We start from the raw sequence: 70,135 nt of genomic DNA, 5'->3' as shown, positions 1-70,135 counted from the left end.
GGAAAAGGTGAGAGGAAATACTGGGTCGATTGCATGCTGCTCGGAGGAGAAAGTAAAAACAAAAGTTGCAAGCCGCAAAAATAAAGGCAAACTGCAAGGAGGAGGAAAAATGAGAGCTAGATGTGGAGAGTGGGAGGCTCGGAGAGTCCCTCTGTGTCTGCTTATCTCCCTCTTGCTGATGATGATGAGTCACTTGTGAAGTTAGTTACATAACAGACCTCTATCTCTCTCTCTCTCTCTCTTGCCTTCAAACTCCTTCCTCTTCACTAAGCAGGTAAAACTCACTTTCACATCAGTGGGCCAATAATGGCAGACGAGTCGCACACTCCCCTTTTTAAAGGAGCGCAGGGCGGTTTCCCTGAAGCTGAGGCCGAGCTCCCCTGGGACCAAGCCAGCATGTGTGCTATTCTTAGTGTCGCGTCCCATCGCCTCTCACCTCTGGCTCCGCTGTTTGACAGAGAGCTGCAGCTTCTCCTCCCACCGTGGATGAAATAATGCATATCAGTGTGAATATCGCCACGGTTATGTAAGTGCAAAATTTAGGTCCCATTGCCTCAGTGTTGGATGAGAATATCTGCAAAAATATTATCAGGGATATCGGAAGCCGAGGAAGGAATGGCATGAAAGAGCTGGGACAGTTAAAGTGATTTATATAGCACCTTTAAATTGGAGAATGTCGCGAAGTGCTCTGCAGGCGAAAAATATAGACGGAGGAAGAGATGAACAACTTAACCTGAAGTCAGACAAAAGTGGAGCTGCTGCCCTCAGATATACGAGGAATGAGGAATACCTCAGAACTTTAGTTTGGGTTTGACCGTGCACAACTTTTCAGGTTTCACAAGCAATTCATAATTTGTTGGGTGAGAAGTCAATATTGATGACACAGGAGGCCCTTTCAAAGTCGTGAGAAGCACAAGAGCAGCTGGGCCATCTTTATTGAAGTTGAGCTCCCACGGATATAAAGCTAATCCCAGTTTACATATTCTGAAAGGCAGGGTACACACTGGATGGATCTAAATTAGCCATCATGGAAAGACTTCTCACTGTAATACAGCCATTTAAAATTTTTTTTATTATTATTATTATTATGTTACCTGGCGTGAATTTCCTTCCGACACATGGGCATGGCTGTTCCCTAACTTATCTGTAGGTCGTGCAGCCAATCGAAAACAAATGGAGAAAGCTGCAATGGTCGCGATACTATGACATTAATGTCCGCAATCTCTGTGTGATGTCACTGTGAGTCAGTGCCGAGCTGAACAGAAGTTGAAATGTCACGCTGTAGTGATCTCTGCCTCTGTGCAGGGCTGTTCTCACTGGCTAACAGAGATGGGCACGGTCAGATCGTTCCAGCGTAGCCTCACTGTCTAATTCACCAGGGTAATTAAAAACAGCTGTGAGTGAGCAGGGCGTTTACACCAGTCATTAACTCTGACACATTTCCTTCACGTCATTGTGTCCGAATTTTACAGACGCATCAGGTATTCATGCCGACCGTGTTTTTACAGGAAGATATATTGCTGGATTTGTTGTTTCCACACGATGAATCATGAAAAGCGGCAGTTTTCCAATGAAGAACGAATAACCAAAACACAATACCACAGTGTTTACCTTGTTTACTCGAAGAAACTGTGCAAATATGTTAGTCAGACATAATAGTGTGAAGGCTCTGTTTTTGCAGCCCCATATGCAACAAACTCTGATGTACTCTTTATTCTGATTCTTTTTTGTCCACATCCTGTCCACAATAAAAAAAAATTCTTCGTGCCTAATATATCCCACCCATTAGCATGAGCTGCAATAGAATACAAGGACGATTGGTGTTGCAAGATTGTGGAAATTCAGGAAATGTATTGATTAACGACTATGTAATGCTTTTAGATTGTTAATTTTTAAAATTCACATTTATAAACGAACCTTCCAAATCTTTGTTGATGTGATCTAAACTTGAAATGTGGACGATAATATTTTTTCAGTGTATTCATACAAGGATGTTTCTCTCTGCAGAAACCATTTTATACCCACTAATATTTTATATGTTGCCTGACTAAATGCCGAGTTCCTCCTTCCATTTAAATGTAACCGTCAGGGCACCTGGACTTTGCGTGACTGAAAACTGAAGCAGGCTCTTTGTATCTGGAAAAAAACAAAACAACAACACATAAGCCAAGAATAGATAAAAGGACTTGGATCGATGAAAATAGCTAAATAATTGAATGCGTGAAAGGAGGTTACATCAAACGTGTTATTGAAGATCACAAAATCCACTAATTATGATCACTGAAAGTAACAGGGAAACGTTAAACCAGGATGAGACCATTGGTGGTGTAAGAACCATTTGGACAAAGGCATGGCATCCATCCACTCTCTTGCATGATGGGAAATGTGTGTGTGTCTACGGGACATGCTACATGCAGCCTGAATTTTTATTTTTCCCTCGCTGCGCTGCTTTTGACAAGTGACACTGTAGATACAGCTTAGGATGCCTCCTAATTATCACTCTCTTTGTGTGCCCAAGTTATAGTGTGAATGCAGTGTAGCGTAATAGTGAGAGAGCTGCAGGAGTCAGGCACATAATGAATACTATGTTTATATATATATATATATATATATATATATATATATATATATATTGCATAGAAAGAACCCCAGGCCAGCATGAGAGCTTGAAAACAGAAGCTGAGTGGTATCCCTCTGAAAAGAAGAAAACTGTATGGGTGGCACAGCAACCATAATGGATACTTGTTTCTTTCTTTTGTGAAATGACAGCAGTGAGACAGCATTAGTGTGTATGACTTCTTTGTTCCCACGAGTAAAAAAAAGTTTAAAAAAAAAACCCTCCTCCAGCTTCTTTTCACTGGTAGAATTAAGCAATTAGGGATACGGCTTCTTATTGTATCATCAACACACCTTCGTGTCACTCACTGGTGGTGCTTGAATCACTGTGTGCCGACTTCAAAACTGTTTGTTAGCTCTCAGCATCAAGTCCAAATGCTTTGATTTAAAATAAAACACACAAGAAATCTTGGTAAAATCATACTGTTTCAAAGTACAAATCTTTAACTCGCCCATAAGTGAAAAGAGAGACTAATCATTTTTAAAGAAAACCCAATAAAATATACCTGATAATACAGATAAGTGACACTTTAATGGAAACAAGTCTAAATAAATGTATAGACAACTTTAGGATTCGGTAAATGAATGTGTGCGTGTGAAGAAAATCTTGTAATCATCTGCTCTGGCTCTTGTAATCATAGAGTGCAACAGGAATACACAATTGTGAAAACTGTGTGGGTAAAAGCACACGCTCAACACAAAATAATTACCATATTTATTGGTCATTGCGGTAGTACCAGAGATTCTTTTTGGCATGCTTTTAGTGAAGTGGATGAAGAACAAAAATCTTAATTTCTTCTATGACCGAATAAAACAAAATGAAACTTTAAAGTTAATCACAGGTGAGTGACCCATTAGACACATTAGATGACTGTCCACTCTGGTCACAGTGTTCATTGCACATAAATCTTAGGCCAGTCTCTGATGAAAGATAATCTAGACATTGACTTTTATTCACTTTGGTGACGTCCCAAAGACAATATTAAGCTCAAACTCGCATGCTGATGGAGAAAAAAGATTTATAGGTCCATGGAACTGTTTGCTTGACAGTAGATTTTCATCCATTTATCTTCTTTACCTGCTCAATCCAGGGCAGGATCACAGGAGCTGGAATGCATCTGCTGACATTAGAGAAAAGGCAGGGTACCCCCAGGACAAGGGCTGACCATAGAGACGAGGGGAATGGTTGGGGGACAACATACAATGCCCTTGTTAATGCTACATATTTTATTTACACTTATCACACTGATCCAAACACTTTCCAACTGTTGTTACATTAAACAAGCCTCAGCAGCTCTATCGAGACATTGATATTATTTTCAAACAGGAGGCCCACCCCCCCAGACCAGGAAGAGCGAAGTCCTGGCCGGGCCCGGGTTAGAGGATAGCCAACGTCTGCTGTCGTGTTTAATTGATGGAAATACATAGCGTGCATTGTATTTTGCCTTGCGTATGAAGAATTAATAATCTTGTTTCTGCCCTTGTTTAGAGCACAAAAAGGATGAGCAGCGAGACTCCGCCCAGCATTTCAATGGCTCTGGTGAACCCCCAAATGCCCTCTGCCTCTGCAGACGGCAAAAACTCCTCCACACAGCAGCTCTCCATCAGTGTGTGAGTCACTGTTTTAAATATTATCATAATGATATGTAAATGTAAGGATCATTTATGCAGGACACAAGCAGAATAACTTTTTTTTTTTTTTAAAGGCAGCATAATTGAGTATATATTGCAAAATGTGAGCAAGTTGAATTAATGAAGCCTCCGTGTGCCTCCTCAGGTGTGCCGTCCTGTACTCCTACAAGCCACGCCGGCCAGAGGAGCTGGAGCTGAGGAAAGGAGAGATGGTGGGAGTGTATGGAAAGTTCAAAGAAGGCTGGCTGCGTGGGTTGTCGCTCAGAACGGGCAAAGTGGGCATCCTGCCGAGCAACTACATCACGCCTGTGCTCAGGTGAAAGGCTGCGCTCTCTGACAGCAGAAAGTGGGAGCCAAATTACTTTTGGATTCCGCATGCAACTCCACGTAGGCATGAATACATTCAATTATGCACATACGGTGGAGACCAGTCGCTCTGGCGCACGCGCTGTCCGCGCACACAGATCGCGTGTTCGACCGCAGCGGGTCGGAGCGGACATTAGCGCACAAGAGTGGATGACGATTTTGACGTCACGCATACCCTACGCCCATGATAGTTTCACTTTCCCTTGAAAGCAGAGAACATAAGCCACCTGGGCCAAAGCCAACTGCAAGAGGCTCCAATCTGGTCCCGTTTATACAGGTTGTTTTTTTTATATCTCATTGTATTTTGCACCAGAAGGTTTCATTAAAATTGACTTTATGTTGAAATTGTAATAATTTTCAGTACTAAATGTTTGATCTTGCAGAAAATATAGACAATTCCATTACATACACTGTGGCCACAACAAAGAAAAACTTTGAAGTGTATATTTAAAGGGTTTTATAGCAATATTTTACCCGTCTGGTCCACTCAAGATGAAATTGGACGGTATGTGGTCCCTGAAATAAATTCAATCTTATTTAATAATTATTTTCCATACATCTTCTGTATATATGTATTTATATTGTATAGATCTTGTATTGATTCAGTTCACTTTTAAATAATCACAACATATTTGGTGTTTGGTTCATTCAATATCAACTGGTCCTGCAATTTGTCCTTGTGACCAGTCCCTCCGAAGAAGAGGGCATCTGTCTTCAGAGGACACTTGCCCTTGGATTTTAGGGCGTCCCTCCATCAGAGGTCTTACTGTATATCATGATGTGGATGGGCGTCTCACAAGTCGTACTAATGTGCCTCATTGTTCAACCACAGAACCTCAGCCAGACTTCTGGAGACCAAAGCTGCTAATGCACCCACACAGTACAACACAGTCGCTGGAAAGAAACCAACAGCTGTCAAGAATCCTGCTGTGATCCTTGCTCTTGATAAGGTGAACGCCGATGGAGCGATACACTCAACAGGGCAGGTCCCGTCTGTGCCAAACGGAGCACAGCACGCAATGCCATCCGCTGGCACCGGGAAACCACCCCTCCCTGGGAGTTCACAGGGTTGGGAGACGGTGAGGCGTATTTTTAACCCACATAGAGGTGAGTGCCAGACGTGACATCCCAAGGTTTTGTGAAATTAATAGATTGTGTCATGCTCTCAAATGTCATGTCTTTTACACTTTTTTTTTGTTGTTTGTTTTTCTTAGCATCAAACCACTTCCCACACACGTCCAATTTCAACGTCCCGTCCAGCTCCCATCACTTCGCACAAGTTCAGGCATCCGGCTACTCGCCTGCTCTGCAGAGGAAGAAACACAGCAGCATCTTGTCCAAGGCCAGCAGGCCACTGGGCTGGATGACTGAGCCAGCAGCGCCCCCTACTGCTAAAATCTTGAAGGACAGGGATTTTACAGTTTTACATGAAGCAACATTTCAGCCTGACAAACAGCCTGCCAATGGGCCTCACTCCATTCTGGTCAGACCAGATACACACAAGAACAGTACAGATAAGGTAAAGTCATACGATACTCCGCCCTGTAAAAAAAAAAAAGAAACAATATAAAGATAAAATGATAAAAATGAACATAATTTAACCATTCATGTAGGCACTGTTTGACATTTTATTCACAGCAACTGTTTAACTTCCACAGCCTGCAAAGTCGGTGCGCTTCCTTGCAGACGAAGACTCCCCACCTCTCAGACGTCGGACCTTCTCTTGGTCAGGGGGGAGCCATGTTTCATCCAACTACCGTCCGGGCCCCCCTCCTTTAGAAGTGTGGGCCCCATCGCTCACCCTGGGAAGAGATGGACCAGGCATCATCCTCAGAGAAGGAAAAGGTCCTATTCTTAGAAAAGGCATTGAAGCAGACCTTTCAGATCTAACCTCTGCCCTGCAGAAGCCAGCATCCTCGCAGCCATCGCTATCGGCCATATCAGCTCAGTTCAGCCCCAGCAGGTGTGTTAAATTTGTGTCATTGATTATCAGACAGATGGGGCAGACTTGAAAAATTGCTATTGATTTTGATGGACTGCACAAAAACCTCCAGCATCTTTTGCTTCTCTCTCCTTTTTTTTTCCAGACACAGAGTGACCACAACGCATCTCGCCCAGACAGACTCCGAGCTCAGTCTGCTTCAAGGAGAGTTTGTCCTCGTCCACAGACCTCGACCTGATGGACGGGTTCTTATCACGCAGGGGAGCAGTGGACAGACAGGCTTATTCCACAGCAATGTCCTTCAAGCTCTCGAGAGGCTCAGCTGACTCTGTATTTTACTTGTACTTGTGTATGTTTTTATTTCCGTGTGTTCAAACTGCCAAATAACTTGATTGAGCTGCCAAACAAAATGTGTACTGAGACCCAAAGGTTAATACTGCCAGAAGACAATCCTATGAATGGTGTTTATTTTCATGCCGAGTCCAGATGAAAGTATGCTTATACTCTCTGAAGATATATTCTGCGTCCTTCAGTGTGTGTGTGCATGTTTGGGACACATCTGATATGAGATTTTGCACAAAAATGACTGTTTCTGGTTTCATACCCATGTTACATTTTGGTGAGTGCCTTGGTCAAAACATGTTAAAGAAAGTAATTATATTTGAATTTATTTTGTGAACTGAAGAGGTAAAATATCAATACTGCTTATGTGGTAATAAAGTATACTTCCAAGACATTACTACTTTTGCGTCTGACTTCTCAAGTAACTTATAAGTAAAATACTTGTAAATCGTAGTTTGAAGACTTCAGCTGCAGCTGCACTGGATTTTACATGCAGCATCAGAACTATTTGCATAGAATGAATCTATTTCTGTCTGAAAAATGTCTATACTAAAGGACCCTGGTTATAGTACTCCCAAGCTCACAAAGTGTTTGTGGGGATCTAAAAATTCACAAATATCGACTTTGTTTCTTTTGCTTTCCTGCCGATTAATAGATATATAAATAAATAACTTGATTTGTATGTTACTTTAAAAAATGTACTTGGTGCCAGTGTCCTACAATATTGTATTTGGAGAGAAATACATGTTACAGTGCATCAAATGCATTGTACAGTCACATGTACTTCAGCCAAATGTAGGTTGAGGCTACAGCAAATAACATTTTGCCATATAATCATTTTTAATCAGGAAATATTTTTTGGGGAAAATGCATTAAAGAAGTCTGGATATTTTAACCAGCCTGAGACTGGGGAGTTGCTGTCTGGCAAGTAGTTTAAAAGTGACTGGTAAACATCTGAATGGTTTGTGTACGTGTGGGGAATCAGATGGTATTTCATGTGTTATTTCGCTGTCAGATATATTCTTGTCACAGAAAGAAGCTGTTTGAAGATCTGTCTGATCTGGGTCTGGAGGTGTTTCTCTTGAGAACGGGGATATAGTTTGGAGAAATTCCAAGTCTCTTGGGAAGGCAGTGTTAAAATTCCTCCATTGTTCTGAGCTTATAAGATTTGAGCTGGTTGAGTAATATCTTCGTTGGATGGTGGAGTTATGCGTTATGCCGTACGGCGTACAGCCTGCCGGACATCAAGAGGAAGAAGAAGGTTTTTTTTCTTTTTTTTTTTCTTCAATTGAACAAAAGGGCAGAATATATACATATAACAAGGTACTTGAATGTCATATACAATGAACAAAATAACAATAGTTAGGATGCAATATAAAAGCCAAAACCACAAGTTCAATCTTTATAAATCTTTAAGTAAAAGATTTATGCCTCCCATTTTCTTAAATATTTCCCTTGGGATGTGCTTCCGAACATCTGTACTGGAGGAGAAGGATTTTAACCAGTTAAGTTTTAATGCACCATTTACGAAATCAATCGCATTAAGACCACTATCTTGATATTCTTTGCTCAATTGTGTATTTTTTTAATATAATGTACATTGTTTCTCTAGATATAGTTAAAATTAATCTGATTTATTATTTTTTTTATGGCTTTTTTGTAGATTGCTGTGGAGTATGCTGGATATATGCAACGGGATAAACTTTCCGTTTCGGTTAATAAAACACTTCTTAAAATACTAATATGTCTGTGTAGCCATGAATTAAGACGGGCCTGGCAATTCTTTACGTAAATGACGAGCATTTCCAAGGTAGAAGAAGAAGTCAGGCTGGGCCTCTCGCTACTGCGCATGCGCGGATCGTCGTCGCCAGGAGGAGCAGCAAGCAGCAGCGACTTGACAGCTCCGTGATGAAGGGCTCACAGCGCCGCTAATTTATTTCCGCTGATAAGTTGTAGTCAAATGAACAAAGACCGGACACCACTGCACGGTTACCACACGCCTTCTGTGACCACCTTTCAGCACTGTCGCCATGCCGGTAAGTCGCCACGCCTGTTTTGTTTGCAGGTCGGGTTCCTCCCTCCCTCCACTGATGTGATGCTAACCGGCTAGCGTCGCTAGCTCGACGTTTGCTCGGATTCAGAGGGAGGAGGAGAGGGGGGGGGTTGGATTAAATCCGTTCCCACAGCGGGGTTTTTAGCCGTGATTCCACAGACAGGTTGTCCCTGTGTGTGCTGCTGGCCTGGTTAAAAGATCGCTGTGGCTGGCCCCAGTTTCCTTTTATTGCATTGATGATTCCATTAATTCGTGATTCAATTCAAAATGCATTGAATTAATGAATTCGATTCAATATGAGATTTGCATGAGCACAGTAAAGTAATGCTTCGCTAACCATCTACTGGGCATTTGACAAAAAAAAAAAAAATACAATAAAATCAATTCAAGCCATTTGATATAAATATTCAGACCAGTGTGACGGAAAAACTAAAATTCATTTGTTTTCAAGTCTGCACTTCCTACTGGCAATGCCAAACCTGCCTTCTGACAGCTTGGCTGCCATTTAAAAATCTTCTAATATCTGATCGAGATTGGTGGGTGACCGGCGTTTCCACAGGCCACCCTCTCAGAATACCACATCATGATGAACTGAAATTCCATCTCGGTGCTAATTCTAAGAAACCGACCTCACTGTCATTATTTTTCCTACTTTCAGAGTAATAAGCCAGAGGTCAGCGACAACGTCAAGGTTGTGGTGAGATGTCGCCCTCTCAACCAGAAAGAGAAGACGATGGGCCACAGACAGGCCGTCTTAGTGGACGAGATCCGTGGCACCATAACGGTGAAAAAGCTGGAGACCCCCCAGGAGCCCCCCAAGACCTTCACTTTTGACACGGTGTTTGGACCAGACAGCAACCAGCTGGACGTCTACAATCTGACAGCCCGCCCCATCATCGATTCAGTGTTGGAAGGATATAATGGTGCGTTTCATGTAACTTGTACCACTCGGCTGTCTAAAAGCCATTAGTTTCATCAACGTGACCACTCAAGCACCTGGAATATGCACTTTTGTAAAGCAACCCTGTGTTTCCATTAAAGCCACTCACGAGCCTTTTCTCTTCTTTCCATTCCAGGGACCATTTTTGCGTACGGGCAAACTGGCACAGGAAAAACATTCACCATGGAGGGTGTGAGAGCAGTGCCAGAGCTCAGAGGGATTATCCCAAATTCCTTTGCTCATGTCTTTGGTCACATAGCCAAGGCAGAGGGTGACACCAGGTGAGGCAGCAGTCACTTGCATGCGAGCTGCTGCTGGATCTTAAATTGATCAATAACATTGGTTGAGTCTACGTGACTTGTTTTTATTTTTATTTTTGTCTCTTGTCATGAGATGGCAAATATGTTATTTTATTCTGGTTTTAAATAATACATTCCTGTACCGCACCTTACATAAATCATATCATCACTAATGTAATATAATATATTTAATTTATATATATTGTAACGATTTTCAGTGTTGAATAATTTTGTAATAATAACCGTTCTCACTATTTTCCTAAGCTCTGCTTGTAAGCGCCATAGTTGTCTAACCATTTACTATCTTTTGAAAATAATGTTATTTGCACTTTGTCTGACTCGACACATTTGTGAATGGCACATAATGGTGAAGTTAAGTGTTTCTCATGCCACATTAGCAATTTCACATTTCACTATATTGATCTCACTTTGCAAAACACGTTTTTCTTCCTTAGGTTTCTCGTGCGAGTTTCCTACCTGGAGATTTACAATGAAGAAGTGCGAGATTTATTGGGAAAGGACCAAATGCAGAGGCTGGAGGTAAGAAGATATTTGATGCCAAAGCCCTCTCGTATCTCTAAGACCATATTTAACATCGTTGTGTATTTTTTTCCAAATGTAAAACCTCCCCGTGAGGTTGGTAATCTCTGGAAATCGACGGTCTTTTTCTTTTTTCCTTTTCCGATGACAGGTGAAGGAAAGACCAGATGTGGGCGTGTACATCAAAGACCTGTCTAGTTATGTTGTGAACAATGCCGATGACATGGACCGAGTTATGACGATGGGCCATAAAAACCGTAAGAGACACGAGTGGCTGCGCCGAGACAAAAATAGACACACATGAGATCAGAAAGACTGATTGCACGATATCGCGACATTGATCTCTATGGAACGGCATACATTACTCTGAAATGGAACTTCATTACAAGAAGTCGACGGATCTGTTTACAATTACGATATAACTTACTGCTAAAGTTTGAAAAATTGCAAACATGTTTGTTTTTTTTAACAGTTTAATCCCGAAAAGCATTTAAATATTTGTCATCACTGTTATGTGCCCCTGATCAAATGCTATTTTTGTCATATTTAGGGTCCGTTGGCGCCACAAACATGAACGAGCACAGCTCCCGTTCTCATGCTATCTTCACCATCACCATCGAGTGCAGCGAGAAGGGCGTTGATGGAAACCAGCATGTGCGCATGGGAAAACTGCATCTGGTCGATCTGGCGGTGTGTGTCAAGACGTAAAATTTGAACTTCTTCCTGTGAATACGAGACGATCCCGATCGCGGTACGTTTCAGTCCACAATTCATCTGGGCCGTTTGTAATTAATCAGCCACTTCCCTGCCGCAGGGTTCAGAGCGTCAGGGTAAGACCGGAGCCACCGGTCAACGTTTAAAGGAAGCCACGAAGATCAATCTCTCGCTTTCCACGCTGGGTAACGTAATATCGGCCCTTGTGGATGGCAAAAGCACACACGTTCCCTACAGGAACTCGAAACTGACCCGTCTGCTGCAGGATTCACTGGGAGGAAACTCGAAGACCATGATGGTAAAGCTGTGTTGAAACATGTGAACCACTGCTGCATTTAAATAAAACAAAACAAATCCTTTCAAAAATAAAAAAAAAAAACAATTCATGCTCGAGTATTTTCACCAAGTGTTTTGGTTCGCTTGATCAATACTATATTTTGCCCACTGTTTAATTATTAGCAGTTTATTACTCCCAACATTCAGTGGTGTTTGGTTTAGTAGACACCTATTTCATCAGCATTTTCTTGTCATTATTTCCATTGTTCTAATCCCCGACGGGGCAATTGGAGTTAATTTTGAACCCGTTTTAGTTATTTGATTATATACAGAAAAGAAAAACTAGGAACAGAAGATTACCGACAAATGTATGAAATGTATTTTCCTGAAAAGCGCTCCTCGTACAATGCTTCTCTCCAGACTAATTTCAGCACGAGCGTGTCCCGATGCTGGGCCAGTTGATTTCCTCAGATTTCAGAAGAATGCCTCTTTTCACTTCATACACATCCTCCTTGTGTGTTTCATGCTGATGTGTCAGAATAGCAAACTTCTGCAAAATTGAAAGAAAAATTGCTGCCCTCTGCTGTTCAGTTGAACACTAAATATATAATAGCAGTTAAATATTATGAAAGTGCAGTTAATTTGTAATTTGTAGTTTTCACACATTACAAATGCCTGAGGTAGACTAGATGACCTGGGAGGTCTTTTTTTTTTTAGTTCATAGGCCATATGTAGAACATTTAGGAAGCTAGTCCTTTTTTGGTAGCAGTTCTCAATAATTTTTCTTATGTTATTTACCTTCTCAGGTCAACCTCTGTGGGAAACGAGCTATTTTAATCCTGTCAACGTGCAGCATTCAGTGCTCACAATTTATCAACTGTGTCATTGTCTTTCCAACTGCCGTTGCATTTCTTAACATTTTGACCATAAATACTGACTGGTGAATAAATGAAGTTCTGCTTTTATTCCTCAAACCCACTCAAACATGTGGCTAACCAATGTTTTCACCCGATTTATTGTGAAAACCTAAACTTTTAACATTTGTCCGGCAAGTCTTTAAAAAGTCTTCTTTTCAAGCAAACCAAAACTGCTTGGTAGAAAAATCTCAGGTTGACCAATGTAAGCATTTTTGGTTTAATAATAATGATAATGTCATTACAGTTTTTTTTCAAAAATCACAAATTTCTCTCCCACCAGTGTGCAAATATCGGCCCTGCAGATTACAACTACGATGAGACCATTAGCACCCTGCGCTATGCCAATCGGGCTAAAAACATCAAAAACAAAGCCAGGATCAATGAAGATCCAAAGGATGCTTTGCTGCGCCAGTTTCAGAAGGAGATTGAAGAGTTGAAGAAAAAATTGGAAGAAGGTATTAAGCCAGATTTAAAGTTAAAAAAAAAAAGAAATTCTGTGGTTGTAATGTGTTTTTGCATTTTGTGCATTTTTTTTTTTTTTTTTTTGGTAAATTGTTCCGTCTCGTCGTAGGTGAAGTGATATCAGGCTCTGAGGGCAGCGGCTCCGAGGAGATGGACGAAGGTGATGATGAAGGAGGGGAGGGTGGAGAGGGCCGTAGGAGAAGAAGAGGTAAGGTTTTGTGATGAGTGTCGAGTCTGCGGTGTGACTGAAAATGTGCTGATGCATGTGGGGGTTCGTGGTTTATGCTGTGCAGTGCATCCCCATCAATGTGAAATCTCTTATCAGCGTGTCAATATAAATATTACTCAGCATCCAGTCCCTCTAATATATTTTCAAGCTCAAGTTGTTTAGCTGGTCTCTGTTGCCAGGCTTTCTTGAACATTACACTGAGTTCCCCGGCTATTTTCACCTTAGACATTTGAACTAATATTAGAGAGTGTGACGTTGCCATGGAGTCAGCAAAACTCAGTCATCACTTTATTTTCATTGCAGACAGTGATTTTCCTGTTTACCTTTGCACTGTTTTTTTTTTTCCAAACAGCTTCTGCTTTGGTTTGAATTGTTTCCCGGTTGTTTCCACTATTCACATATACTATTCACATTCCCAAAAACATGCACTGGGGGTCCCCTGAGCAAGACCCTCAGGCCCCCCAGCTCCCCCTGCAGCTGCTACCGATGGGTCAATTCGGGATGGATTAATACAGTGCTATAAATAAAATAGAAATCCATATGATACCTATGTGTCTTAAGAACATAAAAGGCCCGTATTTTTTTTTTTTTTTGCTTCAAACCGGCAGTGCAAGGCTGCGACAGAAGCCTCATCTCTTACATCTACATTACTCATCCGTCACTGCAGGCCCCACGTTGGGGTTTTGACGTTTCCTCTTCTCACCCACCTCCTCAGTCAAAGTACACACTGATGTTGAACCACAAAATAGTGACTTGGAGAAGGATTTCCACAGAGCAACATATCGGTTGTTAAATTATTACTTATTAATAATTACTTTACACCCATGGAGCCTCAAAATATTCTTTATTTTAGGAATTAAAAGTCAATCTTTTTTTGTCGTTTGCGACAAAATCTTTTATTTCAAAAGATTTTAAATATAATCTCGTGTGCAATATCAATCCTAGAAGAGTAAATATTTACAGTACATACTTGGACATAGTAAACAGGATGCGACGGCAAGTTCTTGTATAGTGTGGGCCTTCTATGTATACGCTGGATACAGTTGTCATGAGTAAAAGCTGGAAATTGTGGCTGACTAATGTCTGATGATGACGACACCGTTTGGTTTTAGTGCAATGAGCTTGCAAGTGGTTTTGTTTGGGGGATTTCCTTACCCTTTGACGTCTCACCTATGTCCTTCCACTTACTGTCTAGTATTCCCTCACTGACTGGGTTACCTACTTTTGTATACAGTTATATAGTAGTCTATACATCCTAAGGGGATGTAAAAAATTGAAAGGAAAAAAACAAAACATGTCAAACTGTTTAAAAAAGAAAGAAAGAAAAAGAGAGAGCCCGAAAGGTTAAAACTGAATAAAATGTCAAACGTGTCGAAATGCTGAAATTACGAGTAAAACCGCTAAAATCGGGTTCAGAACAGCTGAAAATATAATTTAAAAAAATGTCCCCATCCTGAATGTCCTCACAGATTTACAAGATGAAGATGAATCAAGATGAATCAATTAGATAACACTAATACAACACCAACGACTGTTATACTTGATAACCGTTTAGTAACAAGTGCTTGGTACGCTTGATTGATTTAAAACAACCTGCCTGGTGTTTTTTTTCCCTGCTTTAGGGCGGAAGAAGGTCTCCCCAGACAAAATGGTGGAGATGCAGGCGAAGATTGAAGAAGAACGAAAGGCTTTAGAGGCCAAGCTGGACATGGAGGAGGAGGAAAGGAACAAGGCCCGAGCAGAGTTGGAGAAGCGGGAGAAAGACCTTCTTAAAGCCCAGTGAGTCCTTGGCCATTCATTCTTGATGAACTTGCGTCGGTGTATTTTCGAATCCAAAGCGATAACCTTACGTCCGACCCGTCAGGCAGGAGCATCACCTCTTGCTGGAAAAATTGTCCGCCTTGGAGAAGAAGGTGATTGTGGGCGGCGTGGATCTATTGGCCAAAGCTGAGGAGCAAGAGAAGCTCCTGGAAGAGTCCAATAGTGAGCTGGAGGAGCGCCGCAGGAGAGCAGAGCAGCTCCGAAAGGAGCTGGAGGAGAAAGAGGTGAAGATATACACCAGTACACACGGCATTTCACTGAGCTCATTGCACGACATAAATGGCCAGCACACTGAATCAAATAAAGCATCAACTGAGCACTTTTTTGTAATTGTTGTGATGTTAGGTGGGAAATAACATGGTAATAGATCATTAATAACAGTACAAGAGTTGAGCTGAATTGATAGTTTGACATGCCTTTTACACCAAGTAACCCAATACTCAAATTCTGACATTTTAAGAAAACTGAATTCTTCAGACGTTAATCTCGCTAAAGAATATAATTCTGCATCATTAATTTTTTTCCCCTCGTTTTCAAAAACAGCAAGAACGTCTGGACATAGAAGAGAAATACACAAGTCTGCAAGAAGAGGCTCAAGGAAAGACCAAGAAGCTGAAGAAAGTCTGGACGATGCTGATGGCCGCCAAGTCAGAGGTAAGTATTACAAGAAAGGGCCCGTTATCACATTGGTCCATATAGAACACAACCCTCATTTTAAAGGGCTTATGTTTGGGAAATTCTGCAGATCAAATCATGAATTTTATTTTTCAATATACCCAACTGTTAATATTTGATTTCCTCACCAGACATATCTCTCTGACAGAACTCGATTTTCATCATCATGAACCCGTTTCTGTCATCTGTATATGTTCTGCGCCTTTAAAAAGTGATTATCTTCTTATGCAGTGGGTTTGGGTTGATTGGGAGAGGGATGACGATTGACCCGGGTGGTTTGTGCCGCGTGTGTCAGCTGGCAGATTTGCAGCAAGAGAATCACCGAGAGATTGAGGGCCTCCTGGAGAACATCCGACAGCTGAGCCGAGAACTCCGCCTCGAGATGCTCATCATCGATAACTTCATCCCCCAGGAGTACCAGGTAGATTGTTTTTTCTAAATCTATCTAACACATGAAATGTCCTGAAAATGCTTGAACATTCGGGCCTTCAAACCTGCATTGTGTTACACTGCAGCTGCACCGTATCAACTTATGTCCTGATTTATTTTTTTATTTTTTTACTTTGTGATGTTTGCTTCGTAGGAGATGATCGAGAACTACGTGCACTGGAATGAAGACATTGGCGAATGGCAGCTGGTGAGCTCATTTTGCTGTAGCGCAGTGCGATGAAGACAAACGAACTCATTCCGAGAGCTCTCTGCTCATACCCGTCTTGACTGCTTTGTGTCTTCCAGAAGTGTGTGGCTTACACTGGCAACAACATGAGGAAACAAACGCCGGCTCCAGACAAACAAGAAAAAGACGTGAGCTGCAGAAGATGATGACCACGGTCTTAATAACCTGCCTTTACATGATCTGACAGTCGACCGTTCTGCTCCTTGTCTCTGCCTCCTGCAGCCGTTTGAGGTGGATCTGTCCCACGTGTACCTGGCCTACACTGAGGAGAGCATGCGGCAGTCCCTCATGAAGCTCGAGAGGCCCAGAACCTCCAAAAGTAGCAAAAGCGGCCGTCCCAAAACTGGACGGAGGTAAAATGCTGGACACGCAGATAAGTTGAAAGCTCAGATAGGTCTACCCGTCTGTGCCTTCTACTTCCTTTTATCATTCTTTGGCCCCGTTTCCATTTCTCACTTCTTAAATCTTGCATATATCTGATTTAATATAATTTAATTGAATCTGATTATTCGTGTGTGTGGGTGCGTGTGCTTAATGGAAAGGAAACAAACAAAATGAAACTTAACACTTCTAATTCTTTCATTTGATTTTCCACTTTATGAAGTAGCATTACTGACGGGGCTTGGTGATGCCGTCCTTATAATGTCCTCTGTTTGACAGTTCATGTTGCAATCGCAACGTGGTTTTTTTGGGTTTTTTTTCTTCTCATTGCTGCTTATCATGTCAGTCCGGGAAGGAGATCAATGATTTTGGTGGTAATTTAATGGTACTTCAGTAGACGTTCTTGTAAAGTACTTGTATTTTTTTTTTTTGCTTGTTTTTTTTAACTCTTTATTGTCATTTCCACTCTTGATTCACTTCATGTTATTATTTTGCTTTTGATTGCATTTTATATTTAAAAAAAACCCACAAATGACAAAATTGACTGCATTGTATGGTTAGCTCATATGTAGTATTAGCTTTGATCATGATATCATCCTCTTCTACGAAATAAGAAGGCAGAAAGTGTTTGATAAACTTTATCATGAATCCATCTCTCAACACAGGAAAAGATCTGCAAAGCCCGATGCTGTGATCGACTCTCTTCTGCAGTGATGACAGCGCGTCGTTTCACCACTGCACTCATGTTACTGAAAGGAACCTGTTACTCCGTGAATCAATTAACCTCCTGTAAAATATGTTCTGCATAACACTGTATAGCCACTAATATTTAAATGTGAAGGAACTGCACCTGCGATGGGATTAACATCTTCTAGCCAACAGGACATATTGTGTGTAAAGGAGAACTTTGAAGTTGTCTTAATATTTTGTTGTTTCATAAAACATTTCATTGGATTCTAATCGATTTGCAAAAGAGCAAATCAATTTCAAGCAAATGTCACAAGCAGCATTGCAACACTTTGACCATAGCTGACATCCACCAAATCCCCTGGATTTTATTCATTAAATTATTTTACATGTTTTATTTCACACGTGTCCTCTTTCTTTGTGCATGCCATTATAGATGCTTATGGAAACAGTACTTTTCCAAAAAACATGCCATGTGCAAGTACTTTGTAATAGATGAGTTATAGATGAGAAAATCTCTCCTGCATCATTAGGCCTGTCTTAATAATGTGCATGTGGCTATTTTTTGGAGTTCATGTGACACGTATGAACTGTCGGCGCCGTGGCTCCGTCAACGTCTTATTTAATCAAATCACTAATGTAACTGAGGTTGACCCGCTAATCTCCCGAGAGCCGTGTCAGTTCAGGATTAATGAGGTGCACATCCTCTGGTAAATAAGAGTTTAGTCAAATAGTGACCATGCTCCACTTTGCCAGAGTCACGAGCTTTGGATGACGGGAGGGTGAAGGAACAAGGGAGCAGCACCGACTGCAGCCCAACAACTGTTTTCATGTACAAGTAACAAGATCACCGACACTCCAGGGAGCGTACCTACACCTTCGTTTTAATGCCCCATAACTCAAGTACTTCCAAAAATAGACTAGAATAGTGGCACCATGGATAATCACAACTGGTGTGTAACGTTTTGTTCTCCAGCGCAAAATGTCTGATCCTTGTCAGACAGAGTATCTGTCAGTAATGAAGAGGTGCTGCTGAATTAAAGCTTTCATGACAAACCATTTCCACATGAACTTTTATTGAATATGAAAGTACAAAAAAAGAAAACTGTCTCAGAAAATAAATAACATTTTGTCAATGCATTGTAGCAGGTATATTAAATACAGAAGACTCGACGCGATCGCGTCGCGTGCCGGTTCACTTCATTAAAGCGTAGTCGACGCACGTCTTGATATCTTCCAGAAAACATCCCAGCGGGTATTTGTCGTTGGTGTTCAGCGGACAGCTGACGTTGAACTGAAACAAAATAATGCACACAAAACGTATCGTTTTTCAAGTGGTGTTCACGGGGTCTTGGAACATCGTGTCAGAAAGTTGTTTTTTATGATAGGACTATGAAGAACCAGTATGTTTCTTGTTACCTTTTCATTGTACACGATCAGGGAGCGGGTGAGTTTAAACAGGCTGTGGTTTTGTGGTAGATGATGCTCAGTCACTTTCGAGATCTTCTCAGCCCAGCAGAAGAACTCGTCCTGTGAGGAGGAGGCGGACACGAGTTAGTGAAGGTATCCAATGAATCAAGGTGTCCAATAATGGAAGATACAGTAAGTTGAGCTACATACCACGCAGAGTTTCCCGTTCCTTGGTGTTCTTGTCACACGTTTGTCCAACGGCTTCAGTGGTAAGACAACATTGTCAGGATTGTAACAACCAAAATGATCAACAGACAAAACCCCAAACGTTGTTGACGGATTTCTCACCACATGCTTCTCGCTATTGTTGGCCTCTTCTTTGATCCGCTGCAGCAGCTCTTTGGGGTCGGGACTCCGCGGTGCTGAGGAGACCATCACGGTCACCGTCGCCATCATCAGTGCAAAGTTTTGAACGCTGAGGATCTTCATGTCTCTCACCTTGAGCCTCGCTGCTTCAGGTTGCGCGGTGGAGTTGAATTCTCTTGCACACTATAAGATGCTGCTACTTATAGTGTCGTCAACTGTGACACCGTGACCACAAAATACAGATTCATCGGAAAGGAAAATCACCAAATAAGGACCGCAGGAAGATGTGTATCCTTTCTATTATCTGATGAAACTTCCGAGTCTCAAACATAACCTGGCCCTTCTTTCGTCTATATGTTTTAATCAGCAAAAGCAACAAAGATTTTTTTTAATACTTTTTTTTCACAACTGTGTAACTGATTTCATTCAGGTAAATATAAGTGTGTTAGTGTATTTGTCATCATTATTATTACTATTATTAATATTGGCAACATTATTTCAATAATTAGACCTTTCATGTATCAAAATAGAAAATGACTGTCATGTGTGGGCACTTGGGAAACATTTATGAGTCAAGTTGAGGGTTTTTTTTTCATTCATCCCCCACATAAGGGAACTATGACACAGGTAATAGAAAAACTGTTATTCACTTTTGCTTTTGGTAAGGGGACCCTTAATTGCCCGCCGACTTAATTCAATAAGAAGAGCAAAATAAAAACAGAAAGGCTCAACTTCAAATTGTACGTCTGTCCGAGATAACTCCCAATGGAGCCAAATTCAACCAGATCACATCCATGTTATTGATCATTTTGGCATGAAAATAAAAGTGATTCTTCTTGAGTTTACTTGGTATGACCAAAACTGAAGCTGAACACACTCATACAAATACATATTTTTGCTGTAGCGTGCATGTCTCGAGAAAGTCGATGCTATAAGGCCTCAATAACTGCAGGCCCGCTGCCTTCCCATTGCATGTGACGATGGCGATGGAGAGGTTGGTACGAGAACACAAAATATCCCTGAGCCCTCGACTTGCAGGGACGGGCAACTCTGATCACTGTGAGGGCCACAAACACGTCCATATTTCATACCAGGAGTCCAAATTCAGACTCGGTGCTTTTAGCACCAGGATTAGATTTATAGCAACTGATTTTATCGAGTGAACATAGTATTTTAGTTCAAGATTTCAGGTGATTTAAAATTGCTTGTTTTTTACGTTAACCTGTGTAATGATGAATATTGTATTGGAAACAAACACGCATCTCGCCCTTGTCTGCTTCACACTTTACATACCAGCATGAAGCTCTATGACTGTGGGTGACTTCCTCATGTCACATTCACTTGTCACATCATTTTTTCCCACATATTTGTCTCACCAGGAACTATATTTCACACGTGTGCACATTGCGGTTCATTGCAGTACACAGATGGACATGCCGATGCTTCCTATTGTGTTATTTGTTTATCAACTACGATCCATATCTTGCCAACACATCACGTACAGAATATGTTACTTATCCATTTGTGCGTGTTCATTAAGTCAGTTGTATGTCTTGTATTAAGTCAGTTTGGTTGAATGATTCAGCATTTCCCATGACTGTGATTATGATTCCATGTGTCAATATGTCTCACTGAAATGTGTTTATGTGTGCATTTACAAACATGCATGTTGTTATTTTATCTATGTTTCATGAAAAAGTTTGATCATTTGGCGGCAAAATCAGAAGTAGTACCTTTAGTGAAATGCAAAAAAAACAACTTGACGCTGTCCAGGACATAGGCTGAGTGTGGATCAGTGGAAGTGAAGGAGAGACGAAATGGAGACAAAATTTGAGGAAATTTGCGAGTTGAGGTACAGGGGTTGTTAGACAACGTCAACGAAGGATGTCTTTATTTGCTTTTCTCACTTAGAAAGACTAATTCTGCCCCAGAACTTGCATTTATTCAAATATTGATATGACATGAGTGGCACTCAATGAAGGACCACATAAATGTATGTTAAAAAGATTAATTTAAACTGAAAGTATCTTCAGTGCGATGACAATTTTCACTTGGTCAATGACTGTAGTCATTCCTGTTCATGGAGGCCGATCATTATAAAGACCTACATATAAAGCAGGAAGGTGTGGACATAGGCTAAACTGGAGGATCAACATCAACCTGCCTGCAAAGGAGGGAAAAGAAGACCATTTTTTCCTGAGGAAGTGAAGATGTTGGAAATATTTTATTCAGCATAAAAAAGTGTTCTCATTTTTCTTCATTTTCCCCTTTTTTCTATCATACCCAGGAGATTAGATTTTTCTGCTCCATTGTCATCTACTGATGTAAGTCTGATATTTTCTGAACTGGAATTAATAAAGTACAGTACATCTATCCAGCTATTGTGCGCCATTACAACCAGACATTCTTTAAATAAGAGCTCCATCTTCAGGTTCGAGTTTGTAACTTAAACGTTAAAGTATTCAGCCACATAATTTTGTTTCAATAAGTCACAGTAGAGACACTGCAAGTAGTAATAATTAAGATAGCTTTTTCTTATTAATTATTGAATGGATGTGAAATTCATTTTGGTCATAGGGCAAATTTTACTGACTGGTAAATACTTTAAGTAGAAATATATGTCTCTTTTTACATAGCTCATTGTAAAAAAAAAAAAAAAAAAGTAAAATTTTGATGCATGAATAATCCGCATGCAGTATAAACATCATGTAATTGTATCCCCAGAACAAAATGCCCACAATCATTCTGTGATCATTTCCATTAAATGCCATCAGCTAAGCTTTCTTAAACTTTCCTTTTCGCACTTTTACTAAGATCAGATAAGGTAGAAGTGCAGAAGTCTCAGTCTTTTTTTGTTTTTTTTAATTCTTTCCATTAATCGAGTCATTCCGATATACTCAGACAGAATCATTTTTATCACAGCTCATCGCACATGGCTGAATGAGTCTCCATATTTTCTGGCCAATTTGGTGCCTCTTCATCATTCTCGTCTTGATCGTTCAACATGTTATTTAGAACTTTTCTCTGAACAACTGAGGTTTGCAGTCAAAATATATAAAAATTTTTTTTATCAATCTATGCTGTTCTTTTGTGCTGACTCCAGTATAAAATCAACTCTCTTTTACAATTTAAATGCTATCTTGATATTATCTGTGTGTGTTCAGAAAATGCTATCGAGGTTCATTCCTGACTCTAAAATTGTCCGAGCGCATCAAAACTGATACGAGTTTCACAAACCCTCCTCCATCTTTGTCTTGTTCTGTCTCTTGCCATTGCTCTCCACGTGGCCTACCTGTGTATTCACGGGGAATTCTATTCCTGATGGGATTGTGATGTTTTCTGTGAAACTGTTGTGTTCACACGTGCCCATCTCTAAAACATTCAAAGTAGAAATCATTCCTCCGTTCAGTCTATTCATTGGAAACACAGTTTGTTGAACGTCAAGACTTGAAAAAAAATGTGAAATGAAACCACAAAATGCTCTTACCCTACTCCCTACATTCCGCTTTGTCCGACTCAGGGTCAGAGGGATTCGGAGCTGATCCCAGCTGGCTGAGGCACGGTGCCACCTAGACGGGTGGCCAGTCCATCGCAGTGCACGCACAGACAATCGTACACACTCGCCTTCACAATTAAGAGCTTTAGAATCACCTCTTCACCTCAAATACATTTGTGGATTGAAGGTGAAATCCAGAGTACTCAAGAAAACCCACAGGCAGATTAAACATGCAAGCGCTCAACAAAAAGTGGGAGTTGGTTAATCTCAGTGTGTCTCTTGGGTTTATTAGTTGTTTTGGTGAAATATGTGTTTTAACCTTAATACCCTGGTACATCCATGCAAATTAGTATGTTCTATTCTCTGCTGTTTTCTACATTACCAATTGTTTATGTCTATGTTACTATTAATTTGTCCCCAATTGGTCAATTGCTCCCAGCTGAATCTTGACTTTCTCTAAATGGAGAGAAATAGATAGATAGATAAATACTTTAATGATCTCCAAGAGAAATGTGTGAAGCATTAGATCAACCGATGGTCAACCAGTTTTCTGAAGTAGCTCAAAGGTGCATCGCATGATCCATCAACTGGCAAGTATATACAGTACATGGCCAGAGCACAACACAGTGTCTGACAATGCAGGACAAGGAATTGGTTTGTGTCAACAGCCAAAACGACTGTCTTCAATCATTCAGACTTTTCCTCGACAGAACAGGTATGTAATCTAATAGGCTCTTTTCACATCTTAATAGGAGTAGGCTATTTGCACCATGGTTGTAGAAAACAATACCATAAGACTTAAGGGAGATAAAGAGTGGCATTATAGAAAACAACAACCTCTTTTAAAACATCTAAACAGTCAGAAACTCAACCACTGACCACTGGGTGCTCAACAGACACCAAATGAATATGACGCAGCTGTACACATCCATTTGAATGTGTCTTCTGGATGTATAGCGTACAATGGGACTGGAAACCAGTGAACCGCTGCACGACTTCCTCCACAACGATGAGGCTGGCTTCAACCTAATAAAATGCAGAAGGCGTGGTCGAAATGTCATCGGCCACAGAGCTACGGTTGACGTGCCAGGCCAATGGGGTGGAAACATAAGCATGGGTGCTGCTATCTCTGAGAATGGTGTGCTAATGTATATTCCCACTGTTGGGCCACACAATACGGAGACTTGTCACATTTTTAGACTCTCTACGGGGATGTCATCCCTGAACAAGAGAGGGGTCAGATTGGAGCTTGGGAAATTGGAGGACTTTCCAAAGTACGTGATAGGGCGGGACAGTGTCAGTTTCCATCGCTCCAACATCATCAGGCAATAGTTTACACCCCACAACAGGATGCTGATGGAGTTCCTCTCACCCTACTCCCCATTCCTTAATCTCACTGAGGATTTTTTCTCAGCATAATGATGGAAAGTATATGATCGGCAGCTACATACACAGGTGATCGCCATGGACGCCGCGTGTGATGACATCACAGCAGATGCCTGCAGGTGAGACACTCAAAGGGTTTCTATGCTGCATCCCAAGAGAAGGTATTCGTTGTGACGTGGTCTATGTGGTCAATGATATGATCTGTCAAAAAATTACAGTCCAAACAGGATAAGGATAAAAGTGAATGCTGCCCAGTCTCTTGCAAGCAATCGCCTACACTCAGGTGTAATTTACAATTGTCATCAAAACTTTAACCAGTTTACATTTAAATATATCTCCAGTTATTTTGACAACATGACCCAGCAATTTAACCGAGAACTGTACCAAAGCCACTGAGAAAAAAAATGCAAATGGATTTCATCAAGAGGGTGTCATCTAAGTCCACTCCTTTGTCAGTGCTTCACAGAGGCATGTGAAATTCAGCTCTGCCTCTGCTGAATATCATAAAATGCATTATAGTTGCTTAAACAACCACGAGATAACATTCAACAGTTCTTAATGCAATGCAAAAGCGATAGATGAAATATGAGTGTGCAGAGGAAACCCATGCACACAGGAAGCGCATATAAATTCAAAGAAAGGGCCTTCAAGTCTGCACTTAGTATCTCTCCACCACAAAGTGACCCTCACCAATACACTTCAAGATGCCACCATCAGATACACAGATAAGCACAGAAGTTGCTTATCTAAGGCAGTCTAATGTTTGTTATTTCCAGCCGGAGCTTTTACTTTTACTTTCGCTTTGATGAACTACTGGAGTCCACGATGGACTAAACGCCAACAAGTAGTATTCATTGATTTGCAGCTGCATGTTAACATAAATTTGAGAAGCAGCTGCTTTTGGGCAGGATTTGACTGAATTTGCCGCGGCTCTAATGTTTATCACTTGTGCAGCAGCAGCCCTTCGCTCTCACGTGACGGACCAATCAGAGCCGAGTTGAGCTCGTGGCGCCATCGGCCAATGGGAAGGCTCAGAGGATTGAGGCTAGTGCGCCATTTTACTGCGTCCACCGCCATCCGGCAAGATGGTCCCCTCGCTTTGTCTGCCCTGACCGGAGTTGTTTCGGGATTCAGAGCTTCTTCCTGCCCCCGTACCATCGGCACATCCGCGCTTTTGCTTGTATCCGGGGTGCCTGCACCCGAAACGAAACGCGCTCCCATCATTTAAGCGATGACGACAGTGGGCAGCAGGTAGGGGACGGGGTTTGGTGTGTTTGTTTAGACATTGATCGCGGCGCGTCCCTTGCTAGCGGCAAGCCGGGCCAACATAACGCCAGTTAGCAGGCTAATGCTTTTAGCTTAGCACCATTAGCTACGCAGCCGGCAAATGTTGAAGTTCGCGCACTCACAGTTTCCCCGCTGCCCGCGAGTTCTACAAAAGAAACCAGGCGTCGTGAGCTGTGATTGCCCACTAACTCGTATTTAATTGATGGACACCGCAGCCGAGCCGAACAGCGAACTGTTACACGGCCACTTTGGACACTGCGAGGCAGTGCCAAGCTGCGGGCAGACCCCTGCTTTTCCTGCCATGGCATCGTCAGAAGAAGGCCTGCGCATGCATCTCGTGCATGCCCATGCATTGGACCTCGCATGCACCGCCGAGATTGCAAGGTTGCCAGGGCAACGTGGGGGGGAGGCCGTGGAAAGAAGCTTTTGTGCATTCAACGGACGTCCGTCAATCCGGCATCCGTGAACTTTGAGTCCCTGACGGTCGGGATGTTTCATGTTGTCAAAACACGGAAACTGGTCGGGAGACGGAGGATAAAGGAGGGGGAGGGGGAGGGGGGTGGTTGAGCTCTGGACGAGGAAAGTGAGAGCGCGGGGTGCACTTCCCGCACTGACACCGAGATCTTTGTACACGTTCTTTTTTACGTGGCTCGGCGGAGCGCGCGGCTAATCAGCACATTATGATGACGCAACACCGCAAAATAAACAGCGGCGCCTCTGTCTCAGCAACAATGTGCTCTCAACATCTGCACATCTCGTGCATGCAGGGAACGCACAGGTCCGCCTGCTCCCCACGCCGACTCGTTCACGGGTTTAGTTTTATGTGCCGATGCATTTTAATCGCGATTGTCACCTTATTTTGACCAGGAGTAGAAACTAAACTTTCGCCCGGCCCGCTCCACCTCCGTGTATATGTAATCTAGGTCATCGATTGTAGACCACTCTTGTTATGCCTGACTTTTGTATGAATAATGTCTTGTGTGTCTATTTTCTCGATTATTACACATTGCACCCTGCATTTTTGAACTGAGCACATTTTTTCGAAAGGTTTAGATTTTGTTTTTTGTTCTTTTAGATTTATGATATATGATAATCCATTATTGACAAACAAGCAAAGGGAGCAGTGTAACTGATTTGTCATATGGTTACCTAATCAGTGTATATATCCTAAACGGATCATTGTTGTCTTGTCTGGGTTGCAATAAATACTACTTAATCAGTCTTTTTTTGCACACACAACTGAATGACTGTAATGCAATATTGCATATATTTTCGATTCAGAAAGCAATTTATATGTCTCTGCAGGTAGAATGACTTTGGCTTCTTCTGAATCTCATCTGGATAAAATGGCAGATAAAGAAGAGGAGGTTAGTGTGGTCTGCTTGGCAGTCGATGTGATTTGTAGACCCAATACTTGAATTTGCTTGTTCCAGCTCGGCCACTAAACTCTTGTGTCTTCGCCAGCCTGGCAGCTCAACAGAAACCATGAAGCCGTCTTCTTCCCGCAGCAAGAGGTAAAGATCGTTCCCATTTCTCATTTTGTCCGTGCTTTCCTGTGTTGATGTTCTAACGTTGAATTCCTTATAGGAAGCCCTCCACGGTAGCGAAGCACACTGAAGTTAATGAATCGGATGCCTCAGCTGAAAGTGACAATGAAGGTGCCACTTCTGACAATCCGTCCGATGGGAACACGGGCAGCAATTCTAAAGGTGGGGGATAATGAAGGGGGGGGGGGCGGTTTACGAAAGTGTTGTACCTGCCGATAGCCGTGCTAATCTGCACAATGCTACTGTTTTGTTCTTCAGGCACTTTAGTGATGAGGCCAGCTGGGAATGACAACAAAGGCGCCATGAAGCTCAGAGTGGATTTCAAACTGAAAAAATCAGGTGATTTAATTTGAAATCATTGTGTGTGCCATATTGCTGATCACATGTAGACTGACGTTGAGTGAATGAATTTGATTGCCTGACTGCAATGAATAACTTGCGTAGCAAGGTTTGAAAGTGACTGGGATGAATTGTCAATTATTGATGTCTTTGATCACAGATGATGCCCTGCAAAAGAAGGTCAACTGCACTGCCTGCGGGAAACAAGTCAACCAGTTTAACCGCAACTCGGTGTATGAGCACCCAAAACTTAAAGTGCTTATTTGCAAGGTGAGAAACTCCAGATGCACATTTCCATGAGACATACAATAACACTCCTGAGTGTTTACATTCTTGATGTGTTATTTCCTCGTCGTTAAGGCGTGCTACAACTTCTATACGAGTGATGACATCAGCAGAGATTCTGATGGGATGGATGAGCAGTGCAGGTACTAAATTGCACGCTTTATCAGGAAAAGAATGCATTTCACTCAATAGCCTAAAGTATATGAAATACAGCTTCTTTTTTTAAAAATATGGTTTTATTTATATTAATGGCACTGACATTTACAAAAAGCCTTACTCTTCTTTGTTTTAAACTTTCAGCTGATTTGCAGTATTTTTTTTTGTTTGTCAATTCAATAAGATTATGTGGTAGGGGTGTAAAAGTGTTTTGGGATTTTAAAATACTTTTCTTTTCTTTTTCTTTTACCCCTCAAACATTGTTGATTTTCTCCTCAGGTGGTGTGCTGAAGGTGGCAAACTCATCTGCTGTGACTACTGCAACAACGCCTTCTGCAAGAAGTGCATTCTGCGCAACCTGGGTCGGAAGGAGCTATCGGACATTACCGACGAGAACTCCAAGTGGCATTGCTATGTCTGCAGGTCAGAACCGCTCCAGGACCTGGTCTCCAAATGCCACCGCATCATGGAAAAACAAGAACTGAAGCAACCGAAAACAGAGGAGCGAGACCGCAAGAGGCACAAGCTTAAAGCAGCCAAAGAGCACAAAGCAGTTGTCAATGGGAAAGAACACACAGAAGGCTCTGGGACCATGACTTTTTCCTACAAAAAACTGCAAGTACCCAAAGAACTTATTAAAAAAACAAAAAAGCTGGTGGAGACGACAACCGGTTTAAACAACACGTTCATTCAGTTCATCCAGCAGTCGGCCGAAGAGCAGGGAGATAAGTCCATCAGGTATCGACATTTGAAAGCCTTCAGGGCGGTGCTCTCGGACTTGAAAAAAGCCCACAGTGCTTTGGAGGAGGCGCTGGATCCCGAGTTTAAAAGCATGGAGTTGCAAAATGGCAATGAAATGCAGCACGTTGTGAAAAAGACTGTTAGCTTTTTGGCTTCTGCAGAAAATGATCACGTCGACGACGTGGCGGATGACGAGCCCGATGCGGCTCAAGTGGCCGAGCAGAATGAGCAGGACATGGACAACGAGCAAGAGGTTGACCAAGACATGGACAACGACCCGGAGGACGACCAGGAGGTGGACAACGACCCGGAGGACGACCAGGAGGTGGACAACGAACCGGAGGACGACCAAGACGTGGACAACGAACCGGAGGACGACCAAGACGTGGACAATGAAAATCCTACCGAGCAGGACGCGGACAAGGACCACTGTGATGGACGGGATACAAGCAAGCTGCAGCCTCCTGAGCCAGACACCCGGGAGCAGTCCTTGGAACCCGAAGTCCACAGTAAGCAGCCTGAGGAGCGGGATGTGGACATGGATCAAGCATCCGGTGAGACCGGCGCGAAAGGCCCCCAAACGGAAACCGGTGTGACCAAAAAAGCAGTTAAAACTGAAGCGAACGACGATGAGTTGGTGTCGGCCACTGAGATGTCACTGGACCAGGACATCATGTCCGTGCCGCCTTCAGTTCCCGAGGAGCTTTTTCAGATGGTGGAGAGTCTCGCGGACTCCTCCATGCTCGCGCAGGCTGACGCCAACGTGGCTGCAGACAGTGACGCCAAGTCAAGCGAGAGCGCGGCAGACTCTCGGCGCTCCCAGCCCAAGGTCAAGAACCTCATAGTCAAACTGACCCCGGTGCCAGTCGTGAAGACATGTGGGTCACGTTCATCCAGGTCTAAAAGCAAAAAAGGCGATACGGGGACGCCCAAAAAATCTAAGGCCAAGCCCGAGGAAGAGGATGAGGAGGAAGAACATGCGAAGAAGGAAGACGTGAAGGAGGACGACGAGGACAAAGATGCAGCTTCTGGCCCAGTGGATGGTACGGCCAGCCCACCGCCCAGTCGTCGGTCAAGCCGAGTGAAAACTACTCCTTTGAGGAAACAGGCTGAGAAGAATGATAAAAAGGAATCTTCCGAGTCACATTCAGAGGAGGAAAGTAAGAGCACGGCCAAGTCCTCCACAAAAACCAGGGACGCCAAGAGAAAGGATGAAAAACGGGTCAAGTCTGAGAAAAAGGTGGACGACTCCGATTCAGACGAATACCCGCAAGCATTGATCGAGATGGCTGCGGCATACGACAGCTCGGCTGAGGAGAAAGACGAAAACACTCCTACAAAAAAGCGCTCGCACAAGAACTCTGAACAGGACGCCGAAAAATCGTCCAAGCGCAAAAGGAAGTCCGAAAACTCCGATTCGGACCAGGACGGCAAAAGCAAGAAGGTGTCGAAGAAGAAGAAGCAGCAGAAGGACTCCGGCTCCTCCGACTCCGATTCTGACCACGAGAAGGGAGCGAGGGGCAAGGTGCGGACGTCAAAGAGGAGGTCCAGTCGCGTGAAGAAACAAGAGGAAAGTAAGGAGCAAGACAAAACCTCGCCGGAAAGGAGGGGCGATCGGAAGCGGTCCTATGAAAAGAAGCGGAAGGGACGGAGCTCCAAAGGATCCTCCAAGCTGCACTCGTCCTCCAGTGACGACGAGGCAGACGAGGAGGAGGAAGGGCAGCAGGCGGAAGGAGACTCTGGAGAGGACAGCGACGTGCAAAAGATCAAGCCCATTGTGGACGATAACGTGGCGGGAGGCAGTGGACCCTTTCATCAGTCCTCGGGTAAACCACCGGTCGTTGTACATCTGGGAAAATAAGATAATTTCCTTTTTACTAGTCAAACGTATTCATCAGTAAATGCAAATCTAATGTATAGCTTTAAGGGGTGCTTTTATTTTAATTGTGCAATTTTTTTGAATAACCTGCATGTGTGTGTTTGTTCAGGGGATGAAGTTGACAAAGAAGAAGCCGGCGTTGGTTGTGATGATGACGACGATCCTGAAAACAGGTGAATTTAAAAACCAGACTTGTCGATCATATCCATTAAAGTATAGACACTTTATTCAACAATAAAGGCATACAAAGTGCAGGCACAGAACAATTGTATATTATTATAATACTCATTTGTATGACGCAATGGGACATTTTGGCAATATTGTTTGATGAGCTATTATTTAAAAACCCTCAAACAATTTTGTAATACATTTTTTTCCCCCCTCAAGGATTGCTAAGAAGATGCTTCTCGCCCAAATAAAATCCAACTATTCGTCTGGAGCAGAAAGTTCCTCTGATGATGAAGCAGCAGATAAAGAAGAGAAGTCATCAAAGAAAACTAAAAAAGAAGATGACGACGACGACGATGAAGAAGATGATGATGATGATGACGATGACGAGCAGCAGCAAGGTATTATTTCTACTAAATGTTCCCCCTCCCACCCATTTTTTTCTCTCCCCCTAATCCTACTTCAATTATATCACCGGTCTCATTTCTGACTTTCTAGACGAGGGTTCCGAAGACTCTGGTTCTGATGTTGAAGTGAAAAAGAGCGGCAGACGTCACAAACTGCTCCGTCACAAACTGTCACTGAGTGAGGGTGAATCGGGAGACGAGAAGGCGTCCACAAAGAAGAGCAAGAAGGAAAAGAAGTCGAGCCGCAAAGGTTAATTTCCAGTGTTTATTTCATTCCGGATGCAAAGCGGAACTGTCCGGACAAATATCCTCCCAATTTGAGACCAAGATTAATTTTGTTTTTGTTTTTTTTATCTGGTAGTAGGCAGCGACGACTCTGCAGACTCCGACTTTGAAAGGTCTGCGTCCAGCCAAGAGTCTGAGGCAATGAGTGAAGAAGTTAGCGCATCAGAAGATGATGGCAAACGTCGAAAGACTCGGTGAGCAAAAGAATTTGAACCCCTGGCTGCGATTGTACGGGATTAACGGGATGCTTCTCCTGCTTTTCTGAAACTTTTCCTTTTGTTTTGTAGTTCCTCAAAGAAGAAGGACGATGAAAAGCAGAGAAGTTATAAACAGAAAAAGAAGCGACGCAGGATCAAAGTGCAGGATTCCTCTTCAAGCAACGAGAAGGTGTTTTAAATGCAATGCACTTGGCACTACTCTTGAACTGTACCACGGTTTCTTTTTTTTCTTTTTTTTTACCATGTTGGGATTACTCGGCAGAGGAGATGGGGCCCAAATACAGTTCGCTAGTCAAGTCATGCATGACATGAAATGTTATTTGAACTTCCCCCTGCAGTGGTTTGTGCAGATTATTGAGGGCACAAACGAATCATAAGGTTGCCGGGCCTCTGATCATAGGAAGTGAATTTTTACCTCCCGAGGGCTGAAGATCAGAGGGCTGAGCTAAATGGTTATTTTTCACAGAGTGGGGAGGAAGATGGCGAGGACGACGACCAGGATGGAGAGGGCCGCAAAGGCCGGAAGAAGATCCGCAAAATCCTGAAGGACGACAAACTGCGGACGGAGACGAGAGACGCTCTGAAAGAAGAGGAGGACAGGAGGAAGCGTATTGCTGAGCGAGAAGCACTCAGGGAGAAACTTCGAGAGGTAAAACCGTGACACGTCATTGGGAATAGGATCAAAGCCCGGAGCTGTTGGTCTCAAACATTGTGCATATACTTACTGAAAATGATTCAATTTCATAATTAAGGCGTTACAAATGGTTAATAAGACTGATTCCTTTTTTCAAATTAGTGTTTCTTTCATCGTGTGGTTGTTTTATTTCTTAGGTCGCGTTTCAAAAACACTGTCACATGTTTTTAAATCAGGAACATGTGGCTGTATACATACAAAATCAGACATCCCTTACACATGCGTTTGTGAGTTGTTGAAGGGAAAAGCAGCCTAAGCTCAGAAAACCAAAGTCTACCCTCTTTGTGTGACCCCCCCCCCCCCTTTTTTTTTGTCTGTCATCAGGTGATTGTGGTGAATGAGTCTTCTCTGATGACTTGTCCCATCACCACCAAGCTGGTGCTGGATGAAGATGAAGAGACGAAGGAGCCTATCGTGCAGGTGCACAGGAACCTTGTTACGAAGCTCAAACCTCACCAGGTCGACGGTAAGAACAAAGTAGATTCCGTCCTTAAACATATGAGGCCCCCCCCCCCCCCCCCCCATTGGAAAAAAATCACCCAAATAGGCCCGTGATGTTCCAAAACTGATGTCAAGCCACTGCCGTCTTTGGTTTTCAGGGGTTCAGTTTATGTGGGACTGCTGCTGTGAATCGGTGAAAAAGATTAAAAAGTCCTCTGGTTCTGGATGCATCCTTGCCCACTGTATGGGTCTGGGGAAAACGCTGCAGGTGAGACGCACGTTTTTCATGTTGCTGTAAATCACGCTAAGGGTATACTTGAAATGCACCAACCACTGGAGGTTGTATCTAAATAAATATATCTCCATAAAGGAAACAAAAAGCACTGGGCTGGTTGTGAATACTGTGAAAGTGACTCTTTACACAAACAGGTTTTTTTTAAAGTTTTTTTTTAAAGGTACACATCAAATGCCGTGATCTCGAATGAGACCATCAGGTGGCGCTTTACACACGTTTTGTGAATAAATCTGCCTGGGTTTCTGACTCCAGTTCTCCTTTGGTCCTGCAGGTGGTGGCATTCCTTCACACGTTGCTGCTCTGCGAGAAGCTGGAGTTCAGCACAGCCCTTGTGGTCTGTCCCCTCAACACTGTCCTCAACTGGCTCAATGAGTTTGAGAAGTGGCAGGAAGGAATGGAAGATGATGAGAGCTTAGAGGTGAAGGGTTGCTCCTGCAAACAACCCCCCCCCCAATTTAGAATTTTCACTCGGATTAATTGACCTTTTGTGTATTTAACAGGTGACTGAGCTGGCCACGGTGAAGAGGCCACAGGAGCGATCCTATGCTCTCCAGCGGTGGCAGGAGGACGGTGGGGTCATGATCATCGGCTACGAAATGTACCGCAACCTGACTCAGGGCCGGAACATCAAGAGCAAGAAGCTCAAAGAGACGTTCCAGAAGACACTGGTCGACCCAGGTATGGCATTGTATGACGATATGTTTCCATGTGAGAAATTTTTTTTTAATTTTTTTTTTTTTGTATTGCCGGCTTGTACAGCCCAACATATATTTCAGTGAGTTTTATCCACTACATTCACACTTATTGGTTGGGCATATAAAGTGTGGGTATGATGAGCGATGACAGGAAAACTGAGAGTTTGTCTTGTGTACTTTGAGGGAAAATTTATTGAATCGACATTAGGTTGAGGATTAAAAATAACTTGCTGCTTATGGGACCCAAAACTAAATGGCTAACCTGTAAGTTCCTGCAATGGAAGCTGTAAGCAGGGCAGACAACATTACATTAGCATCACTTCGATCGAGAATTTCAGAATGTGCACAGAAAAATTTTAATTTTTACTGCTAAATTTTTACATTGCTTATTGTTTCATCAGTTTGGTCTGTGGCCCCTGAACTTAAAAGGTTTTGATGAAGAACACAAGTGAACATAGGGTAAATTAAATCTGACGATAATGCCTCAAAGTAAAGTGTCTTCGGGAACAGATGGCTGCAAAACTCTGTGCTTCAAGTAATTTGGCTTTCTAACAAATTGTTGTATTTTTCTTCTCCGAACAAAAAAACATGATCTTCGAGTGCTGGAAATGGCAATAAAAAAAACAATCCTGTAATTGGCAAATAACACGTTGTTAAGGTCACCTCAATAACTTAGAAAATCTCAACCAGACTTGAAAACTCATGAACATGCCAGTGTTTGTACCGGCAGACTTTTATGACCTTTCACTCTCTCCCTGTCTTTTATTTATTTATATATATATATATATATATATTTTAAATTTTATTTTATACCGCGGCAGAACATTGCAATGTTCAGAATAATTCAAAGGATCCATTTTAAAACCCATAAATTGCCTTACAGATGGCACACCTCATGCTGAACATGTAGCAAGCAATCTTTAAAAAAAAAAAGAATGAATAGATTAAATATTCAATGACCCCCATAAGCCCAGTGCTGTCTTTGTTTATTGTAGGTGTCATCTTCAGACGTTTTGGCTTTGACCTCATTCTACATGCCATTTTGTTGATTTTTTTTTTTTTTTTCAACCAGGTCCAGACTTGGTGATTTGTGACGAAGGTCACATCCTGAAGAACGAGGCTTCAGCTGTGTCTAAAGCGATGAATTCTATCAGGACGAGGAGGAGGGTTATACTGACTGGAACTCCTCTGCAAAACAACCTTGTTGAATGTGAGCTTTTTTATTTTTTGGTCATCTTCTGTGTGATTTAACCCCCCCCCCGACACTGTCCTACAGGCATGATTTTTATAGATAAAGATTTTGTGGGGGGGAAAAATCACCTGACCTCTGCCTCCTTTTCTACAGACCACTGCATGGTCAACTTCATCAAAGAAAACCTCCTTGGGTCAGTCAAAGAGTTCAGGAACCGCTTTATTAACCCCATTCAGAACGGCCAGTGTGCCGACTCCACTCTTCACGACGTGCGGATCATGAAGAAGAGGGCTCACATTCTCTACGAGATGTTAGCGGGCTGTGTCCAGGTCAGGAAACCTGAAGATCTGCCTCCTCCTCGATCTTGCGTTTCCAAAGACAACAATGTATTGACATACTTCTTTTACAGAGAAAAGACTACACAGCACTCACTAAGTTCCTGCCTCCGAAACACGAGTACGTGTTGTCGATCCGAGTGACTCCGATTCAGTGTAAGCTGTACAGATACTACCTGGAGCACTTTACAGGTAAGAAGCCCGCTCTGCCGGGGCCTTGGTGTCGCACAGGATCTTGTGAACAGCGGTGCTCTTTTTATTCCTGCATGTCATTCACCGAGACTTTTTCTTAAGATAAATGAAAGCACCTTCTGGTCCTTCACTTGTTTTTTTTTTTTGTGCTGCATTGTTAAGTCATTTAGTGGACTTTACTCCCAGAATATGGCCCTGTGTGTGTGTGTGTGTGTGTGTGTGTGTGTGTGTGTGTGTGTGTGTGTGTGTGTGTGTGTGTGTGTGTGTGTGTGTGTGTGTGTGTGTGTGTGTGTGTGTGTGTGTGTGTGTGTGTGTGTGTGTGTGTGTGTGTGTGTGTGTGTGTGTGTGTGTGTGTGTGTGTGTAAGAGTGGCAGCTGGCACAGTGCCGCAGGCAGGGTTTAAGCCCAGTTTCCCACGTCTCCCTAATGAAGAGCTCTGGGAGAGAGGAACGAGAGTGTGGGTGAAGGGGAGGGGGGGGTTGTGAGGGCATAAAGGAAATTCGGAGGGAGCAGGGGCCAGAGGTTTTACACCAAAACTGAAAACAAAGAACAGGAGACCTGGTATGCAAGAACGCAAGTGGTGATGGGGGGGGGGGGGGGGGATTGGTGGTATGTGCTTTGGCTCATTAGGCCGGGTTGTCCACAGTCCTGATGTTGTGACTGTGGCTCAAGACCTCCATAGTGGTGTTTTCGAACCGAAGACCACCAATCGGTTGGTCTGCACCGTGGGAAAGGCAGTAAACGTTGAGTACTTTTGCTGCTGCTAAAGTGAAACCCAGGATAACTTGTGACCTCCTGAGGTTAATAAAAAAAAAAAAAAAAAAAAAGGCTCACAATGGAGATGGTTAGTATTTCAACCACTGCTGCTCAGTTTAGGAATCAACTGATTAGATGAGGCATTAATTACAGATTTGAAAGCTTTTTTTTTTTTTTTATAATTTGCTGTGAGCAGAAAGACATGGTCAAATCGGTCGTGGTCATGTGCTGCAGGATGGACATCAGGGTTCCATCTTATTGGTCTTTATTTGAATAAATGAATGAAAAGTCAACAGCATGCAGCCATGTTCCTCCTCATACTGACCCCCCCCCCCCCTCCTCTTTACGTACAGGTGTAGGGAATGCTATGGAAGGGGGCCGCGGCCGCTCTGGGACGAAGCTCTTCCAGGATTTCCAAGTGCTCAGCAGAATCTGGACCCATCCCTGGTGCCTTCAGCTGGACTACATCAGTAAAGAAAACAGGGTAGGGCTGGAGACGATGAGACTAAACGCAAACTAAAAACGAGCACTCCGTGAGCACAAATTACACACACACACACACACACACACACGGAAGTGACCTGCATCACTGCTCAGTCAAACCCTCACGCGAGCGCTCCTTCTTGCAGGGTTACTTCGACGAGGACAGCATGGACGAGTTCATCGCGTCGGAAACGGAAGAATCCTCCATGAGCGTGACGTCGGAAGACGAGAAAGCAAAGAAGTAAAACCGCTCGCTTCTCTTTTTTTGTCGCCGTCCTTTCTGTGGTCCGGCAGCCACGCTCACCTCCTCTACCCCTTCTTCCTGGATAGGAAAAAGAAAGGGAAGGGCAAAAGGAGGGGATCTGAAGACTCTGACAGTGATGAAGTGGAGGTTATCAAAGAGTGGAACTCAAGCTCTCGTGGTCGCAACGGAGAGGGTCGAAGCCGACCGGAGCCTGTGGAAGAACGTACGTTCCTTTTTTTTTTTTTTTTTATTCCTTTTGTGGGTGTCCACACTAGAAGTATCTGCCACTTATTGATCGTTGTGAGTGCAAGGAGGTCAACATCATTGAAAATTGTAGCTCTGGCGCCTGAATAGGCACTCAATCTTTCGCCACGACTGTCTCAAAACAGCTCGGCCTGCCATCTCGTCGGGAGGAAGCCCCACTGCAGACTGGCACAGAGAGTTTGTCGTCGACGCCGACGCTGAGATCCTGGAGCACTCTGGGAAGTTGACAATCCTCTTTGAGATCCTGCGCATGGCCGAGGAAGTTGAAGATAAAGTGTAAGTGTGCGGTGTCTGTGGAATGGGACTCGGTTCCCTCGCGGAGTGACGTGGAGCAAGAGTTGGTTTAACGACTGCCCCCCCCCCCCCCCCCCCCCCCCCCCCCCCCCCCCCCCCCCCCCCTTGTCCTCAGCTTGGTGTTCAGTCAGTCTCTCATCTCTCTGGACCTGATCGAAGACTTTCTGGAGATGGCGTGCAGGGCTAAAGACGAAGATAAAGTCTCCCCGTACAAAGGTTGGTCTTCTGCTTTAATCAAAGGCGCTCTGTCGACTTGCCTGTTGGCCTTTAGTCTTCTATGATCTGCCTCCCACTATTGTGTTCTTTGGAGTCTGCTCTTGGTTTCATGATGTGCTAAAATGACAAAGCAGTGTTTAATAAAATAAGCACCATACTGAGTGATATTTCTGGGGTTTTTTTCTTCTCATGGCTCATGTTTGTGGTTTTGCAATGTATTAATTATTTTTTTTTTAAGAGACTAAACTGTCTGTGAGATATAAAGAGACGTTAACGTGAATTTGAAGAGGGCTGCCATGCCTCCGCAAGAGATGCAGCTCTCAGACTCGTGAGACAGCCAGCATGCAACATGTAATCTTGTACACGCTGGTGTGCCTATTAGCCTTAAACACACACAGACCCACACACATACACATTGCCGCTGGTGTAAGGTCATGTTCCTAATTAAACTTCAGCAGCTGTTTTTGCTTTCATTTTGAAAATGATTAGACCTTGACTTTTTATTCCTCAAAAAAAATGTTTGCTCAAGGGTTTGTAATTTGTAATGAAAAGATCACAGTGCCGTAATTGGAAACATGCTGAAATGTTGGTTGTGAAGGCTGGTGCGGAGGTGGAGGGGGGTGGGCCATCTTGAAGGCTAAACACGGCTGGCCTCTAACCAACGCAGGCATCTATCTGCTCTCTGCTAATATGCAAACTCTTCTTTTTTTTGTTGACAAGCGAGAGGCTTCGTTGATGGAAATGCATGTGCTCTGGAAGATTTTCATGGATCTTAGATGGTGACAAATAGTTTAAAGAGACTCTTTCGCTGTTCCACCCCCCCCCCCCCCCCCTCACGTAAAGGTGAAGGCAAGTGGTTCAGAAACATTGACTACTATCGTCTGGACGGCTCCACTAGCGCCACCACCAGGAAGAAGTGGGCTGAGGAGTTTAATGACACCAGTAACGTAAGGTGAGGTGCCTTTGCGCGTCACAACATGCAAATGTATATATATGGACTAAATATTAAATGATTTCCTCGCACAACGTCCAAGTCAAACCTTTTGAGAGCACACTGATCCTGATGACTCTCGTCTTTGGCTTCCTGACACAGAGGTCGTTTGTTCCTCATTTCAACGCGAGCCGGTTCTCTCGGCATCAACCTGGTGGCGGCCAACAGGGTCATCATCTTCGACGCCTCATGGAATCCGTCCTACGACATCCAGAGTATCTTCAGAGTTTACCGTTTTGGTCAGATTAAGACGGTCTACGTCTACCGGTTCCTGGCCCAGGTGAGCCTTCCTCTTTTCTCACATTCTCGTCTCGGTGATCCGCGAACATGGATGCCGACAAGACGCAGTATCCGAGATGCCGCTTTGTTTTCTTTACCTGATTTCTCTTGCTGATTGGAAAGTACTGATTTTTACCTATACGCTAAACGTAGCACACAAACCATCGTTCATTGAATGATGCCTGAGCGATTTGGAGTTTAGACAGCGATTTTCATTGGTTAAGACTCCATAAGCCAGTTCTGTCCCTTCTTCATCCACGTCTTGTCCTCTGTCAGGGTACCATGGAGGACAAGATCTACGACCGGCAGGTAACCAAACAGTCTCTGTCCTATCGGGTCGTGGACCAGCAGCAGATCGAGAGGCACTTCACGATGAACGAGCTGGCCGAACTCTACACCTTCGAGCCAGACATGCTGGACGACCCCTCTGAGAAGAAGAGCAAGAAGGCCACGCCCATGCTCCCCAAGGTGAACATTCGCACGCTTTATGAATGTCCTCTCTGCTCTGGTATCCCCATAAGGGTGAGCCAAGAATCTTTGTACAAATTAAATTGAGTCCAAATCGGACATGTAATTGAGCTGTGAGGAGCCATCCACCAAGATTTCATGCTTTCTTTTGCTTTCCTTACAGAAATGCAAGAAAGCAAGCTGAAACCTATTAACAGTAGTGCACTAGGTTTTGGTTTTTTTTTTCTTTCCTCCTGAAAACATGGCAAACAATGCCATTTTAAATGCCAAGCTTGTTTTTCCCAAACTTGCTACAAGTTCGATGTTCTTTCTTTTGAAGTTTAGCACTTGAGTGATAAACTGTTATTTAGACACAATGCCAGCTTGTATCCTGCATGGCCTTTCCCGGATCTTTCTAGTTCTCCTTGTTTCCTTTCATAATCGCTTCTTCTCCTCTTAATGCAGGTGCTGTGTCACTATTTAAGCCTCCTGGGGTTTAATAGGAACACAGCCCTTAGATAGGCCATCCAACTCGGTACAGCTGCAGAGATCTCTGTTTACAGCTATTTACTAAATAGTCTTCTCATTGCAACACTACTGCTGCCCTGCTATAAACCAGCACTCGCTTTTTTTTCCCCCCCTTGCTGTCTTTTGCTTCTCTGTTGATCTTAGAATACCTCCCATCTTTTCCCACTCCTTCCCTTGATGCAGTCTTCAGGTTTATTCAGATGTGTTGCTGAAGTGGGTTTTACCTCTTTGGTTTTGTTTACCCTGTTTTACGTGAGACAAAACCTGTAAACCAAATCAATATGGGAAACCTTGCATATTACCCGTTCTTATGCTCAATAGTTAGATGACCTTTCAGAGCACCATTATCCAGAAAACAGGTGTTTTGTATTTCACCTTTTAAAGGATTGTTGCTATTCAGGTAGGAGCGCAGCACGAAACCCACTCGGTCGACTGCTGATAACATTGCTCTCGCCCTCTTTATTCCTCCGAAGCCCGCTTTAAAGTGCCGTGGAGCACAGTTGGAGATTTGAAGAGGAAAGATGTGTTCACTGTGCCGCAGCCTGTTAGATGCGTATGATCTTTAATGAGCCCAGTGACATTTATGTGACACCGTATTAAAGACGGGGAGAGGCTGACAGGCTCTTTAACAAGCCCGACCTGCTTTTGGCCAGGGGGTTAACGGTGATGTGGCAGCGAGGGCTGCAGTATTTCGGAAGGAATTTGCCGTCTGGAATGATGGGAAGATGAGTCAGACGGCGTCCATCGCTTTCAGCCAGCACCGCTGTGCACAGGAGAGGAGTGAAGCCACAAAAGGCAGAGTTTGTCCTCCTCCTCCACCCCGTCACACCACGAAGTGCCATTTTCTCCGCCACAGAGGCCACGTCGCGCTGAAATCCAGGTCAAATGGGCACAGGAGCAGGTGTTGATGCAGAAGACTTCGGTTTCCCTATTGCTTGAGTGAAAACTTTGAAAGGGGGAAAACATTTTTTTTTGACGTCTCTCTGCCGTCACTCCCACCTGCCTCAGGCTTTCTCCCCGTTCATATTCTATCTTTTAAACCATTATTTCAACTCTCCTCTTACCTCAGTTTCACCCAACCCTCCCCATATGTCTTTACTTGCGTCGCTCCTCACATCGTGTTTTCGCCGCCATTGTTGTGGCCATCTGTTGCCATGACTCGTCACTTTGCCATCAAAATGTTCAAAGCGAGCTCGGTCTGGTTGTTTTCCCTCATTCTCCCTCTGGCCTCCCTTACATGATGAAGGGTCATTATTCAAACCCCTCTCTTAAAGATGTCTCTCTACTCTTTGGACTGGGGAGGGGTGGTGGGGGGGGGGGAGCTAATTGGAGACAAAGGAAGGCACACTTCCTGGTAATGACAAAGAAGGTTCTTAATAGCCCAGACATGAAATGTTTTACTCGCAACGCTCCCACCCTGCTGAGACACTCTTACCTGTGGGTCTCTCTGGTCACCTGAGCGCTTTAGTCAAAACTCCATTCAGCAGCATTCTCTGCCAACGTTGCTTCGCCGTGTCACCGTGGGTCAAGCCAGCATGCCGAGGACTCGCCCCCCCGTGCATTTTCTCTCAGCAGGCGATGCCTGCAGCGGTCATTAAGCCCCCACGGGTTGCGGGAAGGCCGCACCGCTGCAGCGTATAGACCGGAGCAATAAAGCACGCCATGCTCATCTCATTAGGGTTAGGAAGTCACTTTGACCTTACATCGGAAATCTTTCGTGTTGTGTCCCTTTGCACATTATATCAGTGGATTGCAGGAATTATTTTGTGAAAGTAAGGTCATAAATAATTTTTTATGTGTCCCACACTTAAATCTTTTCGGCTAACTGTTTTTATTTTTTTTTCAGCCTACATAAGACTTTTTGCCAGCCTTCAAAAACATGCCTTAGCCTGTTGTGTCGTAGGTGGAAAGAGCAGTGACAATGGCAAGAAACCGAGGAATCATGGATGGCCTGTCTGCTGCCCATTGGTGCATGTAGACTGCCATTTTTGTGACAACACGATGAAGATGGTTGATCGTGTCTTTTTTTTTTTTTTAGTATTGATGGTGGGACACAGACTCAGTGGCTGTAGTGTCCTCATACTGACGGCCACATCTGTCTCTTTATGACGAGATGTAATAAATGTGGTCTGTGGTCACTCCGAGAAATGTCTTAATAGCCGTTTCAAAAGGCTCTTCAATCATTTGCAGGGCTGTGCCTGCTTGTACAAACAAAAGTGACAAATGGTTCAAGACAAGGTTCTAAATGAAAGCCTGAGAGAGAACTCGGGTCCTTCGTATCCAGAGTGGATTCGGAGGCCATCGGCCCCGATTCAGATGGTTCACAATAATCGTCACATTAATCCATCTGGGATTCACTTTTTTTAATAGTTGTTTTTCTACAAGCAGTTTGGTGAGTTGATTGTTTAAGACAAACAAAGAAGTCAGTGCGGAGATTTGAACTGAGTGACTCTGAGCCTCCTGCGGTTTGCGATGATAACTGGCGCCACAACTGGCACCAAGCCAATTTGTGGCCTCCAGCTTGTTCAGAAATGTTTTTAACATTCGCTATCAAGTCCAGTTTTGTATTTTATTTCCAGTTATACTTGTGTGGAGTAGCTTGATCATCATAGCGAAGGCTTGTGAAGCTCAGATGCCCTTTATCATCGCCCAGTTACCTGCAGCCAACCAGGGAAACGTTTGCGTCTAAATTACACTGATTTGCTTGTCGCCTTTTAATTCCCCCCGTTCAGTGGATTTCCATTGAATAGGCCAGTATAGTAGCTTTGTTATATATTACTGATTCCTCCACAAATGGTACGATCAAAGGGGTTTGGATACTATCGGTGTTACTTGTACATAAATGGCGAGCGATTGGAATTGAACTGTTCTAATGTCTTCCATGGAAATGTAAGTTAAGGCCACCAACACCTCACCACGAAGAGGATCAGTTATTGTCCTCAGCACCCCCCGTTCCAGCTGTCTGTATGTTGTAGAAGCCTTTTGTAGAATCCCCCCCCCCCCCCCCCCCCGTCCCATACTGCTGCTTGCCGAGGCTTGTTTGTAAAGGAATGTGCTATGTTTATTGTTTTTGTTAGCCCATTGTGGCACGCTTGATTTTTTTCCCCCCTCTTTGTTATTAGACTAACAGCTCGATAAACCCTTTGACGTGCCCCCGGAGGGTATAAAGACCCTCCGGTGGCGAGAGTGGCGGCGGCCTCCTGATGTCAGGTTCAGTGTCCTTACCGAAGTGCATATCCGTAGAGAGACTGTTTAGAGGCTTAGAGCAGCCCCAGCAGAGTTATGCGTATTGCTGGTGTGCAGCTGGGGTGAAGGAGTTTTGACTGGCTATGTTTAGGTATTACAAATATCTTAGACGCTCACATTCCTGCTGTCGGGATCCTGTCTCGGACCCCTCGGTTGCTATGGTTAAAGCACCTGTGCGTCAGAGGCGGTTCCTGGCAGACACAGCCGTTTTGAATGCATTTCAAACACTCCTGACCAGAAATTCTGTGACCGTCGAGGTTTATTTTTTGTATTTAAAAATATGAAAATAAAAAAAATGTTGTCTTTATGTTGACATTTTATCAGAAATCCTGTAAATCCGAGCTTTAGGCTCACCACCTGCACATTTTTATGGCTTCTGACTCTTGTTTTCCTCGTTTAAGTAGCGCTCTACTGTTGTGGCCATGACAGAAATAAACTGAGACCATGGAAGCATGGTTAACACATTCTCAGCGCATTAAATGGTCATTTAGGGTGCAGGAAATTGGGTTAACACTGCCGAGAATGTTTGCAGTCGGGAGAAAGTGTCTGATAATGTGGCCAGAAGTCCCTGCCTGTTAATACAGGCCAGTATTTAATTGCATCATTCCTTTTACACTTAATCGCCACCTAAAATCTATTGGTGAAGTACATGCGAGTGCCCGTGCCAAGTAGTAAAGTCTACATGAGGCCCGCTTATGTAGACTTGCAGGTTTTCATCTCTGTGACGCGAGGGCTGCTGAGTTTGATCGCTTTACATCATTTGCGAGCTGCTGGCAGTAAAGTTGCTTTCATACATGTACAAGCTTTTGGCTTGAAGGAGGCAATACATTTTTCTCTCAGTCAAAAGAGTAAGATTTTCACACAGTGTGGGTGTAAAGTACACGCCGAGTGCTTCATAAGCCAAACCTCGGTTCAGAGCTGATGTCAGTTTTAGGCAGAACCGAAGATTTGCAGATTGTTTTCAGCTGATGTCACATTATACAGGTGAAGCCGCTTTCCACACAAGAGGGCTGATTCTAATCGAAAACTTGACATTTCAAGCTCTTTTGTGCAATCGAAGCCTTTTTATGGCATCCTACAAAAGGGACAAAGCAATGCAAAAAGACTTGCCAGTGAATATTTTACATCAAAACAGTTTAAACTGGTCCTGTTGTGAATTTGCAACACATGTCGGTTCATTAAGGGAAAACAAACAATGGACTCATTGATGATCTTATCTTCTTACTTGGAAAAAGGAGTTTTGTGCTTTGCCGACTTTGCAAAGTAAAGAGAGCTGCGCTGCATTTCTAAAAGCTGATTCAAGGTCTGAACTTCTTTTCACGTCGTCTTCTCCGCATTTAAAGGGAGGAAAACTCGAACCGGTTCGTTTAAGATTGACGGGTGCAGAGCGATCATTGCCCCAGTGAAGGTCTGTGCGTTTTTCACATTTAGTGGGACGGTTTTCATGATAAGAATGAACTTTTTCTCTTCATGTTTTGAAGGCCTTGGATATGAATTTGTTCCGTCTCACTTGAAGAAAGTCAAAGCACAGTGCTGCTGTAGCCCGCCACCTACATTAATATATCTGAACAGAGGTTTGTGGTGCCAAATGTCAGCTTTGAGCTCATCGCCCGTGTTCTGCACATTATTATTATTACTCCAAACGGTCGAGGCATACCAGTTCAGTCGACTCGTATGATTTACCTTCGTCTCACTGAGCATCTGCCCACCCAGTGCCTTCCACCCTCTGTTGTCCCCCCACAGTAAAATGATAGGCTTCCCCATGCAGGATGACAATGGTGTAGGTCAGGTTACCTACAATCATTAGTGCTGCCTCAGGATGGACTTCTGCACGAGCACACACACACACACGCGCACGCACGCACGCACGCACACACACACACACACACGGAGTGCAGTGGGATGGGAGATGGACCGGACCACCCCAGAGGCATTGCTGGTGGGGATTACTTGGGTATCCCAGAATGCACCATGATCCAGTGGGAACATATGGTGTCATTTGACCTGCAGCTTCACTGACCTGTCTACCAGTCAAGTGTTGGTTTTTTTTCTTTTCTTCCTTTTTATTGAGTTTGGATATAAACATACTTTGCACACTCTCAACCGACTTCTTTCACAAAAATGATGTAATTTTCAGTTGTGGTTCTGAATAGTAAAACAAGGTTGTTTTTCCCCTACATGAGACGAGGAATGTAACAGTTTTCTGTTCCTGCCCAGAAACAATCGAACTACCTGCTGTTCACCTTGTAAAGCAGCCTTGCCCAAGAAATCATTAAGTTGCACAAAATATTGCAGGAGCTCACTTGTCAGCCTTAAGTATGGTATGATGCAGATAGTAAAGTTCTCCGCGAGGCAAGAGACCAGTCAAAACTTTCCGATTGCTTGAATCTGGAACGGCAGCGACATATTTTTCACTGGCGACGACCTGCATTGTCACCACCGAGTCAAATTTGGCTTGCAGAAATAACATAACGCCTCAGCCGGAGCCGAGACGCATCTGCGTCGGGGCCGGTGTAGGTGTCTGCAGCTGCATTGGCTGTGACCTTTATTTGACCTCGTGCTCGCTTATTCTGGCAGAACAAACCACAATGGATGCTTTTTATCAGTCGGGCCAGCAGGGCTCTTCTGTGCTTTTATGTCCTAATTAGAGAGTAAAGCAGCAGGCTGCGCTGCCGCTCCCTCCCGTCTGGCTGTTCAGGTGTGGCCTGGTTTAGTCCTGATGAGGTGCGATGCTGCAAAACATAAACACATGTCAGCGAGGAGCGGCCTGGTGTGTGCAGGTGAGAAGCTCCTCCACTGGTTTCACACACCTTGTCTGTCACCACTTGAAGGCGGAGAGTTTAAAACGACAAAAAAAAAAAGAAACCGACATGGCTGTCTGTGCTCTCACAGATCACTGCTCTCGTTTAATGGATCCAGGTTCTCTCAGGGTCCACTCATGTTTGCTTTTTGCTTATTCAATACAGCTTTGCAATCACTGCCTAGTTGCATAGTTTGATATTTCTGCTTTGTTTGTCTTGCTTAGTTTTCTCAATCCTTAATTACTAGTGGCTTCTAAGATTAATTCTGTTTGCCCCTCCACACTCATTGTCACTGTTCAAAGAGACAAGGCCCTTGGTAAATTGGCCCCGGCGGAGGTAAATGATGCAACTCCTGCATGACGTCGTTTCCAGATTGCGAAGTTCCAGTTTAATGTAAAGCCGAGTCGAGACAAAGAAAAGCAAATGTGCTGCAGGGAGACTAATCTAAACCACGTTTTGCGTGAGCGGAGCGCCGTCCAACTCCCAATTTTACTCAGGTATTGTTTTCCATAACAATGTAGCCATGGCAACCACAATCCCAAAAAGCCTAATTTATTTATGCATTTGTTGTTCGAGCCCACACTGTGTTTGGAGATGCAGTTGGAGCGGCGTGTTCATGCCTTATTGGCCTTTTTTTTTTTTGTTGCCTGACATTTGAACATGCGCTCGCTTGTGCTGTGGTTTCCCAATACGAATACATAATGTCCAGCTGCAGGCGAGCTTATGAATGAAGATGTAACCCATGCTCTTCAAAACAAAGCAGCGTTTCTTTTCAGTGCACGTCCTCTGGAAAAGACGCCGTTTGATCCATACAGGCTACTTGATATTCGGTGTTTGAATTAAGTGGGATATTTGAGTGCAAAGAGCACCTCAGAGTTTGGATTTTATCTGTCAATATGGGAGAGTACTAGACTGGAGAAAATGTGTACAAAGAAGCTTAACTTTTCTTTTTGTATATATTACTTTGTCTTTTTTTCCCACTATTTATTCTGTTTATCTCCTTAATAATTCCTTATGACACCTCATTATTTCCGTTTCCTGCAGGATCCCATCCTGGCTGAGCTCCTACAAAACAATAAGGACCAGATTGCATGTTACCACGAGCACGACTCCCTGCTGGACCACAAAGAGGAGGAAGCGCTGAGTGAGGAGGATCGCAAGGCTGCATGGGCCGAGTACGAAGCGGAGAAGAAGGTAGGCAAGCAGAGGAGCGGCCGATAAGTCCTGCACTTACCTCTCGTCTCCATCACTCTCCAAAGAACGGATATCAAAGTACAAAGTGAGCGGAGCAAGGGGGCCCGCTTTTGTGTTTCATGATGTTTGACTTGATGCTTGACTGTCCACCGTACTGAAGTGGCGGCCATTTTGGTTCCTCGACAGGTCAAAGAGCCGCCCCTATAACTCACCGAGGTAGTCTGGGCAGTATCGGTGCTGCTTGGTGTAAGAATGTGGATCCATAGAGGCTCAAAGACTCGTCCTCTGCACACACACACAATTGTCTCCCGTTCCCCGTCCTATCTTGTAAGGGCAATTAGTCCGGTTTATTTGGAGAAGTGTGTGGAGGGGCGGGGTGATGCTGTAAGAGAGCAGGAGCAGGTCTCCCCCCCCCCCCCCCCCCCCCGTGTAATCCTAGATTCTAATTCAGTCTAATGATTATTTTTCCAACACACACTCTCTTTCCTGCCCTCTGTGACTTAAGCGGCTTTTCCCTCTGAAACCCGTCTGCTTTGTAAGAGAACAGCGGGTCCACGAGTCACTGGAACCACGGCAGCGCCGGGGTCAAATGCGAGGCTTCAGTTGCCTTCGCATCAGTCCTGGTGTAGAAGATGCCGAGTTGTTGGTTCTCGTCCACGAGAGGCCGCGCAGTGTCGCGTTGTGTACTCTGCGCTTTGTCGGGAGAAACAGCTGGAACGTAACCCAACCTCTGCTAATGTCTTCACAACTTAAAGGGCTGGCGCGCGGCGGCCAGGAAAAGCTACGCGTGTGAATATCAGATTTGCGACTCGGCGAAATGGGTGGGGGGAAAAACTGAGAACGCCATCGGGTGCCCAAAGCGAAACTGAAACCAGGAGCCCTTGGTCTCGTGGGGATGACTTCAGTGTGGTGCAAGGCTTAAGCAGGGCTCATGTCATAAATTCACTATTTCAGACGTTGGGAGATGAAGTCAGGTCTCGATTCTCCATCCGTCTGCCTGAGGTGGCGGGAAACCACGCGGAGCGTCCGAGGACGCAGCTCAAGTCTTTCAAGAGTCGCAGCGTTCCTGTGTGTGTGTGTACATTCACTTGTGCTGTGGTTTTGCAGTTATTGAGGTTTTGTAGTGTTTGGGTTTGCACACCTGTCTCTGACCAGGTCCAAAGACCCCCTGCTGGCCCCCCCAACACATACACACACACACGCACACACACCCTTGCATACCGGATGGCCAGATTACAGGGCACAGGGAAACCATCTGCAGCCGAGACTCAATTACATACAAACATCGGCATCCTGCCGGCCTTTACATGAACAAGACCGTTGACTTCAGGTCGCTCCTCACGGCGAATACAACCGGAACAAGTCTGATCATACACGACTTCCGACCGACGCGAGTCGTACTTCTGACTGAGGTTAAAGTCGAATCGGTTCAAGCGCCGCCGTTGTTCACGCGCCCTCCCATCGCGCACCTCGCCGCCTCCGAACACCTGCCTAATGGGCCCGCGCCTCCTCTCCCTTTCATCTCCCAGGGTCTGTCCATGAGGAACAACTACCAGGCGGCCTACGCTCAGATGGACATGGGCTCCTCGGGCTACTTCTCATACAACGTGCAGGCTTTGGCCACCATGAGTAACCAGCAGCTGGAGGTAAGTAATGAGCTCCACATGCCCCTCTCTTTTGCTTCACCCCCCAACCCCCCCCCTCCACCAACCCCGACATTCCTCAGCACTCCCCACTGCTAATTGTGACAACAGTCTAGTAGCGGACGAGCTCTGCTCAGCTCCTCCACCAAACACTCCATAACACCCCGCGTCTGGGGCAGCAGCCGTTTATAAGGTGGTGAGCGGGGGGGGGGGGGGGGGGGGGGCGACAAAAGCGTACTTCAATAAAGAGATTACAAAATAAAATAAAAAACATTGCACACCTTTTTGAATTCTTGTGATTATCACATGTGAGATATTATGCTAATTCATCTGTATTTTTTTTTGGGGGGGGGAGTAAACAGACTCCACGCATATCTTTTGAGGTGAGTATCAAAGGGATTTTTGCGATCTCTTCATCTCCAGCAGACGCGGAGCAGGATTAGCTGGTGGCTAACGTTGTCTGTCGAGCAGAGTTAATCAGTTGCAGCTTCTTTCGTTCTTTTTTTTTTTTTTTTCTTGGTAGTTGCTGGAAGTGGTGAAACTGAACAACACCGTAAATATGCAGGCAGTAAAAATGAAAATAATGAGCTAAAAGAATTTCTTTGGAACTGCACAGGTGGAGATGGTTCACTGTGGGTTTGTCACGATGAGCGATACCTTTTCATTTAAATTTTTTTTTACTTTAATCTCCAAAATGCCGATCATTACCCATTTAAAATAATCTGTGTGGCACATGAAAGTAATAAGGCAGTGTGCTTTTGCCAGTGAATACCCACGATGCATTGCTCATGGTCAATAATGTCTTTTCCTCCAGGACCTTATAAACCAGGGACGGCAGAAGGTCATCGAAGCGACAAACGCTCTCAAGACTATAGCGCGGGAGTCACTTGAAGACATAATCGCCACAGTGGTGAGTTGCCCGACAACCTCTCGACGTTCAAGTGACAGTGTTTCCCGGTGCAAGAAGTTTTGACTGACGTGCGAGTGGTGGCGTGTGCCCTCAGTGGAAGGAGAACCCGTCCCTCACAGAGAACCAGGTCCAGGCCATGGCGATGGGGCGGCACGCCAACCTGGAGCTCGAGATCAAACGCAGGGAAGCCGTTTACAGGGACGTTCTCACCAGACAGCAAACAGTAAGAGCCACTCTGTGCATAAGAAGCCCACATTCGCCCTTTTCACTCCAAGATTAGGCTTTTTTCTTTTCTTTTTTTTTGTTAAGGAAGATGTTGAGGAAACGAGCTTGGAACCAGAAGCTTGCTGGTTTATTGGTTTCAAATCAGAAGTGCTCCCTTCAGTCCAAGTTTACAAGTTTATAGGAGATATTTAGGAAACATTGTGGGTTGTCAAGGTGATTTCGGGTCAATTCAGTACCTTAAAGCATCATGTTAAGTTACGAACGCCTTTATTTTTTTTTTTTGTTGCGTGTCAGCCTTGTGAGATTTGGCTGTACGTACTATGGTTCTCTCATGCCGAGCTTCAGATCTGCGGAGTCTTGACGGTTCAGCTGGCCGTTCCCGGGCTCATCCAAAGTGCTCCCGTTTGTGTTTTCGCAGCTGATGATGATCGTGCAGAAGCTGATCACGAACAGGAAGGTGCAGGAGCAGCAGCTGGCCTTGGCCAACCAGGCCAGCTACCTCAACCAGCTGGCCATGCAGAACGGCATGATGGGAGGCGGCGGGCTCGGCCAGATGGATCTGCTCGGCCTCTACCAGCAGCTCCACGGCCAGAGCTCTCGTCAGGGCATGGGCAAGAACCCCGGCCCCTCCAAGGGCATGTAGGCCCGCGCGGACTCTTCTGCCACGCCCTGCCCGTCTCGTCGGCTCCCCGGCGGCCCGGATCTCTGTAAGAAAACCCGCAGCGCGAGAACCGCTCGGAGCTCGCAACACACCAGTGCACCAAGCAGAGGGCGCAGTAGTTTCCTACTGTCGTCTGGGGCCTCAGGTGGGATAGACTCTCATTCTGTAATTCACTGAGAGACGGTGGGATTTGATGTATAAATGACTATGTGAGAAGTCTGTTAGGAATTTCTGCAGAAAAAAAAAAAAAAGAAAGGAAAAAAAAAGAAAATGTATATATCGCCTTAATGTTATTCGAGTTCTATATCTTCATTTTTCATGTATTTAAGGACAAACAAGTTCCCCCCGATGCTCTAAGCATTGGATTGTTTTCCCCTTAAAGAAAGGTTTCCATATTATTTAAACTCACTTAGTTTTTTTATACTGTTTTAAATGCCTAACTTACACCTGAGTGGGACCAGTATCATTGGTGACAGGACTTTATGATGTAAAGCTCTTTGTGGTTATTAGCCCCAGTAGACTCCTCCACCATTATCTAGCAAAGCAGTCTGTGCTGCAGTGTCCTGCTCTTTTTTTGGAAACTAATAAGTAAAAAAAAAAAAAAGAAGAGAGAACTACAAAATTATGGGAGGAAAAAAAAATGGCCTTATAAGCATTTCCTAAAAAAAAAAAGCTCTGTAAAGATTTGAGATTATGTTGGAGATCTTTTCTATTATACTTTTAAGTGTTTACATTAGTTGTTGCTGAACATGGTAATGGAATGCTTGTGTTGTTCAAAACTGCCTGCCGGTCCCGACCCCCCCCTCTTTTGTAACATTGCTCTCATTGTCACGTGTTGTCTAGCATAGCACCGTGCGTCCTGCTCATCGTTTTCGTTCCACGTGTGTTCCTCCCAGGTCCGGGTCAGTTACTGGGTCTCACAAAGCAGTCACTGCAGTCAGGTGTGAGGGGGGGGGGGGGGGGGGGGGGTGGGGGTGGTGGGCACAGATCACAAACCCGATCTCTTGTCTCTCCAAGTTGTAAATTAACATTTCTAGAAGCAGACATCTTCGTGCCTGACGTGCGCCCTCTGCTTTGTGGACCCCCCCCCACCACCACCACCCCCCCAGACTTCTTGTATGCTACTTTGGCACATTCTTTCTTCTCGATGCTCAAGCTGGGTATTGCTGTCAAACCTGAGGAACACAAATCTTCCTCACATGGAGACGACTTCGGTCTCTGTTCGACTTCTGTTTGCACAAGGTTTATTTCAAAAAATGTAATTTTTTTTTCTTCTTTTTTTTTTTTTTCTTCTTCTTCTTTTCTTCTAAGAATGTTATTAGCAAATACCCCAACACATGATTTGCCATGAATCTGATCTGCTATTATCTTGATAAGTATTTAATAGAACATTTAATAAAGTGACCAAAAGGATGAGCATCTCCTGTGTTTGTCATTTCTTCGTCTCACTGTGGCGCCGGTGTTCTCATGACAAGTCCGTCTCATGTCGAATAGTAACTTATCGTCAAATGGTGGAATTTCCTGATATTTTTTTCACATCATATAACTGTTGATGGCTGTGTAGACCCGTAAAGCAATAAAAGCAATTCTTGTGCTAGTTAGAGGTTTTCAGTTACGTCTTCATGTAAAGTCTGCATCTGTCAAACTGACACTCGTGGTTTTGTACTGAAGCTTGTTTTCAAAGTCCCCCACCCATCATACTTGCATTCAGTAATAAAAATGTGTTTCTAAAAATATATATTTTAATGATTTCTTCTCAAACATCAAATGGGAATAACACTTGCAGAGTCACTCTTCCAAGTATTGCAGAACATTCACTCCTGTTCCTACATTTATTGTAGGAATGCAGCCAGTTTGTCAGTTTTTGGTCGGAACTGCGATATTAAAGAGCACTATAATAATCCAATCGATGGAAAGTTTGTCCAAGAGCAAACTCCACCAGTTCACAGTTCATTATGGGCGATTGGCAGGATGCGCTCTGGACAGGTCGCTCCCCGAAGTTAAATTAAAATCTCCCTCACAATGTGATTCTGAGCTTTGTGATGCGTGTTCGCTCTCGCCCGGAGATGAATTGCTCAGTTTTCCAGTGGTCGACGTTTCATGATCCCTCTAAAAATCGCATGTAACCTGAATTGTGTGAAAGCGGCTCCTCCCAGATCTGTTTTTATGACACTCAACAAGTCCTGGACGGAGACGTCACCGGTTATCAGGGGACGCAAGTGTTGGGAGGAAATCTGAGTCATGAGTGAAACCTTGACCAGAAATTCACATTGAGCCGTCCCAAGTTTAAAAAGGGTAGCGTTTAGTTCTCCGGCTTCATAGATATTGTCTTTTCATTTCATGCCTTTCTCATCCAAATCAAAGATGATAAACTATGATGTGAGGAATGGCGTAGAACTAAAAACTAAACAATACTGATTTATTTTTTTATTTTTTTAAATAAATAGATTTGACAGGATGGGATCAGTCTTATGTTTGGATTAGTTCTGCTTTGTTGCCAGTATTAGTACAGCTCTTTAATTATCTGGTAAACTCAGCATAGAGCTGCTTACTTTGCATTAAAAAAAAAAGATACAAGTAAACACATGTGGTTAACCAGACATGTTTGCTATTATAACCATCAGGCTCACAGCTGATAAACGCTGCCCTGCAAAACCACAATGTAACTGCCTTTGGTCAATATATTTATGGTTTTGTCATGTTAACCTGCAATGGCGTTTTATTCGGCCCGAGCCCAATGCTTCATGCTCAACCTAACGGTTTCATATTAATTCCAGACAAAGTTGTGTCAATCTTCTGATCCAGTTTTCCGCAGGAAATGTCAAACCAGGAACCAGTTAGCTGATACATCCCGACGGTGTCGCTGCGTTTCACACGCGCAGCACTTAAGTGCCTTTTGTCTCTTTCTCTCTCTCTCTCCCTCTCTCTCCTCCCTCCAATCTTTCATCTATTTTCCCCTCGCCTGGTATTGTTTTCATTTTTCAGTCTGCCAGGGTTTTCCCCTGCATGTCTTTGACTTTTCCATTCCCTCCCCCCCAGGGGAGCTTGCTCTCACAGCTTACAGATATCTGCCAGTGGAGAAACATTACAACTATTGCAGATGTTGAAATGTTGATCCCATCCCCCCCACCCTCAGCCCCCAGATTACCGCCACGCCGGGTCCGAGGCACATCCCGCTGGTTCTGCCTTCAGCTGTTTCTGTCCGTTGCACAGCCGGGCCCCCACTGCAGACTGCACCGTGGAGTCTGTGAGGCCCCTGCAACGAACAACCAATCACCGCTCCTAATCCACGCTGATGTGTAAAGCCAATTAGGAGTCGGGATCCAGTTGCACAAGGAATCTGATTTTGTACGGTGGATGTAGGGCGACTAAGACCTCATGGAGACAGGGAGGGACTGTGCACATTACTTGATAATGTAACCCTCGCTTGCTCGGGGGTTTAAGGAGGGCAAATTGGCATGAGATTGTAGAGGTTGTCCTCCTCTGGGAATGAATCTGCGCTTATCTGTTCAAATAAATCCATCTCTACTTTGGACAACATTGTAAAACACTGCGTAGTGATATCTCTTCACAAACAATGCCGTGCAAGTAATAGATGATTCATTACAGTTAATAAGTACTCATTTATGCTTATTTGTTATAGGCTGAGAATAAAAAGGGTCAAAACAGCTGGTCTGTTATAAATGTGATGATGTAATATGGGTGACAGATTTCAATTTTACTTTACATTTATCAGCAGATGTTTTCCCGATTTACTGATGTGATGATAAAAGAGAAACGAGCTGAAGGAGGTGGGGTCCATGTAACACTGCTGCTGCATTATCACCTGTCAGAGCTGAAATCTTTCAAATGTAAAGCCTCTTTTACTGGAATAAAGAAAAACCTTTTTCTTTCTATTCCTATATCTTGCACCTCACAGCACCACGTCATTTCCACACGCTGGAGAAGAAAAAGAAAAATCAAAGGAAAGACATGCAACATTCACATATATTATATATCTGGCTTTAATTGGTACATCAGACTTTTATTCAGGCAAAAATAGTCTCTCACAATGAGCTCTCGATAGCAAGACAATTTTATTGTCATGTTCATTGCAGTTCTTCATATTTCTGTTTACCTTTTTTTTTTTTTCTTTTTGGTGTCATTTCAGTAGAATCTGCAGTCCAGATAACTTCAAGTTCATTACAAAATAAAGTCTTTGTAATAAATAAATATATAGATTTACATTTATACTTTATATGTAGAAAATAAATATATTGTACATCTCATAAATAGGATCACCATATGTACACCTCAGCTGCTTGCATTTTTAATAATGTTCCCGACACTCTGAACATTACAAGTCGCCATCCATTATATATATATATAAAAAAAATCCCATTGCTTAATCTTTACAACGACAGTCAGAGAAGTGCTTTCATCCCCAGCTCAATCACTTGCTTTGCATATAATTCCTACAAGACACTGTTTGGATATTTGATCTATTTAAATATGATGTACGTGATGTTTAGACCGAGTGGGACTCTTGAATGTGCAGTAAGTGCCGTTTCATCGATCCGATATCCACAACAGAGACGTTCTCCTCCTCGCCTCTCTCTGAAACTTGAAGGAAAACTTGAAGAACCCCGGTTTGTCTGGCAGTAGTTTGCTCTCTGACTTTCCTCCTACACGTTTTGTAGTACTCGACAATCCAACGCAGCGGATCATCCGCGCACCCCCCCCCTCTGACTTGTACCTTCTCTCATTCATACATTAATGCTTCTGTAGCAGAGTGTGTCGTTGGTCGAAGCGCGTCATCCAGAGCGTCCCCCTGTCAGCGAGCGCTCCTCAAAGTCTCTTCTTGGCCAAACGTCAGTTTAGTATATTGCTGCTCAGAGCCACGTCTCAATCCGGATCTACGCACGGGTGAAGGGTATTGAGACAGCAAGGCACCTGATTTGACTCGTTTTCCTGATCAGCCCACAAGTTGGGCGGAAGTCATCGGGCGTCCTTCGTCTCTCAGTGGGTTTTTTTTGTAAGACGACTTTCCCCTCCGCTGCGAAGGCGAGGAAGCGACATCCAGGAACAATGTTTATGTCGCCGCCGTACGTGCTTGGCAGCGAGCCGAGGTGCAAACAGAGTGACCTCAGGGGGAGTCGAGGGTAAACAGTTCTGTACCAGGTCGAAAATATCCACAACACTCCCACCCGTCTCCCCCCCCCTCCCCCCACCGCCTCGTCCATCCCCCCCCCCCCCCATCTTTGTTTATTTCTGTGCCTCTGAATGTAACCGGTTCTCCCAGCAAGGAGCGCTGGTCACCTGTACTGGAATAAATCCCTGTAGGCCTGAGGGATCTTTTCGATCTCCACGGGCCTGGGTAGGAAGTGGGTGAGCTTCTGGTGTTTCTTAGTCCTGTTGCCCTCCCTGGGCGAGCCGTCCTTGTTCAACGCGACGTAGTAAAAGCGTCCCGTGTCCGTGTGCTTGTACAGAGTCGAAGCGTAGGTGTTGTACCAGTTCTCCTCGAACTGCTCCCGGAACACACATTCTGCCGTCAGCTTCTTCTGCGGGAGAGGAAACCCACGGGTTAGTCTGGATTACAGACACACAACAATACAGGTTGAGATGACACTCAGCGGGCAGATTCCACTAATTCCCTCAGCTCAACCATCTTGGACTGCAGCTCGGAGTTGGAATGGACCAGTGGAAACTCTTTTGGGCAGGTGCTCATTATGTCAAGAGAGGGGAAGTCATTATGTGCAGCTTTTCTCTTTACGCTCCACACTCACTCTTTAGACCTGTTAACCTCTCCTCAGCGCACGGAGAATTACTTCTCCTCCCTGTGATGCAACGAAAACAGTAAGCAGGCATAACCCCCCCCCCCCCCTCTCTCTTTCAGACATGAGTGATGGCTGCGGGTTCAGCAGGTGAGAGAGTGCGTTGGCTGAGTGAGCGTGCGAGAACAAATGAGAGACACATCGAGGTTAGAACTACTCTCCTGCCAAGAACGCTCAGTCTCTGCTGCTCTGAGACCCGGGACTCAAATAGAAAGGTGTCACCGAGGACCTACGGCCAAAAGTGCAAATCACATCTCGGGGGGTGCCCCGACAAAACTTTCTACCTCCCACTCTCTCTTGGCCTGGCAGGGAAGACATCCGTCTGTTTGTCAATCTCTGCCCTTCACACACTTTACTGCCCTGGCAAGTGTTTGTGCAGGAGTGTTGTGTTTAATTCCAGAGGCAATTTTGTTGATTGGCTGTCAGGTTCTGCTTGGCTGCGGCTGTGTGGTGAAGCTGTTGTCTGTAAACACAGCCCAGAGGGCACATGACTGGGCCAACTACACGCACACACACACACACACACACACACACACACACACACACACACACACACACACACACACACACACACACACACACACACACACACACACACACACACACACACACACACACTGGATCAAAAGCTTGTCAATGTCTGGTGGTGGTTTTGGGACGGAAGTACCCATCTCCCCCGTTACACCCCCGGCCCCTTGCATTCAAACAGACATGCTTACATCTCTCCATGTCAGTCAGGTGACTCAGTCAGGTGTGCAATTACCCCCCACCCCTAAATAACCACTTCCCACCGCCATCTGCCCCCTTCCTCCCACAGAGTCAAAGCTTCACGATGGAAGACTCCGATAGCTCGCAGTAACAATATCTGCACTTTCAACATAATGGCCAGTCTTAAAAGTAGCCTCTGTTCAAAATGTTTAGAGCCATGGGGGAGTGTGACCCCCCCCAGAGGCCCTCAGGTAATGCCCTGGGACACCTGATACAGGCAGCCCTCACATACTTCCCCCTCATTGTCTGTATCTCTCCCCTCGCCTCTTTGTCCATCTACCCACTGATGGAAGTCATTCAGGATGTTGAAGATGTTCTCGTGGAACTGGAGTGCAAACTTTTACAAACACTGCAGTGCAGACTTGAGTGCACCGGGAGGTGACATCAACCAAAATCACCCGCAGCTCACATCCAAAGTGACTCAAAACTTTTCCTGCCTCCACTTTGGGGAAATATGTAAATATTTCTGCATAATCTCAAAACTAAAGGAAGAGGTGGATTTTCTCTCTGAAAGCTGCTTTCCCTTGAATCCTCTCACATGCAAAAGCAAGCACAAAGAACAAAAAGTAACACACACTTGTTTTGTCTCACTGTGGCTCCATATCTGCCACGTATTGAACCTTGGCGTCTAACTTTCTGATCGCACAGTACTTGGTGAATAATTGCCTGAGCTGAGATGGTGTGGGCAGGATTACCACTGAATGGAGGCGTTTTCGACTCACCGACCCATAGAGCTCTCCTTTCTCATTCATGCCGAGGTAGAGTCCGGCATCCACCCCTCTGATGCTGACCAGGCTCACTGCCAGACTGATGAACTCCAGGATACCTGAGGTCAAACACACACACAGGGTGCCAACTGGTCAAGAAAACACACAGAGTGTCGGCGCGGAAACAGCCGCAAGGTGGCCTCCGCCTAAGTTATAGCTGGTTTTGATTTGGTACTGATGAGGCTGTGAATTCCTGTTTGGGAAATAATCAGGGTAGATATTCTTGCTACTTCATGATTTACCAGTAAAGAAGAAAAAGAAAAAAAACAAAACTTGTCTTAGACGTCTTGTCTTCGCACCATATCTTATTGTAGCTTCGGCTTCACGGCTTGAGGTCGTCTATAAATGTGTTCATTCTGACGGTGGGAGTTTCCCCACTGGCTACTATAACAAACCGACAAATCACTTTTATGCAGCTGAGAAGTGGGTAACTTGTTCAGCGAACTGCTGACTTACAGGAAGCTGCGGCAAAGTGAACATCCACTTCAAAGGCCGGTAAACAACTGGTAAAATGAAAAGCCGTCGGCTGTTGTGATGCAGGAGGTTAGTCAGAGAGGATCCAGCTGGCGGTGCTGACTGGCAGGGGCCGGCTTAGAGCCACCTGGCCCCCATCTCTTTCGACCTCATCTGATGCCGGAGGACGACAGAGAAGATCCCTCAAATTTTTTGTGGGGTGAAAAGCGTGTTTCATATCCCTTTAATCAAAGCCACGTCCTCCATGGAGCTTTGACAAAAGACCTTGCTTTTTAAAGCTAAGTGAAGCCAGAAACAAACACGCGGACCACCCATCCCCGTAAACTGGCTTGTTTTGGCTCAGGCCTGAATGTTAAACCTTCTCAGAATTCCGCAGTGGTCATGCTTTAATTTAGAGCTATTCTGCTTCTTTTTTCTTCCCCCCCCCCCCCCCCCCCCCCCCCACAGCAACTGAGCTGACCTGCACCTGCAGCATGACCGCATGGATATGAGGTGTGTGCGTGTCTGGCCTCCGACCCCGTTTGCTGTAGTCCGACAGTCTCCAAACGAGCTGAAGATCACTTCTGACGTGCACGTTTTTCACTGGTGGTGTGTTGTGGACTGATACTTTCCACCTTGACTAACACACTTATCACGATTGGTCCTCGTAAGGCAAGTTTTGATGTGTTCCTTGCATGCTCAGATGTTTTAAGCCGAGTTTTAGGTTGCAGGTTGCTGGAGGAGGCATGCCAGTGAGCCTGCTGGGGACAGGAGTACACTCACATTTAGAATTCAGAGTGTTCCATCATCAATGACAGTCCACTGATCTTCAGCGAATAACTCAATCACCCAGAAGGACGACACCCCTGACCGGTGTTTCATCACCAGACTCCTAACCTTAATGTCGCATTACAGATGAACAAATTCAAAAGGTGGGGAAGTGTTCAGGTCAAAGTCACCCGGCGACCCCAGCAGGGTTAAAACTACTGATCCAACCAGTTGAGCTCACCTCAAGCCAACTCAGTCTGCTAATCTTTCTACGTTTCTCAGCACACTACCAGCCAGGACTTTTCACAAGTTGGACGATGTTATTTGTGCTAAAAGCCACAGGTTCAGAAAGTGTTCAGTATGGGTCGTTTTAAATGTGAGGAGTTACACTTGTGTTTTTCCTTCTGTCACAACTTGGAACATCAACAACCAACAGGTTTCAGAACCACCGACTCTTCACGCATGGTGGTGCGGCGATGAGCACAATGACCTATGGATTCAGACCTTCCTATGTGGAGTTTGCATGTTTGCATGCAAAAAAAGCTCAGGCGTGCATGTGAGCGTGTATCACTATCTCCGTGTGATGGACCGGTGCTCCATGGATGGATCTGTTCACGTGCACGCTCCTCGTTGCTGGGGCCGCCAGACGAGCACGAGCATGCTTGTTTGCAGCAGAGACACCTGCGCCCCACGCGCAGCGGGGATTACCGGAGGGAAAATTAAAAAAAAAAAAAAAAAAGGTGTGTGGCTGCGCTTTCCTTTGCGCCAGGTGACAGTGACGCACGAGCGAGTGTCCACTGGGGATGCCGCAGGAAAAAAGCTTCCTAATTGTTGAGTGCAGGCAACAGCTGCAAAAATACAAAGCTGAGCTGATAACGACACGTTACATAAGAGTATTTATATTAGGCAACAATCGCTAGGTAGTGTGATCATTGGGAAACACTAAATCAAACTATAAACCTATTTTATCCAAATATATCACAATCCTAAAAGTCTCCAAAGTTCACGGCAACAACAACAACAACAACAACAACAACAACAACAACAACTACAACAAAAAAGTTAGAGAATGAGTTTTAAACTTACCAAATCTGCTGTGGTCCTGCCTTGTCCCGTGCACGGTGCCATTGGGGAATATTTCCAGCTGGAAACCGGTCCTGCAGTAGAGCTGCCGCCGCCTCAGGATTCCTTTCAGGTGCCCGAAATCTGTGGGCGACCCCCGCTGCAGCCTGCCTTCAATCTGCCCCAGCTGCTCATTCAGTCCGACTGGAGGCTCCGGTATGGGAATATTACCCAGCGCAGGAAAGCTTTGTAAATCCAAGTCGAGCGTCCCTAGAAAAGTTCCGACCTCTGCCATCGTGTGCACAGCTGTCAAATTAAGCACAGGCATTTAGGATGTACGCTGGAGGTAGAAAAGTTCACACAAGTCCGGTCCATGCACGCACAAAAGCGTGTACCCAGCGCGCCGAGTTCCTCCACACACACACAAAAAAAAAGAAAAGAAAAAAAAAAAAAAACCCCAACCGAGTCCTCTCAGTTTATTGACAGTCCTTTGCTATAATCATGAGTTTGATATCTGTGTTTATCAAATGGAAAGACTCTATTATATACATGCTCCCCACGCATTCTCACATTGGATGTTCACGCACAAGCCACGCCTGGCTGGCATCCCTTCTTACGCGCATCAGTTTGCTTTTACTTTACGCGCACTTTCAGCCCAACTTTTACGACGGATGGTGCCGCTGTCTATCCGACCATGTCACTTTTTTCTCTGAGAGAGCTCTGTCGACTTGCAGATCGCAATAATCCCAGTCCAGAAGTGCCTCCGCACGGCTGCGGTCCTCCCGTTGCGCGCCGTGGCCGCCTGATAAAAGCGCATCGCCTATCCTAGAGGAGGAAACTCTGGCAACACTCTGTGGTGGATTGAAATGCGACACAGACGCAGGAGCGGAGATCACCATCGCCAAGCCATAAATGTCATTAAACTGTAACAAGTAGATCACCACAAAAGCTATCCATATTGTACACTGACTGGTTTTTGGTCAAGCCACAAACTCCTGGAGTTAGTAAAAAAAAAAAGAAAGAAAGAAAAATAGAAAAAGAAAATCCACAAAGCAACGTGCACCTCAGAAGATTATTGAAATACCCTGTGTATAATCTCAGAGTAATCCAACCTCCCGCACACTTTTCAGTGCCAACCAGTGCAGTTGGACCTTTTCATGAGAGCATTTTCTCCACCTCCTTGTTGGAAGCAGGTGCTTCCTCGCCCCTCTGCACAACGTTTGCAATGTGCTCCAGCAAACCAGCAGCTTAACCACTCATACTACTGGCAAGGAGGGGGAAAGAAGGGAAAATCCAAAATGCTGATGACGCGTGATATTATATCTGGTGCACTGGTGGAGAGATAAATTATCTTTTTGCAGTCATCGGGGACACTTTTGAAGGAAGTGCTTCAGACGTGTTTTTCAGCCTCTTCGACATTGAACATCTGCTGGAGTTTGTGGAAAGGCTCAAAAAGAAGTTGCTCTTCGAAAAAAATGCGTGATATGTGGCACAAGTCGGTTCATACACAGGCTGTGATGAGTGCATTCAAACAGTTATTTTAACTCTCTGTGAAAGATCACATTTGACTTTATTGTGCTTCATTTTGCAGAGACACGATGGAAAAATCATAAACACCGTTGTGAAACAAATGCGGGAGAGTGAAAGTGTTTGATGATGATTTAATGATGCACATGAAAAAGTACACAGAGGAAGCCACAACGGGACCAATGAATAATGGGTGTAATTTATGACTGAATGGGGATTTTTGCATCTCCAGTGTGCACAATGGTGCAGCAGGTCCCAACTTGTGGCAGCTCAAGAAAAAGAAAAAGACAAACGCAGCTGTTTGGTGAAGACTTTATTTCTGTGTGAAGATGGAAATGAAAACAAACTCCGGGAGTGTTTTAATTAGTTCACTGTTCTTGAGATATCAGTGACAGCAGGTTGGGTGGGTTGGGAGGGCGTGATTACATCAATAACACCATTTAACTATTAGGCATGTTATTTTAGACCTCCTTCTCGCTGTTTGCAGAAACCCCCGTCCTGAGGGGGAGTCCTCACCTCAGAGCAGCTCATCACAGGCAGCAGCAGCTTCCCCGTGGAGGAGAAATAGGATTTATGACAGTGTCTCGCTGCCAGTGAATGGTGACAAATACTGTGCCGAGATTACGCAAAGTGTGTATGATTGTTTTGATGTCACTTGTCAGGCTTTCGGTGGATTCCTTGGCTTCTTGTTTTCCGGGCTAATCCATCAACTACTGTGGCGGCGGTGCAATCTATTCTGAAGCAGATGTTTCTGGCTTTCAGAGTTCCTCTGAGTGGGATACAGTATGATTGACCTCCCAAAGCACGCAGGCCCTTTTCACTGCTACTAATTATGCCACTATAAATCTTACGGGTGTGTCGTGGCTGCATTGAAGTCAGAGGAGGGACAGTGGCTTTCAGCTGGTGCGGGATATGAAAGGTGGTGGGGGTGATGAATGCCCATGGGCCTCCGCTTGATGAATTGGGCAAGGGGTTGACGAGGAGTCACTGATGGCCGGGCTTTGTGCGAACAGACACCAGGGCTCTCGCCGGAGAAGAGGATGAAAGGAGAATTCGTCTCAGCTAAAGGGTGGAAGGAGAGCGATTAAAGAAAAAGAGAGACAAGCAGAAAGAATGAAATTGGGCAAGTGAAGCACGGTAACAGAAAATTAAAAGGAAGCACCCCAATCCTCCTTTCTGCCCTCCTCATGAGTGTGTCCTGAGTCTCGCTCACTGTGCATCTCCTCGACACAAAACAGAAATCAATCTTAGAGTTACAATAAAAATCTAGTGGTGGTAAATTTTGATTTCTTTTTTTTTTTTTTTTTTTTGGTAGCTATTAGAGCTACATCTGTTGCTGGTCAGCCATATTTTATAGTTGACATTGCAGATTTATGGCTGCAGATGCAAAAAAAAAAAAAGAAAAGGAAAAAAAAGAAAAAGAAATCCAGAGTTAAAATGTTCCCATATGCTGAGAACCTGCAGAGGATATAGAAATGAAGATAATGACCTCAAGTGCATAGCTGCAGCTTTGAAGTCACTCTCCCATGAGTCATGGCGAGAGAGTCAAAATTGAAAATGAAGTTACACTTGCATTTGGAACTGGGGGCTAATAAGTGCCTCACCTGTTTATTTAGATTAGACAAACTTCATATGTGTCCCCCTCAGAGAGGGGTGGGGGGTGGGGGGGGGGGGGGGGGGTGCAAAGGTCCAGTCAGATAAGTAAAGCCAACATGATCTACAGACTGAGAAGTGTTTGATTCGATTACGCTGGAGGTGGTTGAGTGTAATTCTCAGAGTCTTTGTTGAAGTTTAGAAAACGGTTCAGTGTTTTGTGGGAAACATGCCTTCTTGGCGAGAGAAAGGTGTTGATGCAGCTTTTTATGTCCGTACAGACATTCAAGAGAGCAGCTGCTTAGCTTAGCTTGGAGACTGGAAACACTGCGCGCCAACCAGCGTCTCAATCGTTAACGTGTTGCGTCTTGTTTGCTTAATCTCTACAAAAACCAAACAACAGTTTTACAGGAGAGTATGTGCCGGACTGTTTCTTGGCCTGGACCAGAATCTTCCCTGGAGGCCTCCAGTTTTCTTGTAACAGCACCCACCAGCCCACCACCCTCAAACTGGTCATGGTGGGGTTCCAGTTGCAGCTTCTCTTCCTTGTAATAGGTGCCCAGTTTAGAAGAAGACCTCCTGCCGCTCCTCGCAGCTGACGCGTCATCCTCAGATCTGGGATCCGGCTCCTCGAAACCCTTCTTAACCTCAGCCGAGAGAGGGCAAGACAAAAAAAAAAAAAAATGGCTGACTCAGTGTCGGCGGCTACCAGGGATGAGGGCTTGTGTCTCATAGCAGCCGGTTAACAAGGCCACTAAAGAGGTCAAACCCCGTGTCTGCCTGTAAGCAGAGCTGCTCAGCCAGGCTCATAGGCCGCCGAGCACAAGCTGCAGAGCAGAGCTGCAAACTCCCAGAGCGAGAGAGGGAGAGGATATCATCTGTTCTTATTTTACCTTTTGTCAAGCAGCATGTGGAAAATGATCTTTACTGTGAGTTATTTGCAGAGCTGGATTCCATGTTATTTCATTCCCTAGCAGAGACATAACAGAGAGGGTCTCCTCTTTCACACAGGTGGTCCTCCGGCCTTGTTCAAGGGCGCCGTGTGCTGGGGCAGGGTTGGGAGGGTACGTTGGGGTGGGGGTGTTGGGGAGATGGGGGGGTCGGGGGCGGGGGGGGGGGTCGGGGGTTGGGGGGGGGGGGGGGGGGGGGTCGGACAGACAGATGCATGCGAATTTAGGTAATGGTGTAACATTTCAGCGCCTGCTTTCCTTGGCTCCGCTGTGTAAAGACAGTGTTAATTAATTTGTTTGCTTTGCTTTCAAGCACTAACGAATGGAGCCCTCCAGGTTTTAAGAAGCCACTTGTATACAAGGAACACGGTCTAAAACCAACATTTGTTGTACAAATTGCTTGCATATGGTTTGGGCAGAGGGGGAAGAAAAAAAAAAAAGGTCTTTGTCATGACACCAACTGAGATGTCCCACCATTTTTTTTTTCCCTCACTGAACCATGGTAGGAATATTGTGGGTTTGTTTCCAACATGTTGGTTTAACAGTTAATTATCCATACTCCAAACTTGTGGTTTTGCTGTTTTCATGAGATGTCTTCAACTGGAACACCGAGAAGCCATTTTTCATGGCTTAACCTTCCTACTTATCCATGATATAAGTGATATTTTAATGCTTTTTCATGCATCGCTCTTTGAAGCTGCACTCAAAGAGCCACCAGTCGGGTAATAAAAAGACATTTACAGTGTTATACAGGCACTTGACTCGCACTAATTACAGTCTCATATTAGTCTGCTCTTGTTTTATGAGCCCTCTTTATCTGAGTGATGTTCCACCTGTGTGTCCACGCTGCCCACTGAGTAACAACGGGTAACAACAGCCACAACAGGCTGGCCTGTTTCTCGACTCTGCAGGGCTGCAGTCTGACGTTAGAGAGTGTATATGCGCGATCATGATCCCGTCTGATGAGGGAACAGGCCCTCAGAGCGAGACTATTATTCTTACTACAACACAGAGCAGGAATCTACCCTCCAACAGATGTTAGGAGCCCTTTGTAGAGCCTTTGGCACAGAGCCCAACCCTACCTATCTGCACAGCTATTTACATGGCAATCCAGCTGCTCCCCCCCACCCCACCCCTCCCTCGCCATTCTCCCTCCTCCCCTTGCTGTTTTGCCCTCGCACTCTGCCTGTTTCCATACATCTACATTCCCGTTCCCACTCAGTCTCCCTCTCTTCCCCCCCCTTTGCTGTTTGAAATCAAATACCTGCTCTCGTATAAACTTTGATCAATCAAACACACTAATTTGTTTAGTCCAGGAGACAGTGACATACCGATGCAGGCTTAGTTACACAGAGATGAAAAAGGCCAGGCGTCCTGTATCTCAGAATATCTCGGAACTGACGCAAGCCTTTACCCTGCACTTTATATTTAGTCAGCCCCTTTCATAGAAAAGCCAAATATATCCCCCCAAAATTCTATCTGCTACAATGACTTATTGTCCCTTCTGGCTGCAGCAGATGTGGGAGAGGAGGATTTATAATGATAATCATTCCCGGAATCATAGTTTATATTTTGCTTTCTCACTAATCTTGTGAGGTGATATAAAATGCCTTCCACTTCTGTTTCATCCAGCGTGGCTTGTGTAACATGACTGACGTTATTTGCAAAGTTAATTATTCATTTTTATTCCAGTCATCTATTAAGTTTATAGTCCAACAGGGACTGTCGAAGTCAAAGCTGAACCATTTGTTGTTTTTTTGAAAACTAAAGATCTTGGAGGTGCAATATTTCAGATCTTTAATTTTTGAGCTTATGAAATCTTCTGCAATAATCAACAGAATGTGAAGAAAAGGCTCATGACTTTATCGCAGAGGTATCTATTTTGCTGCAGGGATGTGCGCTAAAGTTTCAGCGACAACAATAATAACCGCCGCCCATCTTGTCTGACGAGTCACTTTTAGCGTCTAGCCTGTCTTCAGTCCGATGAAAAATTAAGCAACAGAGATCAATTTATAGAAAAATGAAAGCCGTGGTGACTGAAACTCTGTAGCTTTGTTAATCAGTGTGAAACAAAAGGTTTGCTTGTTTAGAATAATCCTAGATATAAGAATAGTAGAAATATAAAACCTCATCCGTCTGAACTCAGGAAACATACAAAGGCCACCGTTAACACAGCTCCTTGACAATTAATATAAACTAATGGAAAGTTTCTATACTAATTTAATTGGTGCCACGTTTATAAGGAGCATGCATTTATGGAATGAGCAGCAGAGGGCCTTGGACTCACCGTGTTTTATTCATTGTGTCAGAATATTTCATTTTGTTGAAACTTCACGATCAGAACGTGGATTTCTTAAGTTACAGCTTCACACAGACAAGCACTAACAGCTGTGATGCTGCAGTGACTTATCGCAGAAAGCCGAGGCCCACAACCCGGGACAGCTTACATCTTACTGTACCTTTTTTTGAACTCAACTTTACGAGGAGGACAAAAACTCTTCCGTTAGCCTACAAATAAGACTGTCCTCCCTTGAGAAATAACAGAAAACGCACAACCCGCCCTTCTCTCTGGCAAAACTGTTGCTAGAAACTCTGAGATATGTGTGTACCGTATAATGTTGTCCACAAGATTAACTGCAAACCGTGAAGGGATTGTTCGTACTGTGCTATTGTCCGTTTCGTAATCTTCCAGGTTTATTAACACTCAGGAGGACTTAAACGATGTGAACCAGTGCAGAGTTTTTGCAGCCCTGCGATGAATCTGGTCCTCATTAGCAGTCAGCTCAGTGGCAACATTATCACAGGACGATAATTAGACGAGCAACCTTCATATAAATGAAAGGAAATGAAATAAAGGTCTGCTGGGGCCTTGAAGCTGGCTGGCTCGTCAGTAGAGGGTGCTGATGTTTTCCCTTCTCAGGTCCCGGCCAACATCTCAGATTGCCTCAGAATCATGCAATGTCACGCCATGACAAATGGAGATACATTAGTTAATTAAAGTGGGGAGTTCAGAGCAGGGTGACGCAGGTCGACTCCCCCCCCCCCCTCTATTCTTTTTTTTTCTTTCATTCTTAAACATTCCTCCATGTCACGATGCAAACGCCGTCCAGCTCTCTGACTCTCCTGGCGTGATTGGTTGAGTTTTCTCTCAGTTTCTGTAATCAAGGCCGTCTCGGCGTCTGACGTAGTTTCTGCTGTTATTCTCCCCTTCTGTTGTTGGGTTGGTTGTTGACTTAAGTGAACACTCAGATCTGGTATATTAGTGAAGGTAATTTACTGTCTGGAGTGATTTACAGTTTTGGGGGTGGTTGTGTGGGCCCCGTGCCCGAGAGCCCAAAGATTGTTTACCAAACACAATGAACTAAAGGCGCGTCTTTTTGCTCTCTCATCCATGTCTGTTACTAGACATGTTTGAATGGACTTCAAGTGAATTTTGGCAAAAAAAAAATTCAACAAAACACTGAAGGGATTAATGGGTTGAGTGAGTTCACTGTTGATAATTTGTATTGGGAGGTTAAAATGGGAAGGAATGCAAAGAAACTCTGTGTTTTGATCCCCCCCAAAAAAAGCTTCTCTGTCTTTGATGATATGGGGGATGAATAGTTGTAAGGTTGAGACAGACTTTCTGCTGCCAGAACCCAGGCTGGAGGCTGAGACAGGTGCACCACGTTCATCACATCCTGATGGAGGAGACCGAGGGCCAAGATGTTGTGCTCAAGCATGCTGGAAGTGTTTGTTACCAGATGGACACATGCTGCTGGCGAACGTTACCTCACCGCCTCCAGGGGGGAAGAGGAGAGCAACTTTTAAATCCCAGTGGCACAAAGGCCAAGGAGGTCGGCACAAAATGATAAGGGAAGCCTCAATCTCTACTGTAGTATTTGAACGTCTCAGCACTGCAGGTTTACATTACGTGAGATTTCGCAGACAACAACAATCTTTATGCACTTACATTTGTACTGTCAATTTAATCTGGTTGAGACTTTGTTTATTCCCAGGTTTTGACTATAAAATTCAGCTGCAAATTGTGCAAAACCACAAACAGGTTAAAGCTTTTCCCTAAGGAAATCTTTCTCTCTCTCTTTTTTTTTTTTTCCCCAATCCAATGTCCGCCATTCTTTTTAATGGCTCAGTCACAGTCTCAGTCACACATGTTCCTCCTGCGGCCCGCTCCTTTATCTGTGTTTGTATCACAGCTTTATTTCTCTTGTAATGTCATGCAGCTACAGCTGGCATCAATATGGCAGCGCCTTTTTTCTCCGCCTGAGACCAGCGCTGGAAAGTTATATTCATCGGGCTAATCAGTTTAAAAGATAATGAAAACAGAGATTGTTTACAGAGATTAGGCCCTTGGAAATGGAGTAATCAGTGCTCTGAAAGGACACTGACAGCGGCGGGCTGGATTACTGTCTGTAGAAAACTGAGCAACGCCGCCACAACTCTCCATCTCCAACAAGCTCTCAGAGCCCTGATGTCATCGCAGATAGAAGATAGAGGACCTTATCCTCCGCTGCTCTCCGTTCGCTCCTCTTTTGCTGGAATGAAATTACTCAACGTTTAACAGACACGGCACCTGTCAGCCAGATGTGTTTGAGTAATGAATAAAGCATAGGATGAAGTAAGCGTTTTCACAAAAAAATGTCCAGAGAAAAATTAATCATGAGCTCAATTTCTTCTCGGGCCTCATTGTTTAATATCTTGTTTGATTAATGTGGCAAAAGAGTTACTGATTTCACGGTGGGATCTTTAAGTCACCGGTTCAAAGCTCATCGCAAGCGCTTGAAATTGTTCACACGTTCCTAAGCGTATGGATTAAATGCTAATGTTGACATAAGGCGCGTTAAACGGAGGCCAGATATAGGTTTTGGGTTTTTTTTCCCCCCACATCATGGTGTGGGTAGGTTTCCATTTGTGTAGCTCGTGTTATTTGCGAGCCGAACTGTTCAATCTAGTTTACATTTCCCTCAATTGGAGAGACACATGGGGCCCCACTTTAATTGGGGAGGGGTTCCCTCATAAGAGCCGCCCCCAGGAACGCCATGAAGGTAATTATCAGTATCTCAGATCTTATCCAGCGAGGGGAGGGTGACATATGTTTAGGATTTGGACTGACAGAGTTGCCCCCCCCCCCTCCTTTTGCCAGCCAAACAGAGCTTGTGTGCTATCATAAATCGAGTGCTCAGTGTGAGTATGTATGTATCAACATGTCTTTTGACAGCAAAAGAAAAAAAAAACAAAAAAAAAACAGAACGATCACTTGGCTGTTCTCGGGTTTTTTTGTTGTTTTTTTTCCCCTCTTGTTATTGCGCTAAAGAAGAACCGCCGTCAGGCCTTCATCTTTACATTTCTTTTTGTTTCAGTATGTGCGTGATAATCATACAGATGTCAGAAAATTCAGAGTGCGGAGAGTAAGAGGGCAAGCTTGAGGAGAAAGATGTTGTTGGAGATGAGAGGATGGGTGTGAGTCTTTTGTCTCAGTCTGAGTCCACTCTTGGCTGCAGCTCGCTGTCAGTTGAGTGGCCAGGGGAGGCTGAGCCGAGGTCCTACGCCTCTGACCAATGGCTCTGGCATCCTCCGCTCTGGCACGGCCACGTCCCCGGAGAATCTTTATTCTGATCAGAATATGGGGCAGGCACCTCCTATAAAGTCCGACAGTAAAGTGAAAGAGGGGGGCGTTGGGCTGAGCCCGACAGGAAAAGGGGACAGATCACCATAAAAATGTCATTTATCTTTGGGGATTCTGCTTGATTCCAGCGTCCTATTTTCCCTACAAGATACATTTCTGTACTTCAACAAAGGGGCGACAATGAGCTTTCTTCCTTTGGTGTTACTGCTGTCACACTTTTGAGCCACTTTGAGAGACTAATGTAA

The 70,135-nt window shown here is 44.4% G+C and overlaps 4 protein-coding genes across 7 annotated transcripts in view; 3 read left to right on the top strand and 1 right to left on the bottom strand.

Annotated features, from left to right (window-relative positions):
- The window catches only part of sh3rf2 (SH3 domain containing ring finger 2), a 15,275-nt gene extending 8,031 nt beyond the window's left edge, over positions 1-7,244 (top strand). For both annotated transcript variants that reach the window (XM_080502176.1, XM_080502175.1), the window contains 6 exons: positions 4,106-4,227; positions 4,394-4,564; positions 5,447-5,721; positions 5,829-6,133; positions 6,273-6,577; positions 6,702-7,244. In XM_080502176.1, the coding sequence (XP_080358302.1) occupies positions 4,106-4,227; positions 4,394-4,564; positions 5,447-5,721; positions 5,829-6,133; positions 6,273-6,577; positions 6,702-6,882 (1,359 nt within the window). In that variant the 3' untranslated portion in view covers positions 6,883-7,244. The remainder of the gene's footprint in view (positions 1-4,105; positions 4,228-4,393; positions 4,565-5,446; positions 5,722-5,828; positions 6,134-6,272; positions 6,578-6,701) is intronic.
- Positions 7,245-8,777: 1,533 nt separating this feature from the next.
- On the top strand, positions 8,778-17,928 carry kif3a (kinesin family member 3A). 2 transcript variants are annotated; one of them, XM_080502180.1, is made up of 17 exons: positions 8,778-8,934; positions 9,610-9,874; positions 10,028-10,172; positions 10,646-10,730; positions 10,882-10,987; positions 11,281-11,420; positions 11,545-11,742; positions 12,918-13,092; positions 13,209-13,307; positions 14,951-15,107; positions 15,193-15,373; positions 15,693-15,803; positions 16,120-16,245; positions 16,408-16,461; positions 16,560-16,628; positions 16,723-16,853; positions 17,547-17,928. In XM_080502180.1, exons 1-17 carry the CDS (start codon positions 8,929-8,931, stop codon positions 17,593-17,595), a joined length of 2,097 nt encoding a protein of 698 aa, XP_080358306.1. In that variant the 5' UTR covers positions 8,778-8,928; the 3' UTR covers positions 17,596-17,928. The 2 variants fall into 2 exon arrangements, with proteins under 2 accessions (XP_080358306.1, XP_080358307.1); XM_080502181.1 differs by lacking the exons at positions 16,408-16,461; positions 16,560-16,628; positions 16,723-16,853; positions 17,547-17,928 and adding an exon at positions 15,973-16,035 and having other exon boundaries at positions 16,120-16,184.
- Positions 17,929-25,303: 7,375 nt separating this feature from the next.
- On the top strand, positions 25,304-52,221 carry atrx (ATRX chromatin remodeler). 2 transcript variants are annotated; one of them, XM_080502172.1, is made up of 34 exons: positions 25,304-25,477; positions 26,819-26,880; positions 26,978-27,027; positions 27,101-27,222; positions 27,319-27,399; positions 27,560-27,669; positions 27,760-27,827; positions 28,120-30,407; positions 30,570-30,633; positions 30,848-31,029; positions 31,127-31,285; positions 31,400-31,514; positions 31,608-31,707; positions 32,005-32,187; positions 32,557-32,698; positions 32,832-32,941; positions 33,240-33,386; positions 33,469-33,646; positions 34,736-34,873; positions 35,009-35,184; positions 35,265-35,382; positions 36,491-36,621; positions 36,767-36,861; positions 36,951-37,087; positions 37,254-37,404; positions 37,538-37,638; positions 38,482-38,590; positions 38,732-38,909; positions 39,185-39,376; positions 46,975-47,124; positions 48,654-48,770; positions 49,582-49,677; positions 49,772-49,900; positions 50,321-52,221. In XM_080502172.1, the coding sequence occupies exons 2-34, from the start codon at positions 26,824-26,826 to the stop codon at positions 50,543-50,545; spliced, it is 6,399 nt and encodes a 2,132-aa protein (XP_080358298.1). In that variant the 5' UTR covers positions 25,304-25,477; positions 26,819-26,823; the 3' UTR covers positions 50,546-52,221. The 2 variants fall into 2 exon arrangements, with proteins under 2 accessions (XP_080358298.1, XP_080358297.1); XM_080502171.1 differs by having other exon boundaries at positions 31,397-31,514.
- Positions 52,222-55,826: 3,605 nt separating this feature from the next.
- Positions 55,827-60,797, bottom strand: fgf16 (fibroblast growth factor 16). Its single transcript, XM_080502186.1, has 3 exons — positions 60,219-60,797; positions 57,867-57,970; positions 55,827-56,103 (listed from the first exon to the last, which is right to left on the bottom strand). The coding sequence occupies exons 1-3, from the start codon at positions 60,520-60,522 to the stop codon at positions 55,858-55,860; spliced, it is 654 nt and encodes a 217-aa protein (XP_080358312.1). The 5' UTR covers positions 60,523-60,797; the 3' UTR covers positions 55,827-55,857.
- Between the last annotated feature and the right edge of the window lie 9,338 nt (positions 60,798-70,135).

Source organism: Blennius ocellaris (genome assembly GCF_963422515.1).
Source record: "Blennius ocellaris genome assembly, chromosome: 9".
Taxonomy (NCBI): Eukaryota; Metazoa; Chordata; class Actinopteri; order Blenniiformes; family Blenniidae; genus Blennius; species Blennius ocellaris.
The sequence above is the reverse complement of the archived record's forward strand: the minus strand, read 5'-3'. Positions and strand labels throughout refer to the sequence as shown.

Excerpts from the sequence above, each read along its gene's own strand:
- kif3a (XM_080502180.1), top strand. Across the intron at positions 10,173-10,645 it reads AAGGCAGAGGGTGACACCAG|GTTTCTCGTGCGAGTTTCCT; the intron begins GTGAGGCAGCAG and ends TTTCTTCCTTAG. Across the intron at positions 16,246-16,407 it reads TCATCCCCCAGGAGTACCAG|GAGATGATCGAGAACTACGT; the intron begins GTAGATTGTTTT and ends TTTGCTTCGTAG.
- atrx (XM_080502171.1), top strand. The coding sequence starts at position 26,824 with ATGACTTTGGCTTCTTCTGAATCTCATCTGGATAAAATGGCAGATAAA. Across the intron at positions 32,942-33,239 it reads GTCTGGGGAAAACGCTGCAG|GTGGTGGCATTCCTTCACAC; the intron begins GTGAGACGCACG and ends TTGGTCCTGCAG. Across the intron at positions 38,910-39,184 it reads TCTACCGGTTCCTGGCCCAG|GGTACCATGGAGGACAAGAT; the intron begins GTGAGCCTTCCT and ends GTCCTCTGTCAG.
- fgf16 (XM_080502186.1), bottom strand. The coding sequence starts at position 60,522 with ATGCCTGTGCTTAATTTGACAGCTGTGCACACGATGGCAGAGGTCGGA. Across the intron at positions 57,971-60,218 it reads GCAGGACCACAGCAGATTTG|GTATCCTGGAGTTCATCAGT; the intron begins GTAAGTTTAAAA and ends GTTTGACCTCAG. Across the intron at positions 56,104-57,866 it reads AAGGAGAGCTCTATGGGTCG|AAGAAGCTGACGGCAGAATG; the intron begins GTGAGTCGAAAA and ends CCTCTCCCGCAG.